At 47.8% G+C, this 58,662-nt stretch overlaps 2 protein-coding genes and 1 long non-coding RNA gene across 6 annotated transcripts; 2 read left to right on the top strand and 1 right to left on the bottom strand.

Annotated features, from left to right (window-relative positions):
* Window positions 1-7,385: 7,385 nt before the first annotated feature.
* On the bottom strand, window positions 7,386-21,171 carry LOC133340149 (dual specificity tyrosine-phosphorylation-regulated kinase 4-like). The gene is made up of 13 exons (XM_061548217.1): window positions 21,151-21,171; window positions 18,418-18,484; window positions 17,636-17,738; window positions 16,937-17,085; window positions 15,660-15,796; window positions 14,545-14,691; window positions 13,049-13,187; window positions 11,768-11,849; window positions 11,355-11,527; window positions 10,430-10,490; window positions 9,898-10,015; window positions 9,411-9,563; window positions 7,386-8,103 (listed from the first exon to the last, which is right to left on the bottom strand). Exons 2-13 carry the CDS (start codon window positions 18,421-18,423, stop codon window positions 7,386-7,388), a joined length of 1,986 nt encoding a protein of 661 aa, XP_061404201.1. The 5' UTR covers window positions 18,424-18,484; window positions 21,151-21,171.
* Window positions 21,172-21,607: 436 nt separating this feature from the next.
* LOC133340148 (uncharacterized) lies at window positions 21,608-28,556 on the top strand. 4 transcript variants are annotated; one of them, XR_009754852.1, is made up of 4 exons: window positions 21,608-21,849; window positions 23,753-24,140; window positions 27,606-27,770; window positions 28,271-28,556. It is a non-coding gene; the product is annotated as an uncharacterized LOC133340148 (long non-coding RNA). The 4 variants fall into 4 exon arrangements; XR_009754853.1 differs by having other exon boundaries at window positions 24,017-24,140; XR_009754854.1 differs by having other exon boundaries at window positions 21,608-21,843; window positions 24,017-24,140.
* Window positions 28,557-38,148: 9,592 nt separating this feature from the next.
* On the top strand, window positions 38,149-43,114 carry LOC133340150 (uncharacterized; the record flags this gene model as incomplete). The annotated part of the gene is made up of 5 exons (XM_061548218.1): window positions 38,149-38,278; window positions 40,368-40,453; window positions 40,833-40,927; window positions 42,104-42,712; window positions 43,016-43,114. Coding segments are annotated over exons 1-5 (942 nt in total), but the record flags the coding sequence as incomplete, so codon positions are not given.
* Window positions 43,115-58,662: the final 15,548 nt, after the last annotated feature.

The following is a 58,662-nucleotide window of genomic DNA, read 5'->3' on the forward strand; positions in this document are numbered from 1 at the left end:
ATGTCCTTCCTTGGGAAGAGATATGTAGATGACACTTTCGTCATTTCGCCACATCAATTCCATACACCCATCGTCAAATTCACCATGGTAGTGGAGAAGGATGGTAGCTACCATTCCTGGATGTTGTTTTGAGAAGAGACCTGACGGCTCGTTGGGACACTGTCTACAGGAAAGCCACCCACACATATTCCTATCTGAAACCTGATTCCCCACCACCATCCGGCACAGAATAATTCCCTCACAAAACACTACACCATAGGGCCCACTGCATTTCCGACCAACACCACCTAGCCAGTGAACTGGAACACGTACACCAGGCCCTCAAGATGAATGGGTACTCGGATCGCATTATTCGCATAGCTGTTTCTCCAACCATGAAGAAAAACCCCCTGAGAAGCTAATCAAAACCATCACATTACCATACATAGCAGGTGTTACCAAAAAGATTTCCAAAATTTTAAACAAACACAAGATCTAGGTCCAATTCAATACAGTACACAAAATCCGTGATCTAATCCCATCTGGAGTCTACAAACTGAGTTGTACCTGCGGTAGCAGTTACATTGGGGAAACGAAACGACATGTCTCGGACCGTGTTCGCGAACACAAGGCAGATCTGAAACACATCAGAACCAATACCTCTGCCGTGGGTGAACATTGTTATAACGTTGTGGGCTCACATGATATAGTTTTTTTTCCGAGACCAAGGTACTCTGCAAACCTTCGGGCTACTATCAAAGGTTTGTTCATGAAGCCATCCAGATATATAAACATAGACATAACTTTAACTGAGAAGATGGATACAAATTGAGCAATCATTGGAAGGATGTTATTAACCAGGTAAAACCTTAATTGTTCATGGTTGTTCTATCATATCTGCCGGGTACTAGTCTATTTTTCGGAGTTATTCCCCCCCCCCGCATCCCCAGCGTTCCCAGCCTCCCACCCACTTCCCCAAGCTTCACGTCCCTCTCCCCTTAACGGTAATGCAGCGCCCCCTCATACCCCTATCCCCCTCTCTCTCTCCCCACTTGCTCCTCTACTCTTTCTTACCAATATAACATCTTGCCATAGCAGCTCTCTCGCCCACTACATTGGCAGTTGCTGCATTGGCATTGTTGCTGCATTGGCATTGTTGCTTCATTGGCACTCGTGCACGCCCATGCTCCTGGTGCTGTTGATACACTTGGGCTACGCTCATCCCAAACCCTTATAAACTGTCTGCGTTTAGAGGCTGACTCCTTTGCCTGATGACGACCGCTTGTGTTGCGATCGAAACGTTGTGATTTGTTTTATTTTATTTCTAATTACGTGACTTTACCAAAAGAACCAAAGACCAATTAGTAAAGTTTGTCACATGAACAAAAAGTGCCAATTCGTTTCTCCTTTAGCACACTGATGTGTTGGACTAACCCAAAAAAACCTTTATTATGGATAATATTAGTTGTGAAAGTCTAGGTGTTAAATCCTCTACACTCCTAACCCCTAAACCTCATGAGCCTATAAATCTCTAACCCTCAAAACCTCTAAACTTCGAAAACCCAAATCTCCTAAACCCCAAACATCTAAACCCCTAAACTTATAACCTTCTAAAATCCAAACCCTCCAAACCCATAAACATATACAATCAAAACCCATAAACTCTCTAAACTTCTTAAACACCTAACTCTCTAAACTCATAATCTTCTAAACCCTAACCCAATGAACTCCTAACCCTCTAAACCCCTCACCCTCTAAGCACCTATACCATAAACCCTAAACCTCTGAACCCCTAAACTAAACCCCTAAAACCCCCAAAACTCTAAAACCTATAACCTTCTAAACTTCTAACCCTCTAAACCACTAAACTTCTACATATCGAAACCCATAAAGCCTTTAAACCTTTAAACACCTAACTATCTAAATCTCTTAACCCATATATTCTTAACCCTTACCTTCTAAAACCCTAACCCTTTGAACCCCTAACCCTGAAGTCCCTAAACCCCTAAAACAATAGCCATCTAAACACCTAACCCTCTAAACCCCTTACCCTTTAAAACCTCCCTCTAAACCCTTAAACCCATCATCATCTAAACCTGTCAACCCATAAACTCTTAGTCCAATATCGAACCCTCTAAACTTCCAACCCTCTAAACCCATCACCCTCTAAACCCCTATAGCCCTAAATCCCTATACCCCTAAACCCTAACCTTCTTAAACCACTAACCTCTGTGTGGAGTATGTTGGGTAGTGGGTATCACGCTGTGGGTGGGTGCAGGGTGTGTGTGGTGGGTGCAGGGGTGGTGGTGGGTGCAGGGTGTGGGTGGTGGGTGGAGGGTATCACAGACTGGGTGGGTGCAAGGTGTGTGTGGGGGTGCAGGGTGTGGTGTGGTGGGTGGAGGGTATCAGGACTGGGGGTGTGCAGGTGGTGGTGGGTGCAGGGTGAGTGTGGTGGTGCAGGTGAGTGTGGTGGGTGCAGGGTGAGTGTGGGGGTGCAGGGTGAGTGTGGTGGGTGCAGGGTGAGTGTGGTGGGTGCAGGGTGAGGTGGGGGTGCAGGTGTGTGTGGTGGGTGCAGGGTGAGTGTGGTGGGTGCAGGGTGAGTGTGGTGGGTGCAGGGTGAGTGTGGTGGGTGCAGGGTGAGTGTGGTGGGTGCAGGGTGAGTGTGGTGGGTGCAGGGTGAGTGTGGTGGGTGCAGGGTGAGTGTGGTGGGTGCAGGGTGAGTGTGGTGGGTGCAGGGTGAGTGTGGTGGGTGCAGGGTGAGTGTGGTGGGTGCAGGGTGAGTGTGTGGGTGCAGGGTGAGTGTGGTGGGTGCAGGGTGAGTGTGGTGGGTGCAGGGTGAGTGTGGTGGGTGCAGGGTGAGTGTGGTGGGTGCAGGGTGAGTGTGGTGGTGCAGGGTGAGTGTGGTGGGTGCAGGGTGGTGTGTGGGTGCAGGGTGAGTGTGGTGGTGCAGGGTGAGTGTGGTGGGTGCAGGGTGAGTGTGGTGGGTGCAGGGTGAGTGTGGTGGGTGCAGGGTGAGTGTGGTGGGTGCAGGGTGAGTGTGGTGGGTGCAGGGTGAGTGTGGTGGGTGCAGGGTGAGTGTGGTGGGTGCAGGGTGAGTGTGGTGGGTGCAGGGTGTGTGTGGTGGGTGCAGGGTGAGTGTGGTGGGTGCAGGGTGAGTGTGGTGGGTGCAGGGTGAGTGTGGTGGGTGCAGGGTGAGTGTGGTGGGTGCAGGGTGAGTGTGGTGGGTGCAGGGTGAGTGGGGGGTGCAGGTGAGTGTGGTGGGTGCAGGGTGAGTGTGGTGGGTGCAGGGTGAGTGTGGTGGGTGCAGGGTGAGTGTGGTGGGTGCAGGGTGAGTGTGGTGGGTGCAGGGTGAGTGTGGTGGGTGCAGGGTGAGTGTGGTGGGTGCAGGGTGAGTGTGGTGGGTGCAGGGTGAGTGTGGTGGGTGCAGGGTGAGTGTGGTGGGTGCAGGGTGAGTGTGGTGGGTGCAGGGTGAGTGTGGTGGGTGCAGGGTGATGTGGTGGGTGCAGGGTGAGTGTGGTGGGTGCAGGGTGAGTGTGGTGGGTGCAGGGTGAGTGTGGTGGGTGCAGGGTGAGTGTGGTGGGTGCAGGGTGAGTGTGGTGGGTGCAGGGTGAGTGTGGTGGGTGCAGGGTGAGTGTGGTGGGTGCAGGGTGAGTGTGGTGGGTGCAGGGTGAGTGTGGGGTGCAGGGTGAGTGTGGTGGGTGCAGGGTGAGTGTGGTGGGTGCAGGGTGAGTGTGGTGGGTGCAGGGTGAGTGTGGTGGGTGCAGGGTGAGTGTGGTGGGTGCAGGGTGAGTGTGGTGGGTGCAGGGTGAGTGTGGTGGGTGCAGGGTGAGTGTGGTGGGTGCAGGGTGAGTGTGGTGGGTGCAGGGTGAGTGTGGTGGGTGCAGGTGAGTGTGGTGGGTGCAGGGTGAGTGTGGTGGGTGCAGGGTGAGTGTGGTGGGTGCAGGGTGAGTGTGGTGGGTGCAGGGTGAGTGGTGGGGTGCAGGGTGAGTGTGGTGGGTGCAGGGTGAGTGTGGTGGGTGCAGGGTGAGTGTGGTGGGTGCAGGGTGAGTGTGGTGGTGCAGGGTGAGTGTGGTGGGTGCAGGGTGAGTGTGGGGGTGCAGGGTGAGTGGGTGGTGTGCAGGGTGAGTGTGGTGGGTGCAGGGTGAGTGTGGTGGGTGCAGGGTGAGTGTGGTGGGTGCAGGGTGAGTGTGGTGGGTGCAGGGTGAGTGTGGTGCAGGGTGAGTGTGGTGGGTGCAGGGTGAGTGTGGTGGGTGCAGGGTGAGTGTGGGGGTGCAGGGTGTGTGGTGGGTGCAGGGTGAGTGTGGTGGGTGCAGGGTGAGTGTGGTGGGTGCAGGGTGAGTGTGGTGGGTGCAGGGTGAGTGTGGTGGGTGCAGGGTGAGTGTGGTGGGTGCAGGGTGAGTGTGGTGGGTGCAGGGTGAGTGTGGTGGGTGCAGGGTGAGTGTGGTGGGTGCAGGGTGAGTGTGGTGGGTGCAGGGTGAGTGTGGTGGGTGCAGGGTGAGTGTGGTGGGTGCAGGGTGAGTGTGGTGGGTGCAGGGTGAGTGTGGTGGGTGCAGGGTGTGTGGTGGGTGCAGGTGAGTGTGGTGGGTGCAGGGGGTGGGTGGGGTGCAGGGTGAGTGTGGTGGGTGCAGGGTGAGTGTGGTGGGTGCAGGGTGAGTGTGGTGGGTGCAGGGTGAGTGTGGGGGTTCAGGGTGAGTGTGGTGGGTGCAGGGTGAGTGTGGTGGGTGCAGGGTGAGTGTGGTGGGTGCAGGGTGAGTGTGGTGGTTGCAGGTGAGTGTGGTGGGTGCAGGGTGAGTGTGGTGGGTGCAGGGTGAGTGTGGTGGGTGCAGGGTGAGTGTGGTGGGTGCAGGGTGAGTGTGGTGGGTGCAGGTGAGTTGGTGGGGTGCAGGTGAGTGTGGTGGGTGCAGGGTGAGTGTGGTGGGTGCAGGGTGAGTGGGGGTGCAGGGTGAGTGGTGGGTGCAGGGTGAGTGTGGTGGGTGCAGGGTGAGTGTGGTGGTTGCAGGGTGAGTGTGGTGGGTGCAGGGTGAGTGTGGTGGGTGCAGGGTGAGTGTGGTGGGTGCAGGGTGAGTGTGGTGGGTGCAGGGTGAGTGTGGTGGGTGCAGGGTGAGGTGTGGGTGCAGGGTGAGTGTGGTGGGTGCAGGGTGAGTGTGTGGTGGGTGCAGGGTGTGTGGTGGGTGCAGGGTGAGTGGGGGTGCAGGGTGAGTGTGGTGGGTGCAGTGGTGAGTGTGGTGGTGCAGGGGAGTGTGGTGGGTGCAGGGTGAGTGTGGTGGGTGCAGGGTGAGTGTGGTGGGTGCAGGGTGAGTGTGGTGGGTGCAGGGTGAGTGTGGTGGGTGCAGGGTGAGGTGGTGGGTGCAGGGTGAGTGTGGTGGGTGCAGGGTGAGGTGGTGGGTGCAGGGTGAGTGTGGGGGTGCAGGGTGAGTGTGGTGGGGCAGGGTGAGTGTGGTGGGTGCAGGGTGAGTGTGGTGGGTGCAGGGTGTGTGTGGTGGGTGCAGGGTGAGTGTGGGGGTGCAGGGTGAGTGTGGTGGGTGCAGGGTGAGGTGGGGGTGCAGGGTGAGGTGGTGGGTGCAGGGTGAGTGTGGTGGGTGCAGGGTGAGTGTGGTGGGTGCAGGGTGAGTGTGGTGGGTGCAGGGTGAGTGTGGTGGTGCAGGGTGAGTGTGGTGGGTGCAGGGTGAGTGTGGTGGGTGCAGGGTGAGTGTGGTGGGTGCAGGGTGAGTGTGGTGGGTGCAGGGTGAGTGTGGTGGGTGCAGGGTGAGTGTGGTGGGTGCAGGGTGAGTGTGGTGGGTGCAGGGTGTGTGTGGTGGGTGCAGGGTGAGTGTGGTGGGTGCAGGGTGAGTGTGGTGGGTGCAGGGTGAGGTGGGGTGCAGGGTGAGTGTGGTGGGTGCAGGGTGAGTGTGGTGGGTGCAGGGTGAGTGTGGTGGGTGCAGGGTGAGTGTGGTGGGTGCAGGGTGAGTGTGGTGGGTGCAGGGTGAGTGTGGTGGGTGCAGGGTGAGTGTGGTGGGTGCAGGGTGGTGAGTGTGGTGGGTGCAGGGTGAGTGTGGTGGGTGCAGGGTGAGTGTGGTGGGTGCAGGGTGAGTGTGGTGGGTGCAGGGTGAGTGTGTGGGTGCAGGGTGAGTGTGGTGGGTGCAGGGTGAGTGTGGTGGGTGCAGGGTGAGTGGGTGGGTGCAGGGTGAGTGTGGTGGTTGCAGGGTGGTGTGGGGGTGCAGGGTGGGTGGTGGGGAGGGTGAGTGTGGTGGGTGCAGGGTGGTGTGGTGGGTGCAGGGTGAGTGTGGTGGGGCAGGGTGAGTGTGGTGGGTGCAGGTGAGTGTGGTGGGTGCAGGGGAGTGTGGTGGGTGCAGGGTGAGTGTGGTGGGTGCAGGGTGTGTGGTGGGTGCAGGGTGAGTGTGGTGGGTGCAGGGTGAGTGTGGTGGGTGCAGGTGAGTGTGGTGGGTGCAGGGTGAGTGTGGTGGGTGCAGGGTGAGTGTGGTGGGTGCAGGGTGAGTGTGGTGGGTGCAGGGTGAGTGTGGTGGGTGCAGGGTGAGTGTGGTGGGTGCAGGGTGAGTGTGGTGGGTGCAGGGTGAGTGTGGTGGGTGCAGGGTGAGTGTGGTGGGTGCAGGGTGAGTGTGGTGGGTGCAGGGTGAGTGTGGTGGGTGCAGGGTGAGTGTGGTGGGTGCAGGGTGAGTGTGGTGGGTGCAGGGTGAGTGTGGTGGGTGCAGGGTGAGTGTGGTGGGTGCAGGGTGAGTGTGGTGGGTGCAGGGTGAGTGTGTGGTGGGTGCAGGGTGAGTGTGGTGGGTGCAGGGTGAGTGTGGTGGGTGCAGGGTGAGTGTGGTGGGTGCAGGGTGAGTGTGGTGGGTGCAGGGTGAGTGTGGTGGTGCAGGTGAGTGTGGTTGGTGCAGGTGTTGGTGTGGTGGGTGCAGGTGTTGAGGTGGTGGACCTGCAGGGTGATGTGTGGTGTGGTTGCAGGGTGAGTGTGGTGGGTGCAGGTGTTTAGTGTGGTGGGGTGCCGGTTTGAGTGTGGTGGGTGCAGGGTGAGTTGTGTGTGGTTGCAGGGTGAGTGTTGGTGGGTTGCAGGGTGAGTGGTGTGGGTGCAGGGGTTGAGTGTGTGGTGGGTGACAGGTGTGACGTGTTGGTGGGTGCAGGTTTGAGTGTGGTGGGTGCAGGGTGAGTGTGGTAGGGTGCAGGGTTTGAGTGTGGTGGGTGCAGGGTGAGTGTCGGTGGGTGCAGGGGTGAGTGTGGTGGGTGCAGTGCGTGAGTGTCGGTGGGTGCGGTGGTTATCACGGACTGGGTGGGTGCAGGGTGTGGGTGGTGGGGTGGAGGATATCACAGGGTGGGTGGAGTGCAGGGTGTGGGTGGTGGGTGGAGGGTATTACCGGGTGGGTGGGTGCAGGGTGAGTGTTGTGAGTGTGGTGAGTGTGGTTAAAAGTGATCAGGGTTCACACTGATCCACCACCTCCACCACCCCTACTGTGCAGTGGACCGGCCACCACAAGCAGCACACGTCGGAGGAGTGAGCGGATGGCTCTCCCTATGCGGGCCAGGCTCCCTTGCTTCCTCTTCTCCTGCTGCACCACCAACTCCTCTACCAGAGTCTCCTCCTGTACCACCAACTCCTCCACCAGGGTCTCCTGTACCACCAACTCCTCCACCAGCGTCTCCTCAAGTACCACAAACTCCTCCACCAGGGTCTCCTGTACCACCAACTCCTCCACCAAGGTCTCCTCCTGTACCACCAACTCCTCCACCAAGGTCTCCTCAAGTACCACCAACTCCTCCACCAAGGTCTCCTCCTGTACCACCAACTCCTCCACCAGGGTCTCCTGTACCACCAACTCCTCCACCAAGGTCTCCTCCTGTACCACCAACTCCTCTACCAGAGTCTTTTGTACCACCAACTCCTCCACCAGGGTCTCCTCCTGTACCACCAACTCCTCCACCAAGGTCTCCTCAAGTACCACCAACTCCTCCACCAAGGTCTCCTCCTGTACCACCAACTCCTCTACCAGGGTCTCCTCGAGTACCACCAGCTCCTCCACGAGAGTCTCCTCCTCTTGCACCACCAGCTCCTCCACCATGGTCTCTTCCTCCACAACCTTCAACTTCTCTTTAGAGGCCTGGGCGAGCAAGGAGGATGGGCGCTGTGCCGGCTCCATTCTGTGAAGAAATGCGCACGACACCGTTCCAACTTCCTGCTTCAGGAGAGATCAGTCCCCCCCCTCCCCCCATTGTCCATGGGTGGACTAAGTGTGTGCCGCAGAAGATTAACCCAGCTAATAAACAGTGCCGCAATAATGCAGCATACCTTTGCCCACCGTGAGTCTGGTTACGAAATGGGCATTAGTCTGGCGGTGTCTCAGTGGATGCAGGGCAACTTGGGAAAGATATTGCCGCTTCATTATCTGTCCTCACCCAAAAACCAATTATGGAAAAATAAATCCGTATATAACCGAATCTACACATTCTCTTTGGCTGGAACTCACAGCCAGAGAGGAGCTGGGATTGAGTCCCATACAGGGGCCACTTTCTCTGTGTGGAATGTGGAGTGTGTTCTACCAACCACCCTACCCTGCCTGCCCCCCCCCCCCCCCTGCATGGGTTTCCAGAATCAGAATCTTTCTTTAAACTGGATGAAGAGGAGTCTGATGAGCTATGAAGCTCTTCTTTCACAGATGTCCAGTCAAGTCACAGGGTCAGCAGGTTATAACAACAAACAAAACAAAAGGAGTCCAAAGTATACTAAAAAAATAAAGCGTATAAATACAAATGGCATAAGTAAATAAAATCCTGTCAGTTGTTCAACACTAAATGCAAGCTTGGGCAATGCAGCGAAACAGCAACAAAAACAGCCTCACACCACACCAAGATAACACAATCCTTCAATAAAATTGCACATTAAAATTTCACTTCCATTCCTCTGGGTTTGGCAACTGAACCCTCACAAACACGCGGTGCAACCAGTGTTGGATGGACATCTCCACCAGTGTTGTAAATTGAAACTCCAAATCACTCAATTGGGATCGCACAGCAGCAGCAGCAGTACATTTGTTCTGTACTGCAAAAAACTTGGCAGGACCCTCCTGAAAAAAGTATTGAGACTGAGTGAGGCTATTGCTGGCTAAATAAGCGTAGAGGTAGTAGCAATAAAGATAAATAGATATTAAACACACACAGGAGCAGAGTCGTCCCCCGGGTACGGTGTACGGGGGGTGACCACCCCGGGCCCTGCGCTTTGGGGGGCCCTGCGCTTCGATGTCACGGTGTCAGACGTAATACTTCCGTTTAACACGTAGGCTATCGCTCCGGATTGGCTCACAAGTGATGACATCACATTTATCGCTTTATTTTAGACTGAAAGAGGAGGATTCCTTTGCTATTCGTAAGCCCACACCGTGTAACTTGCCCCAGGCCCCGCACCCCCCTATAGACTGCCTTGACCACTGGACAAGCAGATGGTGGCTTACCGTCGCTCAGCAGCTCCAGAGTGCTTCACACTGCCAGGAGCAGCAACGGTGGTGGTGGTGGCTTTGCTGGCCGTGGTGGTGCTGGTGGCCGCGGTCCGGAGCCAGTTATGAGCCAGCGCCTGCACTGGCGTCATACGACAATTCGGATCCCATCTGTTGAGAGATGCACGGGGGACACACGCGGCCACGTGGTGAGAGAGGCATGGTGAGAGCTTTGATGTTCCTTCCCTTCTCCCACGAGGTCCAGGAATGCACAGCAGCAGCGGAAGCCACAGTAGCAGTGGCAGTCCTCTGATGACCAGCAGCGGCTTGGACAGACCTCCCACTCCTCCACAGAGGGCTAACTCCACAGAGGGCCAGTGGTACCGCTTATTGGCAGGTCCACTCAGCTCCACATCTTCCTGGTGATCGGTGGAGAGCGGTCGCCGATCAATTGGAGGGGGGGAATCCTCGTGGAGAGGGGGTGGGAGTGGTGGGTGGTTCTTACCGCAAACAGGAGCTGATGAATTCGACAAACTCCGGGTCATCGCTTTTGAGCACCCTGTGAAGTGGGAAGCTCCCCGGAACCCTTTTCTTGCCTGGGCAGAACATCTTCCCCCGATGGTCTGCAGGAGCCATGCACAGCGGAAGAGACGAAGTCACCAACCACCACATCGCCCATCTACCCACTTAATGACCGATTCATCAACCCACTCATCCACCTACCCACCCATACACTCTTCCACCTCCCCAATCGCTCACTCACCTATCCACCTACCCACTCACCCACCCACTCATCTACCCACCCACCCTCTCGCTGACCCACTCACCCAACCACTCACCCATTCGCCCAATTACCCAACAACCTACTCGCCTACTCACCCACATACCCATCCACTTGCCCACACACCCATTTACCCACCCACATACCCAAGTAATGTAAAATACAAAGACGCCCCCTCCAAAACAAAATAACAACAGCCTGAGGCCACTCCCTAAAACTGAATCCGGTCTGTCATTCACCCCACGCTTCAACTCACCAAAGAACTGCGTTCTGTCGGGTGCTCCATTCACCATGTACCTCGGAGGCATCCCCAGAATCTGCACATGGTTGACATGAAGACAAAGGTCACCCGTATAGCTTCGGCACACTGTCGGGACAAGTGCTGTTAGATCGAGTAGCAAAATTAGCAGCGTTTGTTGAGGGCCAGCACTGTGGCACAGAGAGACAGGAGTGGCGGCTGATTTCAGCCGCATCATCTCTCCATAACAAAAAGGCTCAGTCCCTTTTACACGCACCTTTACATCATCCGCACCTAGTTTACACAACAAAGGCTCATTCCTAACAGCGTGCTTCAGCCGCACCGAACCTCACAAAAATAATATTCAGGGCCTACCTTGGCTCCTCCCACCCTCAACCAGTATATTAATACAAGGACTGTTTCTTGGAATTTCTCTCACTTGATACAGCTATCGTGCTGTGAATGTTCCACCTGAAGATGGAGGCTTGTGTTGCCTCTGAAACTTCGTGATTTTTATTTTATTTTTATTTTACTTTTATAAATTTTTTCATTTTTTACCTACGTGACTTTACCAAAAAAACCTAAGAATATGAATCCTTGCAGTCACGAAAGCTTCAAATCTAGAATTGACCCAGATACTTTACACACTCCACCAGGTACTCAGTTGAGGCTGTCTCGAACTAGAGGAGGCCCAGGACCAGTTCAGACAATCGTCACTGGTGTTGCCCATGAGCTGGAATCAACCTCAGTTTCTAGCACAGCAGGCTGACCGCTACACTACCGCTCCCCCACACAAACAAGACACACACGTGTACACGCAACATACGACGGCCGTTATTCACAGATCACCAATTGGCCACCCCCCCTCCTCCCACCCCCATAGCCCACGACTCCAAGGAAAGAGAGGGGGATCACGAGCGGACAGACGCCGTGTGGGAAATACCTCTATGCAGCGCGGGAGGTGATCTTCGTGGCTGTTGGACCGGAATAATTCCCTGCCCGTCGCCAACTCAGCCACCGTGCAGCCCAGCGCCCACATATCCACTCCACATGTCAAGCTATAGCCCAGCAACAGCTCCGGAGCCAAGTATTCTAGGGTGCCACCAACATTCATAGCTGTACAAAAATCACAAGGACAACAAACATATGTGCGTGTGTACACACTGTGTCTTAAACAGCATCATCATCATGCACATAAACAGTCACATGTACAGACACTAAGATACTCACACACAGACACACTCAGACAGACACTGACATATAGACACTCACACGGACGCAGAGAGACCCATGCACAAAGACAGCCATACAGACACCCACACGCAGACACTCACACACCCAGGTGAGGTCACTCACGTTGACTTTCCACGAAAAAGCTCGTGCCAAAGTCCGTGATCCTCACGGTGCCAGTCACGGTGTCTTTGACGAGAACATTTTCCTGGAGGATGGGTAGAATGAATTCAAGCTCAGAGGTTATGCCGATATCATTCAGCCAGCAGTGGATCAATCACATACCACGACACACGCTAAACAGGGGAACTAGATGAGGCATAGCCTTGTCGACAAGCGTCAGTCAAGTGCAATATTCACTGTTTTCTGACAGCTGTCACTGGGGGGTGCCCCTTTCAAATATGTCAAAATTGTAGATGTGAGTAGAGGCGTGTCACGTTCAAAGCACTCTCAGGCACCATCAAAGTGAAGGGGGGTGGCTCTATTGACAACCGATTGCCGTTGCTCCAACAGGAGAGCTGCATGGAGCTCACAGCTGGATGAGTGCCCGTTAACGAGTTACAGACAAAAAGACACACACAAGAGAGTGCACGAATTCTGTGACGCTTTCCACTGGACCTTTGTCTTAGGCCTTTTATCAATTTGCAAATTGGAATTCGATAACGAACAGTTGTCAGGCCAAAATGCACATTTCGCACGTTTTGAAAATTGTTATTTTTGACTCCGTTTCATGTCTCCCAGGGTTTGGGGCAATGCTGATCAACGTTACCGGTTTTCTCCCTGGTGAGTCCCCAAGAGCGACACGACTCTACACTATAGTTAAATTCATACCAGATCACATTCACCAGAGGAGCATGGCCCTGCCTCCTTCCAGTGAGATGGGCAGAGCTTACATATCGACCTTGTGACCAACATGGCCGGTTTTCTCTGTGGAACGAGTCCTCAATAAAGATACACCTCTGCAATCTTAATTTGTAGCTTTCGTGACTGCAGGAATTACTCTTTGGTTCTTTCGGTAAAGTCACATACAAAGCTTGCGTACTTTGTCACCCGTTGTCCTACTCATTGACATGCTAATTTTTTCTCTAACCCCTCCCTCTCTCCGCCCCCACCCCCCTCTCTCTATTTAAGGCCTCGTCACAGAAACGTTCTCTCTCTGTGTGCCGATGTGTGTTCTCTCTATGTATCTTTGCGATGTCTGTCTGCTTATATGTCTGTCTATAGTTTGGTGGTTAGATTTGTGTTGCTATTTCTTTTATACCTGATGACGATTGCTTGTGTTGCAATCGAAACGTCGTATGCTATTATTTTATTTCTTATTTTATCTTTATACGTGACTTTACCGAAAGAACCAAAGAGTGATACACCTCTGCACCAAATTGAAAGCTGAACGCTGTGTCCACTCACAGGCTTGATGTCCGCGTGGACGATTTTCCTGGAATTGATGTGGCGCAAGAACTTGAGGATGCCCCTGGTGTAGGTTTTCACCATCGCCATGTCCAACCGCCGGAGCCCCGCATTCCTAATCACTTCATGAAGGCTCTCCCTGTGAGAGAGGCAGAAGCAGCAACAAAAACACGGCATCAGTACCATCCCCTACAATGCTGCACTGATTCTGATAACGATAATCACGTTCATATTGTACGTTCACGTGCACGTTTATGACCAATATTAAGAGTTATAGTTCCGTGTGGGTTGAGGTCGTCAATTTGCCCATAAACCAAATCAGTTGGCATATCTGCCCACTTGACAACTTGATTTCATTGGCTTTGTTGCCGGGTAGTGGAGGGTTATCCATTGGGAGAAGATAAAAACTCAACACAGCGATTTTCGCCGAGAGGCACAAGCATCACCACTGCCATGCAGCCACCCTGCTGATTGAGTGGAGGCGTGGGTCGGTGAAAGTGGCAGGGCTAATGGAGGAAAGACAAGTGGCCTCCAATGCACCCGTGGCACATGGCAGCTCCACAGGATTACAATGCATGGGTGGTGGCGTGGGCATCTCAACATTAACAGCTTACTCTTTGGTTCTTTCGGTAAAGTCACGTATAAAGATAAAATAATAAATGTAATAATAGCATACTACGACGTTTCGATTGCAACACAAGCAATTATCATCAGGTATAAATGAAATGGCAACAAAAATCTAACCAGAAAACTATAGACAGACATATAAGCAGACAGATATCACCAAAATACATATGGTTGTCTATAGTTTTATGGTTAGATTTTTGTTGCTATTTCATTTATACCTGATGATGATTGCTTGTGTTGCAATCAAAACGTCGTAGTATGCTATTTAATTTATTATTTTATCTTTATACGTGACTTTACCGAAAGAACCAAAGAGTAATTCCTGCAGTCACGAAAGCTCCAAAATTAAGAATTAACAGCTTGCCGCGGTGGCGAGATGACATCTCCCCCGCCTGGTATGGAGGAGGTCCTAGGTTTGATCCCGACCGTGATGCCTGTAGATTTGGAGATTGCATGTTCTCCCCATGGGCATGTGAATTTTTCTGTGGGTCCACTGGTTTTCCCTTCCACATTTATAATCAAAATGCTACTTTTAGATTTAAAGCTTTCGTGACTGCAGGGATTCATCTTCTTGGTTCTTTCGGTAAAGTCACGTAGAATGGAAATAATAAAATAATAAAAATAAAACATAATAAAATAATTCTCACAACGTTTCGGTCACAACGCAAGCAGCCGTCATCAGGTGAAGAACAGGTCTGTCGGGGAGACAGAGTCTGTCTACGTGACTTTACCGAAAGAACCAAGAAGAAAAATGCTACTTTGTTAAGCTTTTATTTGTGGTCTGGTCGCTTCTAAAAAATAACGAAAGTTTGTTTAAGTTAGTTAACCACGTTATTGGCGGAGGGGGGGGGGGGGCATGCAGTACATACTTCAACAGCTCCATGACGATACAGTAGTGTCCTCTGAAATGAAATATGTTCAGGACTTTGATGACGTTGAAATCTTCATCACTGCCCTCGTCCTGAAGTTCCAGAGCTATCTGGAGCTCCATCTTCTGGTATGTTTCCTGCTTGGAGCTGCACAGAGGAAGTCCACAAATGAAGAGCCTACATTTGCTTAAGGGATATCCAGAGCCAAATGAAATTCTGAATAAAATAATTTAATATGAATTCACCAGGTCTAACAGCACCAGGAGTTCCAGTAGCACACTCGACTATCATTGGTGAGGAGCTCCCACAGAGGGAGCAGGAGCCGACGTAGGGCACCCAATAGGATTTGGAAGTGAAGAGCCATTCAAATCGGATTGGTCATTTGAGAAATCTAAATGCAAACGCATGTTAACACAACGCATTCTCACTTCAATATGCCTCTTCCATTCGGGCACACTTTTCGCATAACGCGGAATGTGCCCGTAATAACACGAACGCGCCCATTGCAACACGGAACGCTTCTCGTTATAACGTAGAACACGCCTGTTAAAGCACGGAACACGCCCGTTATAACACGATCTGTGAGTAGTCGACAACAAACTACTTTCTTGAGCTGCAATGATACATTACTCGCAATGATAAAGTAACGTGACAGCATACCCTCAGTCATTGGTCTCGTCATCTCAAGGTGTATGAGTGCATTGTATCTCGCCAAACATTATTATTACATTATTTATGGGGAAATTACTTTCGCTCAATACTTTTTTTGCTGAACGCGGAACTTTTCAGGAATGTATCTACAGCATTAAATGAGGAATTCCCGTAATGTGCACGTAATCTTTCAGCAATGGGATGTTTTGCCCCAATATTAGTTTACTCTGTGTGTGTGTATATTAAGCTTTAGGGAGGAAAAATCTGAGAACCCAGAAGGAACTGATGCAGAACAGGGGTAGAACATGCAGACTCCATACAGGAGGGCACCCGAATCAGGAGTCGAACCCAGGCTCCCCTTCTCGCTTTGATGCACGATTGTCACCGCTGCATCGCACGGCTGCCCGTGGCAACGGACTTAACAACAACATCGGCCTCATGACGGTGCGGCTCTGAAGTCTTACCTCGATGGTGACACCAGGATCTTGATGGCCACCAGGATGTTTCTTTTGTGATCAAGGCATTGGATCACCTGGCCTTGACCTCCTTCTCCAATCTTCTTCAGCACCTCATAGCGATAGCGGAGGTGCTCATGCCGGAACTGCACAAAAGGTACAATCATTTAAAGTGAATATAATTAAAATCACAAAATTTAAGAAGCGAGAATGTATATTCTTTGGGTCTTTTGGTAAAGTCACGTACATAGATTCAAAGAAAATAACAAAAAACTAAAAACAATCAAAGGGTTGCCGGGTGAAAATTATCATGTTAATGACAGATTAGTATGTTCATGGAATATCGCAGAGCTGCAACCGAGAGGTCGGCACGCAAAGTGGCTGTGTTAGTGTGAAAGCGCAAGTTTGAAATGGGCATAAAGCACGACTATCATCAGAAGGTGGTAGGATGGGAAGATCATAGCCAATTGTGACTTAAACAGGTTGGTAATGTCCTTCCAATGATTACTCAGTTTGTACCCATCTTCTTGGTTTAAATTGTGTCTGTGTCAATAAAAATGGATGGCTTCATGAAGTAATCTTTGTTGATAGCCAGTGGGCTTGCAAAGTACCTTCGTCTTGGAGAAATAAATTTCGTGTGAGACCACCGCATTAAAACAATGATCAGCCACGGCTGAGGTATTGGTCCTACCGTGTTTCAGATCCTACCTAGTTTCAGATTTGACTTATGTTCACGAACATCAGTCAGATCTGAAACTGTCGGGTTGGCTGCCCACCACTTGCATTAATATTGGCTGCTGACATTTGGGCAATGCCCATTTCAAACCCTAATAAACAGTTTGCCTTTGGAAGCTAACCCCCCTTTTCCTGAAGACGACCGATTGTGTTGCGATTGAAACGTAGTTTTAGTTTTTGGTTATATTCTTTGAACCTATCTACGTGACTTTACCGAAAGACCCAAAAAATATGAATTCTTGCAGTCACGAAAGCTTTAAGTCAAGACTTAAGTGAGAATGTCATTTTCTAATGTATTTTCTGTAATGATTACGCTTTCTAAAATCTGTCGTTGTGGAATGTTCTGATGTTTGCTGGCTCAGTCTCCCTTCAAAATAGAGCTTCTTAGCTCAATGGGCTTTACTCGCGATAAAAAATTCTGATTCTGAAGTGCATTGGTGTGTGTGATAGCCCTGGTTGGTACTTCAGGTGCAATAACAAGAAGCCACAAACCCCGCTACCGATGGGCCCTGTGACCGCCCTCACAACTGGTGTTTTGTTGCGAGCCTCACCAGAATGTAATTTCGTTCTTGGTCGTCGTATCCATCATTGTTGCATCCCTCAGATTTGTTGCAAAGTGCAAAGTACCACACTTCCTGCATGGCTGCGAGTTCTAGCTTCTCACGGTGGGTCAAGTGAGGGCCAAAGAGAGCCATGATTTCTGCAGACATGAGAATAACAACAACATCTGTGTGATCCCAAAGTTGAGCAATTTGTAGGAAAATATTACAGGATTGGGATGTTTTGGCCAATACCAGTTATGTCTGTATGTATGTTCAACTTCTTTTGCACCGTACTTAGCCAATTTTGCCAAATGGAAGGACATTAAACTAAACATGAAACGTCCTAAAGAAAGTAGTTTTCAATCTAGATGATTTAAAAGTGTATAGCTCCAGTGGCTTCCTAATATCGGAAGTGCATCTGAAAGCGTGTGATGTGCTGAGGCCAGAGCACAGAAAATCATCCCCATGCAACATGGCCACCATGATGCAGTCCCCCATGCAACATGGCTACCATTAAGTCCCGCATGCAACACTGCCAACATGAAGTCCCTCATGCAACGTGGCCACCTGGATATCACCCATGCATCATGGCCGCTATGAAATCTCCAATGCATCACGGCCACTGTGACATCCACCATGTAACATGGCCATTGTGATGTTCCACCATTCACCATGGCCCTCTGTGACGTCCCTCATTACTGTTCTTACCTTGCGGTGATTTGTTGCAGATGGAGGCGGTGCCCTCTGAGGACAGCGCACTCCACGTGGTGCAAGATTCGCCCTTACTCCTCGCCTCTCCAGCTCGGCTCATCTACACACACACAAAGACAAAGGTCCACCACGTAAACTTTAGCAAGATGTTGAGGAAAGTGCAGGAGGCGAGCACTGAGCCAGGATCTCTGAGATCCTGGGCTCCACAAACAGGAGGGTCCTGCCAAGATGTTGTGTCAGTTCTCAGCGTTGGGATATTTGGCCAATATCTGATGTCACACTTGGGTATTACAATGAGACACGTGTGGATTTAGAGGACACACACAGGTTAATGGCATCCTTCAAACTGTTAAGAAAAGAGGGGCCGGGCCAGGACATGCCACGGCCAGGAGGAACAACGATGGCCGATGGTCAAGAAGAATAACGGAGCTGCAGCCAAGTATCGGAGCACGTTTGAGAGGACAGCTTCCAGAAAGATGGAGTGACAAAATCGGTGCTTGGTGGATTATGCCATTGCAGGATCGTGAGGGGTAGCAGGAACTCAGGGAAGGAGGCCTTCATCCAGTAGTGGATAATAAAAGTACTGTAGATTATTCACGTGTAGACAGGCAGGTACACAGACAGGATCTCGGGGGAGATACTCTGATAGATGCACACACACTCAGGCAGGCAAGTCGATGTACACTCAGGTATATGGATAAGCGACAGGTAGCCACACTCAGAGTGGAGAGCACACGTCCATCAATACTTCACCACACGAGTCGAAGAGCCACACGTACCTCCATGGTAGCAACTTGCAGAGCAGGGTGCACAGATCTCACAGCGTCTCTCGCACAGTCCGGGTCTCTGCGTGCGGAGCAGGAGACGAAGGCGAGGATCACAAAGAGTCGAGGGGGAGTGAGGGCTTCCAGATCTCAACACGAGTCAAGTCACAACGCGGGCTTACATCCTCACCATGAACCCACATCATCAACACAGACTCACATCATCACCACTCACTCACAAGACGAAATACAAAAACAACAACAACCGACATTCGCCACTAAGTAGGGGTGATGACACCACGGCGTCTGTACCAGGCCAGGTGCACTTTTAGTCCACGTGAAGTGTCGAAGGCTGACAAGACGTCACGGGATAGACCCAGGTTCCAAAGGTTGGCTGAGATGACTGGCAGATACACCAGCTGTATCCCCAACTGTGCCAACTTGTTGAATTTTATCCGCTACTCGCTGTGAGCGTCACTCCTCTGTCCTCAGTTGTTGTTGGAAGGCGACTGCCTCCTACTGCCCGTGGGATCCTTCACGAGCTTCCTCGTGAAGGATGCTATCCACACCGCTGATACCAGTCTTCTGCAAGTCCACTCAGCTCCACATCCTCCCATACAGCATCAGTCCATATTTTTTGACAGCCCATGTCGTGCCCGTTTAACCTCCTTTATGCAACCAAAATAAACTGCTTGGGTATGCGGTCTACAAGACCCAGCCAATGCAGCCTTGCCTGCTGGAGGAGCTTACTGGTGGGAATGTCTCCAGATCTTTCAAGCATTTGTGAGCCCCTCACACAATCCAGCCTGGTTAAACCCAGGATGGATCGTACAATCAACACCACCATCAACACCACCAACACCAACAATACCACCACCAACAACAACAACAAGACTATCACCACCATCAACACCATAACCAAAAACATCACCAACACCGCCCCCATCAACATCACCTCCATCAACACCACTAACACTACCACAACCAACACCACCACCAAGACCACCACCACCAACACGACCACCAACAACACCACAATCAACAACACCACAATCAACAACACCACCATCAACACCACCACCATCAACACCACCAACACCAACAATACCACCACCATCAACACCACCAACACCACCACCAAGACCACCACCAACACAACAACCACCAACACCACAATCAACAACACCACCATCAACACCACCATCAACACCACCAACACTAACAATAAAACCACCATCAACATCACCACCACCAACACCACCACGAAGAACACCAACACCACCACCACCAACAACACCACCATCACAAACACACCAACACCACCACCATAACCACCAACAACACCACCATCACAAACAACACCACCAAGACCACCACCATCAACACCACCAATACCACCACCATCAACACCAACAACACCACCACCACTAACAACAAAGATAAAGATCCCCCTTATAGCTGAAATAGACTGTTGGGGCAAGTGCTGTTAGCAGCAGTACCTATGAAGGGCAGAACGGCACACGAGGGGGTGGGTGGCCAGCACCACGCCCGGCCGCCTTTGTCTCCCTAGTGGCGATGTTTACACACACACACAGACTCACACACACACACAGACTCACACACACACACAGACTCACACACACACACAGACTCACACACACACACAGACTCACACACACACACAGACTCACACACACACACAGACTCACACACACACACAGACTCACACACACACACAGACTCACACACACACACAGACTCACACACACACACAGACTCACACACACACACAGACTCACACACACACACAGACTCACACACACACACAGACTCACACACACACACAGACTCACACACACACACAGACTCACACACACACACAGACTCACACACACACAGAGACTCACACACACACAGAGACTCACACACACACACAGACTCACACACACACACAGACTCACACACACACACAGACTCACACACACACACAGACTCACACACACACACAGACTCACACACACACACTCACACACACACACAGACTCACACACACACACAGACTCACACACACACACAGACTCACACACACACACAGACTCACACACACACAGACTCACACACACACAGACTCACACACAGACTCACACACACACAGACTCACACACACACACAGACTCACACACACACAGACTCACACACACACAGACTCTCACACACACAGACTCTCACACACACACACAGACTCACACACACACAGACTCACACACACACACAGACTCTCACACACACACACAGACTTACAAAAGACAAAGATAAAGATCCCCCGTATAGCCTTAACAGACTGTAGGGGCAAGTGCTGTTAGCGAGCACCTATGAAGGCCGGAACGGTACACGAGGGGGTGGGTGGCCAGCACCACGCCCGACCGCCTTTGTCTCCCCAGTGGCGATGTTTACACACCGCACCAGGTACTCATTTAAGGCTGAGTCGACCTAGGGGAGGCCCAGGACCGGTTCAGATAATCGTCACTGGTGTTAGCCGTGAGCGGGAATCGAACCCGGGTCGCCAGGTTCATAGCGCAGCGCGCTAACCGCTACACTACCGCTCCCCACACTTACACACACAGACTCACACACACACAGACTCACACACACACAGACTCACACACACACAGACTCACACACACAGAGACTCACACACACACAGACTCACACAGACTCACACACACACAGACTCACACCATTTCTCACCTTCGCCAGATGCTCCCCCGACTCTCTAACGGACAAACTGCCTGAGGGAGACACGAGGGGGCGGTACCAAGTGACCACGCCCACTATGACGTCGCAGACCTAAGCCCCTCCCACCCACCGGAGCTCCTCCCCCCACCGGAGCCCCTCCCCCTCAGCGGAGCTCCTCCCCCCACCGGAGCCCCTCCCCCCCATGCCCAACCCCTCGCCCCGCCCCTTCACCCCCCTCGCCCCGCCCCTCCCCCCGCTGCTACTTCCGCTGAGGCCGGGGCGAGTGGAGGCGGCGCTGTGCATTGTGGGTGGCGAGCGGACGGTTTGGATTCCCGCTCGCGGCCACCGTCGGCGGCTCGCTGGCTGGGCCTCCTCTAGGTCGACTCAGCCCGAACAAGGCGAGCACCTTGCACGCTGTGGACGCAGCAGCAGCAGCAGTGGCGGTGGTGGGGGGGGCAGAGGAGGCGCCTGCTGAGTTCACGGCCCCTGCTGCTGCTGATGAGGAGAGGCACTGCCAGATTGTGGCTGATGGGATGAGTTACATTTAGTTGTTTGTGTCTCTGGAGGGGCGGATTTGTTGTCGTGGCAGAAATGGCCTCGACTAGAGGCCGCGATGTGGAGTGTTTGGTCTACTCTTCCACGCTGGGCGTGCCCGCACCCCGATACACACGCGGGGCGTGAGCTCACTGGGCTTGCAATGCAGAGGTGCAGGTTCGAGTCCATTTCACACTCAGCCACTCGGCCACTCACTCAGTCACTCATTAACTCACCTACTCAGCCACTCACCCACTCAGCCAATCACTCAGCCAACTCAACCACCCACTCAGCCACTCACCCACTCACCCACTCAGCCACTCACTCAGCCACTCACTCAGTCACTCACTCACCCACTCAGCCACTCACTCACTCACTCAGCCACTCACTCAGCCACTCACTCAGCCACTCACCCACAGAGGGATAACGACCCTTCATGCAGTGGTTGTGTAGTATCTGCGTCAACGTTTTTGTTGTTTGGTTATGGTGGTGGCTATGGTGGTGGTTATGGTGGTGGTTGTGGTGGTGGTTATGGTGGTGGTTATGGTGGTGGTTGTGGTGGTGGTTGTGGTGGTGGTGGTTGTGGTGGTGGTTGTGGTGGTTATGGTTGTGGTGGTTATGGTGGTGGTTATGGTGGTGGTTATGGTGGTGGTGGTGGTTGTGGTGGTGGTTGTGGTGGTTATGGTGGTGGTGGTTATGGTGGTGGTTGTGGTTATGATCATGGCTTTAGTTTTGGTTGTATCGGTGGTTGTAGTGGTGGTGGAGGTTGCAGTTGTGGTGTAGGTGGTTATGTTGGTTGTTATGGTAGTTGTGGCTCTGGTTGTGGTGCTTGTGGTGGTTTAGGTTGTGATTATAATTGTGGTTGTGTAATTTGTGGTTATATGTGCGGCTGTGGTGTTTGGTTATATTTGTTATAATTGTGTAGGTTGTGGTTGTAGTGGTCATAGTTGTGGTGTAGGTGGTTACGATGGTTGTTATGGTAGTTGTATTTTGAACTTCAATTGCACCCTACCCAGCCGACCGTGCTAATTGGAGGTATGATTATCGTTGCGGTTATTTTATGGTTGTTTTGGTTTTAGTTGTGGTGGTGATTGGTTGGTGCAGGTGCTGGGATGAAGGATGCGTTCCGTGTCCTCTGCCCATGCGGCTCCAACAACGATTGCTCCAGCCAGCACTGCCGCCCCTGTGGTCACATGACCTTGCCTCCCAGCATACCTTGCAGTCGTCATTGATTCTGGGCCATCTTTACCTCCTGCATCTCTATAGGAGCTCTCGCTTCCTCCACACACTCTCCTCCTACCTCTGCTCGCTCTCCCCGTGTCTCCATCCCCCCTCTTCTTTCTGGATGGTCCAGGTTCAGGGGTCAGGAGTTGACTGGCTGCACTCTGACCTTTGACCTTGGCTGTCACCCGAGTGGGATTATCTAACAGCAGTCAACCCATAGTATCAGGATCTGTCCCGTGACCTCCTCCTATACCTAGCCTGGAACAGCAGTCAACCTGTGGCACCCAGATCTGTCCTGTGACCTGCGGCACCTAGCCTGGCACAGCAGTAAACCCATGGCACCTGGGTCTGTCCCATGACCTCCTCATCCTGCAACTAGCATGGCACGTAAGTAAACCCATGGCACCTGGTTTGTTGTGATGACATTACCGCCACGTAGTGGCGAATTGCGGCCATTGTCGTTGTGAGTTTGTGGGCTTGTGTGTGAGTAATGGTGATTGAGTGTGTGACTATCATGTCGTGTGCGTGTGAGTTGGATGGTAGGGGTGTGTTTATGAGGGTGAGTGTGTGTGGGTGTGTGAGTATCATGGTGAGTATGTGAGTGATGGTATGTGACAGTGTGAGTTTGATGGTGATTGTATCATGGTGAGTGCAAGCAATACTGTGAGCTTGACTTATTTCCCCCCCCCTCCCTTTACCCACTCTTCCTCCCTCTCCCTGCCCTCCCCTCACTCTCCCCCAACCCTCTACTTCCCTGCCTCTATCCCTCTCGGCGTGGCCGAGTGGTTACTTCTAAAGAATTATGGAACTCTTTATCCCTCTCCTTTCTCCCGTAACTACCTCGCCTGTTATACAGGAGATCGTGGGTTTGATCCCTACCCTCACATCTGCTATATATTTCGAGTTTGCATGTCTCTCTCTCCCCGTGGTCGCGTTCAGAGTGTTTGGTTTCTATAAATGTCGACGTGATGATAGGCCACTTCGTTGACCTATCATTTGTGGCATTTTCCCGTCTGAAGAAGAGCTGTGTAGCACGGTGGGCATTACCTGGAAAAATTTAAATAGTTTAGTTTCCTCTTTTCCTCCTCCCTTCCTCCCTCTCCACACCCATCCCCCCCAGCACAACAACAAGAAGCAGGAGGAGGATGGTTTGTTTCCCAAGCCGAGCACTTCCGGGTCCACCTTCATGATCCTCCCTCTGCCCCGGGGGTGGGGGCGGGGAGATCCCCTTGAACAGGGTTACGGTACCCCACCCACATACATACGGGGTTGCGGTGCCCCCACTACACATACGCACAGGGGTACGGTACCCCCCACTCACATGCCAGGCTATGTGCACCACACAGAGACCCAAAGACTCGCACATAGATCCATAGACTCGCATAGACCCATTGACTCACACAGAAACCAATTAACTCAAACAAAGACCCGTCGAAACACGGACAATATATTTACACAAAGACCCATAGACTCATACAGACTCATCCACTTGTGCACCCACCCACTCAACGACTCACAGGCTTACTCGCTCACCCAATCTCTCACCTACTCAGCCACTCACTCAGAAACTCACTCAAGAACTCGCTCACCCATTTACCCACCCATTTGCTCACCCACTCGTGCATCCACTCACAGAATCACTCGTAAACTCACTCACTCACACGCTCAGAAACTGACTCACAAAAGAATTCACCCACTCACTCGTGCACTCACTCGCCCACTTACCCATGCATGCACAGATTCACCCACTTACTTACTCGTTCACAGACTCCCTCTCTGATAGACTCGCTCATAGACTCACTTGCTCACAGACTCAATCACTCACAGACTCACTTAGAAGCTCTCACCCACTAACTTATTCATAAACTCACTCAACTACCGACCCCACTTACTTAAAAACTACTTCACTTATCCGCACCCACTCGCTGACCTACTTATTCATCCACTCGCTCAGCCACTCACTGACCAACTCACTCACAGACTCAGTCGCTCACTCATCCACTCACTCCGAAACTCATTCATCCACCTACCACTCAATAATTTCATTCATTCACTCATCCACTCACTCAACCACTCACTCATTCAACAACCCACTCACTCACCCACTCACTTGGAGACTCTCTCACCCACTCACTCACCTACTCGCCCAGTCTATTAGCCACTCATTCAGAAACTCACTCACCTACTCACTCACCCACAATCGATCAATCACTCATATACTAAATCACCCACCCACACACACACTCACCCACTCTTCCACTCACTTAAGAACCCACTCCCTCAACCACCAACTTAGAATATCACTCCTCCACTCACCTACCCATTTACTCACCCACTCGCTCACCCACTCATTCAACAACTTTCTCACTCGTGGACTCACTTGCTTATCTACTCACTCATCCATTCACTCATCCACTCGCTCATCCACTCACTCACCCACTCGCTCACCCACTCGCTCACCACTCGCTCACCTACTCGCTCACCCACTCGCTCACCCACTCGCTCACCCACTCACTCACAGACTGACTCAGAAACTCACTCATCCAAGCATTCACTCACTGACTCACTCACCCATTCATTTAACCATTCACTCACAGACTCACTCAGACGCACGAAGAAGCTCACTAACCCACTAACCGATTCAGAAACTCAGTCAACCACCAAATCACCTACTCAAAAACTCCTTTACTCATCCGCACTCACTCACTAACCTATCTACTCATTTACTCAATCAGCCACACTTACTCACTAACTCGCTCACTCATGCACTCAGAAAATCACTCATTCACTCACTTAGAAACTCCTACAATCACTGACCCACTCGCTCAAAAACTCACTCATCTACTCGCTCACTTTCTTATTTACTCACCCACTCCCTCACCAATTCACTCGTTTCCCCACTCATTCCTTCAGTCACTCACTCATTCAGCAACTCGGTCAATCATTATCTAATTCAATCACTCACCCATTCACTCGGAGACTCACTCGCTCACTCATCCTCCACTCACTCACCCACTAACCCACTCAGAAACTCATTCAGCTACTCACTCACCACTCATTTACCCACTCATCCACTCATTGAATAAATCACCTACTCGCCCACTTTCCTAACCACTCAATCAGAAACTCATTCACCTACTCACCCACACACTCACTCACCCACTTAAACTCGGGAGTGGGTGGTTTTAGAGTTCAGTGTTAATCATTGGGACTCCCATAGGGTTCAGTGTTGCTCACTGGGTCTCCCATAGGGTTGAGTGTTAATAAATGGGTCTCCCATAGAGTTCAGTGTTAATCACTGAGGCTCCCATCGGATTCAGTGTTAATCACTGGGTCTCCCATAGGGTTCAGTGTTAATCACTGAGGCTCCCATCGGGTTCAGTGTTAATCACTGGGGCACCCATAGGGTTCATTGTTAATCACTGGGCCACCCATAGGGTTCGGTGTAATCACTGGGGCTCCCATAGGGTTGAGTGTTAATCACTGGGTCTCCCATAGTGTTCAGTGTTAATCACTGGGGCTTCCATAGAGTTCTGTGTTAATCATTGGGGCTCCCTTAGGGTTAATGTTAATAACTGGGACTTCCATAGGGTTCAGTGTTAATCACTGGGGCTCCCATGGTGTTGAGTGTTAATCACTTGGTCTCCCATAGAGTTGAGTGTTAATCACTTATAGATTCGAAGCTTTCGTGACTGCAAGGATTCATACTTTTAGTTCTTTCGGTAAAGTCACGTAGGTAAAAAATGAAATTAAAATTTTTACCTACATGACTTTACCGAAAGTACTAAGAGTATGTTAATCACTTGGTCTCCCATAGGGTTCAGTGTTAATCACTGGGGCTCCCTTGGGGTTAATGTTACTCACTCCCATAGAGTTCGTTGTTAATTATAGATTTGAAGTTTTCGTGACTGCAAGGGTCCATATTCTCTGTTTTTTTCGGTAAAGTCACGTAGGTTACAAAATAAAATAAAAATAAATTAAATCACGACGTTTCGGAGGCAACACAAGCTTCCGTCTTCAGGTGGCACCGTCACAGCAGTAATTTTGCTGACGGTGCCACTTGAAGACGGAAGCTTGTGTTGCCTCCGAAACGTCGTGATTTCGTTGTTAATCACTGGGGCTCCCATAGGATTCAATGTTACACACTGAGTCTCCCATAGGGTTCAGTGTTAATCGTTGGGTCTCCCAAAGGGTTCATTGTTAATCACAGACCCATAGATTCCTAAAAACCTAACCCTATAAACACCTAAGCCTCTATACCCCTAACCCTCGAAACTCCTATACTCCGAAAACTATAACCCTCAAATCCCCTTCACCCTTAACACCCTAACCTTTTAATCCCTTAACCCTTAAACCCCTCACCCTCTAAACCCTTCACCCACTAAACCCCTCACCCTCTAAACCCCTATGCCTCTAAATCCAACCCCCTAACCCTTTGAACCCCTAACTTTCTCCAATCCCATAATAAAGGGTTTTTTTTTGCGGTAAGATCGTGTGAATATAAAGTGTCTTAAAACCCATCACCACACCGATACAGCCAATTAATAAAGTTTGTCACGTGAACAAAAAGTGCCAATTAGTTTCTACTTTAGCACATCGGTGTGTTGGAGACTAACCCAAATTAACCTTTATTATGAATAACCCCTCAACCCCATAACTCCCCCTGCGCCACCCCCCATGTCCCCCCTCACCCCCCTCACCCCCCCCAGCTGCTACTTCCGTTAAGGCCGGGGCAAGTGGAGGCGGCGCTGTGCATTGTGGGTGGCGAGAGGCTGATTTGGATTCCCTCTCACGGCCACCATTGGTGGTTCGCGAGCTTCTGAAGTGGCGGCTCGCTGGCTGGGCCTCCTCTACGTCGACTCAGCCAGAAGAATGTAAGAACCAAGCGCGGTGTGGACACATCAGCAGTGGCGCTGGTGGGGGGGAGACAAAGGAGTCACCTGGCCTACAAGGTGCCTCCTTTGTCTCCCTCCTCTCTCTCCCCGTGTCTCCCTCCTCTCTCTTCCCGTGTCTCACTCCTCTCTCTCCCCGTGTCTCCATCCTCTCTCCCCGTGTCTCCCTCCTCTCTCTCCCCGTGTCTCCCTCCTCTCTCTCCCCGTGTCTCCCTCCTCTCTCTCCCCGTGTCTCCCTCCTCTCTCTCCCCGTGTCTCACTCCTCTCTCTCCCCATGTCTCACTCCTCTCTCTCCCCGTGTCTCCCTCCTCTATCTCCCCGTGTCTCCCTCCTCTCTCTCCCCGTGTTTCCCTCATCTCTCTCTCCCCGTGTCTCCCTCCTCTCTCTCTCTCTCCCCGTCTCTCCCTCCTCTCTCTCCCTCCTCTCTCTCCCCGTGTCTCCCTCCTCTCTCTCCCCATGTCTCCATGTCCCCTTCTCTCTAGGTGGTGCAGGTTCAGGAGTTTACTGGCTGCACTCCGACCTTTGGCCTTGGCTGTCGCCCAAGTGGGATTGTCGCACAGCAGTCAAACCCATAGCATCAGTATCTGTCCCATGACCTCCTCCTGCACCTAGCCTGGCACAGCAGTCAACCCATGACACCTGGCTCTGTCTCGTGACCTCCTGCACATAGCCTGGCACAGCAGTCAACCCATGGCACCTGGGTTGTTGTGATATCACCATTATGTAGTGGAAAATTACGGCTGTTGTCGTTGTGAGTTTATAGGTTTGTGTGAGTAATGGTGCGTGTGTGACTTTAATGACGTGTGTGAGAGTAGGATGGTAGGGGTGTGTGAGTGTCATGGTGAGTGTGGGTGTGTGAGTATCATGGTGAGTGTGTGGGTGTGTGAGTGTCATGGTGAGTGTGTGGGTGTGTTAGATGGCTGGCAATGTTGGTGGGTGGTGATGATGATGCAAGCCTTGTGCTCGAGAATGGCACACTGAATTCTGAGTACCCTTCAAGTGCTGTCTGGTCCACATTGTAAAGGGCAGGACTTTCCCACCTGCTCTTTATTTAAGAGCAACGTTGGTCACAACAATGTTATTACTTCTTACAGCTGGAATTTATCCTAAGTACATGGAGAACCACATTGCAGCCATGTGATAGTTGATGTTGTGCAGTGAATGATGACCGGGCTAAGACCATTAACTCGCTCGACTTGAGAATCTGCTTTGATCACAGGTGACTGCCTGGATTCAATCCCAGGTACTCCGTGGTGCCAATTCAGTGCTATGACCGCAAGGTCCATGGGCCACCTCTAAACACCCCCACGTTAAAGACATAAGCAGCAACCTGTTTAGTGAGCAGCAGCATTCTTTAAATATTTTTCCAAAGCAATTGGGATTGTGGAGCAGTGGCACAGTCCTGCATTTCCTTTCTCTTTAATCCACCAAATGCAACTTGCCGCTCGATTGTGGCGCACCCATTTTTACACTTGTTTCAACTGCTGTGGCAGATGGTGGAGCAGAGGGGCAGTGGAGCAGATTGGCAGTGGAGCAGGACAGTAAAGCAGAGCGCAGTGGAGAAGTGGGGCAATAGAGCAGAGGAGCAATGGAGCAATGAGGCAGTGGAGCAAAGGAGCAGTGGGGCATTGGAGCAGTGGATCAGTGGGGCAGATGAGGGGTGGATTTGTCGTGAAGAAGGCGAATCATCTGAATATGTGCTCTGAAGAAGAAGCCATTTCCCAAAACGTCTCTTTTTATCTATGTCCTTGTCCCGCCGCACACACAGCCGGGACACGGCACACACGAGCCAAGGCACATTTAACCAACCCAGGCAGCACTCGCAAGCAATGCAACATTACGTTGTGTCCTCATGAGTTGATTTCACAAAGTTTATAGTAACAACAACAACAAAAATATTGATCCTAATTCTTAACCGGGTGGCCTTAAGACTTGGCACGTGCAGGTTTTGTTCATTGTCTGCACCAGACCCCTGCAGCCGTCTCTTTCTGGGTCAGCTGCCCCTTACATGTCCTGGAAACCATGGCAAGGTCATCGCATGAGGACCGCCTGGATGAAAACCAGCATGGAAGGGGCCCAGTGTGGGGCCGGCTATGCTAATGGAATAGTCCCATGTGTGTGTGTGTGATGTGAGGTGTCCTGGAAGCAGTCATTCTCCGCTGCAGTACTGGCATCTGCTGCTCAGTTTCATCCCCCAGCTGTGGTCCCAGTGGCACCGTGGGTCGTGTGGTGATAGCAGTCACGGTTGGCGCCGATCCGCGGCCACCACCCCTACTGGGCGGTGTACCTGCCTCCACAAAGTAGCATGTGGCGGAGGAGTGAGGTGAACGCTCTCGCCATGCGAGCGAGGCCCCCTCGCTTCCTCTTCTTTTCGTGCATCTCCACCTGCACCTCCTCCATCTTCTCCTCTGTCTCATCCTCCATCCCCTCTTCTCCTCCTCCACTAGCACCATCTCTTCTTCCTCCATCTTCTCCTCACCCTCCTGCACCACCATCTCCTCCACCCTCTTCTCTTCCTCCTCCACCACCACCATTGTTTCCGCTTTGTCCATCGTCTCCATCTCCTCCACCACGACCATCTGTTCATCCTTTGTTGTCTCCTTGTCCTCCATCTCCGTATTGTCTTTATCCTCTCCCTCCGTGCTCTCCTCCATTGTCGCCATCACAATCTCGTCCTCCTTTGCCTTCTCTTCCTCCGTCTCTACTTCATTCTCCATCTCCTTCACCTCTTCCTTCGTCTCCTTCTGCACAACCTCTGACTTCGCTTCAAAGGCCTGGACGAGTGGGGAGGAGGGCTGCTTTGGCTCAGATCTGTGAAGAGACAAACACGACACCGTTCCACCTTCCTGCTACGGCAGACATCGCCATCTCCCATGGTCCGTGGGTGTAATGCGTGGCGGATTAATTCAAGCTTAATACAAACAGCAATAACGACATGGCCAGTGAGTGTGCTTAGCATTGGCGCTGTCATTCTCATGGGGCAAGGCTATCCTTGAGATTGATTCAGCTGTGTCTCACACAGACTGTTGTAGTTTCACAGTAGTGAGTGGCCTTGCTGTGTCAATTTAGCTGAATCATTTGTAGTGACATTTATCTTTCTATGTGTATTCTAATTGATCCCTTGGACATAATGGCCTACGCATTTAAACTGACATCGGTGGAGATCATGAACGTCCACTGTGATGGAATGGGTGTGTATCTTTGTGGTTAATGCAGCGGCAGTAATAGCCAGGGCAGGAAGCAAGATCTGAACTGTAAGTGGTGAGCGATGAGTGCGCGATCCTTTGGCTGCTTCAACCCATCCACGATTTCGATAAAAGATCCGACAGTGATTTGAGGTCGACAGAGCCGCCTCCCTTGACGTCGAAGGCATCTCAGAGTGCATTGAGCGCAATGAGCCACTCACATCTCTCATCTCAACGCATTTGAAATTGGACACCCCTCCCAGTGGTCGCTGTGTCTGTGCATTACAAGGCAACTTGTCAACTGGCCTGGAAACAGGCATGAGATTGCGAAATTATCACTGTGGATGGAGGGTTAAATGGTGAAATATGGCCGCATCGTTATCTGGTCTCACCCAGAAACCAATTATGGAAAGTAAATCTGTCCACAGTATAGCGCAATGTACACGTGGGGTTTGCAGTGTCTGTATATTTTGTGAGTGCGGCAGGGCTGGAGCACCTGTGCCTCACAGCAAAAGGGACCTGGGTTTGATTTCCACGTTGGGCCACGTTATCTGTGTGGAATGTGGTGCCCCCTGTTCTAGGAAGATTCAGCAGCTTTCTCCCTGTAACTGAACCCACACAATCAATGCAAATCGCTCCATTTGGATCACAAACAGCAGAAACTTTGTTACCAACTGCGAGCAAACTTGACAGGACCCTCCTGAAAAAAGTCTTGAGACTTAGTGAGGCTCATCCTGCCTAAACAAGCATGATAATAAATGAAAATAAACACACAGGACACATGCAAGAGTGGTTTACCGTGAATCAGCGGCTCCAGCGTTTACTTTTTCTTCTTGGAAGCCCTCTTCTCCAAAGCTCGGAGCAATCGGGCCCTGCACAGGAGTGGCGGTGGTGGTGGCGGCGGAGGTGGTATTGGTGGTGGTGCTGCTGGTGGTAGCGGTCTGGAGGCAGTGTTGCTCGATCTTGGCGAGGCGCTGCTCCTCGAGGCGCTTCTGCATGAGACGTTTCTCCTCGACAAGCTTCACCTTGCCAAGGCGCCTCTCAAGATGCTTCTTCTTGAAACGCTTCAGCTCTATGAGACGCTTCACCTCAGAGGCGATTGTCTTCCTTGACCCGCCTCTCCTCTATGAGGCGCTTCTCTTCCTCCACCCGCCTCTCCTCTGAGGCGCTTCTCCATGAGGCGCTTGTCTTCTTTGACCCGCTTAGCTTCTATGAGGCGCTTCTCCTCATCGACATACTTCACAATGGCGAGGCGCTTCACCTCAGCAAGGTACTTTACCCTGGCAAGACGCTTCTCTTCCAGATGCTTCTCCTTGAGATGCTTCACGTCGCGAAGGCGCTTTTCCTCCATGAAGCGCGTTTCCTCAAGGAGGCGCTTTTCCATGACGCGTTTCATGTCATTGAGGATCTTGTTTCTAAGGCACTTCTGCTCCGTGAGGTGCTTCAGCTTGGCGAGGCGCTTCACCTCAATGGGGCGCTTCTCTTCCATGATGCGCTCCTCCACAAAGCGCTTCTCCTTGAGATGCTCCTCCTGGAGACGCTTCACTTCTGCGAGGTACTTCACTCTGGAGAGACGCTTCTCCTCACGGAGCCGCTTCTCCTCCATGAATCGCTTCTCCATGGAGCGCTTCTCCTCAATGACGCACTTCTCCATGAGGCAGTTCTTGAGGAGATTGTCTGGAAGGCATTTCTCCTCTGGGATGTGCGTCACCCTGGCAAGGCGCTTCATCTCAATGAGGCGGTCCTCTTCCATGGTGCGTTTCTCCTTCGCAAGGTGCCTGTTCTCCTGGAGACGCTTCACCCCGCTGAAGTTCTTCACCTCCCCAATGCTCCTCTGTTCACGAAGAAAAGCACAGGACCATTCAGACATGCACACGCAGGACAAAATTCATACTCCCAGGCACACAAACATGGACGGGCACGTACACGAACAAAAATGCATACTCGCACATCTATGTACGAATGCAAACATGAACATTTACTCATGCAAACATGCTAGAACACGTGAATATACACCACCTATTGTTATAAAAAATACATGTTACATCATATATTCTCACAAGTTCCATAAACGTACTTAAGGCTGTGATAGTCTGCGACGAGTTCATGGCCATTGTTGGCAACAATCATTACGGGCAAAAAAATGTCCACAATGTTCGATTGTAAAGATCTGGAAGCCCATAATCTAGACAAATTTTACTGCAGCATCGATAGTAGGCAACTGGAATGGCAACTTCCAATCAGCTCACAGACAGAATTCATGAGATTGCATAATATCATTCTGTCTTCATTGGCAAAATAAATGGCAACTTGAAGTGCCTGCACGAGTGGGATATGGCAGCACGTGATGGTGGAGAGATGGAGTGATGGTGTCGGGAGATGGTGTTGTGATATGGAGGTGAAATTGTGGAATGTTCTGGAGAGATGGTGTCTTGTGATGGTGTTGACGCATTATGAGGCTCTATGATGGTCTATTGAGTTGGTGGTGGTGTGATGAGAAAGGTGACGTGGAGAGATGGTTTGGTGATGTTTTGGTGCAATGGTGTGGTGAAATGGTGTGCTAGTGTGGAGTGAATATGGTGTGTTTGACCCCCATATATCCCATAGCCACCTTTGGGGAGCGATGCTCGTAGCTTTGGCCTGGGAAAGGGTCCACTTCATCCATAATGTCCCCCCACGTGGTCGACTGGAGCCACGACTCCCAGTCTATGGAGAACAGAAAATGCATTCAAAGGACCAGTAATGAATTAGAGAACGAAGCACATGAAGAATCACAGAACTAATTCTGACGTCCGTCATTACCTCTTACCACACAATAGGACCGGCTATTGAGAAATATTCATCACATGGCAGTAAAACTTTACGCGTCATATTTTTGTAAGCATGTTGAGATCATCAATTTCATAAACTTGAGACCCCCATTCTCTTAGGTTTTTTTCGGTAAAGTCACGCTTGCTGTATTAAGTAAATGACTTTTACTTGATACAGCAAGCGTGCTGTGACGGTTCCACCTGAAGACGGAAGCTTGTGTTGCCTCCGAAACGTGATTTTTATTTTACTTTTATTAATTTAAATTTTATTTTTTTACCTACGTGACTTTACCGAAAAAACCTAAGAGTATGAATCCTTGCAGTCACGAAAGCTTCAAATCTAGAATTGAGACCCCCATTTAAACAAATATGGCTGAAACTCAGATCTGGAACGAGACAAATTATTTTACTTTAAGGAATTTAATAGTTAAAAATTATTCTCAATTAAACAAGTAAAGGTCGATTTATCATTCTTCATTGACATCCTTATCGATTGAAGCTATTCATCCTGAAGTGAAAGCCATCAAACACAGGAACAACGAAAGTGAAATCCACGTACATCCTGAAACCGATCATCTGCAGTAGTTTTTATTAAACAATGAGGAAAATTATTTTGTTTTTGAGCAAAGTTATGATCACAGGGTAATCTGCAGAGCGAGGAGTCGAGCGTCTATCCTCAGTGAAATCCCTCTCGAAATGGTCTTGAGGTCTGATTTTAAGCCCCTTATAATTCCCCTCTAGCATACAAATCCTTTGTTCTCGACTTGGCCTATCATGGACTTTGCATTCAAATGTTAATTTTTACATTTACAATCCGCATATATAGCAACATAGCTTAGCTAATCTTGCCATTATAATTTAACCTTAATACATATACATATCTCACTGAATAATTGTATGCTTCCGTTTAAATAAAGATTTTCATCTCCATGCATAATTCCGTGCTTTGTGTTAATTTGCTAATATTCACCCGACAATGTCCTCTAAAATGATGCAAGTTTTGAGGATTTAACATCGAAGTATCAAAATGGTGATGTCCAGTTGGATTTGGACTAAGAGGTGCAAATGTATGCCGTACTGACTTTGTTTTATAAAAAAAATATTTAAGTACTTGTGTTGATGAGCGCGTCAGAACAATCAAGGTGATTTGTTTAATTTAATCCACGAAAATTATTACGATTGCTGTCATACACTTTTAATGAAAATCGAAATGGTATCGCTTGTAAGCGTGTGTATATACACTGCTGTGTATGTACACTTGTCTTTGACTCGTGTGTGTACAGGTGTTTGTTGGAAGCATTGTACATATAACGAACGCTCAGATAACTTTAAGAAATAAAAATTGTAGTCATCTGCAAAAAAATTAACGTTAATATTGCTATGCATACACAATCGCGTGTGTATGTACACTGCATTGTATGTCTGTATGTACACCTTTGTATATGCACACTCGTGTGTGGTTGCACACTGCTGTATATATATATAGTGGTGCTTGGATGCACACTCGTGTGTGCATGTCTACTCGTCCGTGTTTTTTTAAGGAAAGATATGGTAGCAATAACGTACGATCAGTCATCTTTAAAAACAAATCAGGTTTTTATTAATCTGCAAAGATATTTTTTATTAATCTGCAAAGATATTTACGTTAAAACTCGTATCGAAATCTTTATTAATATTCGTTTGGTCAAACAGTTAAGGAACGAGACAAATTATTTTATTTTCAGGAATATAATAGTTTAAAATCTTCTCAAAATAAAACACGCAAATGTGGATATATCGTTCCCCATTGACATCCTTATCGAAGGCATCAAACACAGGAACAACGAACCTGAAATCCACGTACATCCTGAAATCTATAATCTGCAGTAGTTTTTATTAAACAATTAAAATAAAGTTATGATCACAGTTATTCTCCAACTTTAGCTCAACAAGACCACTTAGCCACGAGAGTAAATTCAGGAATTGGACCACCTCACAACCACTGCGCTTCACACCACATCAACAAGTAATCCGATAGGACTACAAGGCACCACTTTAACGTGACGAAGTCTAGAATGAACTTCAACACGCAAGTAGCTGTGAGACGATCACAACACATGGCACCTTCTACCATAAACACCACACATTAAATAGTACCGATGATACAACCACCAGACAGCATCGCATCTATCGAAATATAAAATTGTTGTCATCCTGAAATAAGTGAACACTTTTAGAACTTTAAAGGAAGACTTTTTTTCCGAACACATTATAGAGCATTCACAACATCACTCTAGCTTGGAGCACTGGAAATCACGCAAATAATAACTTGTACCTCATTGATTGATCTAACAGAGACACAAACATGCACATTACAGGACTTAAAAAGTTAACAGAAGTACTCAATACATTGACTCTCCAGCCATCATCATCATCACCAACCATCAAAATCACTATCCATCACCATTATAAACACCCATTATCATCAACCACCTATCAACACCATGACCCATCATCACCACCCCTCATCACCACAGATTATCATCGTAACCCATCATCATCAGCACCGATCGTCATCTTTACCCATCAGCACAACCCATCATCATCAGCAACAACCATTATAATCACCATCCATCACATTCATCACCATCATGAACCATCGTCACCCATCATCACCACCTACCCATTATTATCACCACCCATCATAAATTAACACGTAAACAGCTACAAACATAGATATGTAAACTGACACAAACATAACAGACACACAAATAAACAATCTCTTTAACGACTTAATAATAACAAAGTCAATATTACCCGTGCCAGGCTAGGTGCACACAGACAAATCCATTGCACAATAATTTACATGTAACTCAAATTCACACTTAGTACTACCACCTCGCTCACTTAAACATAACTACATAGATTAAGAAAACCATGAATTTAATAGTAAATAAACCAATAAGATTGTGTTTATACGCTTGCAATTTAATGAATGAAATACAAGTTCATAATTCAAATTATACAAAAATTAACCCGTAAAAACAAAGTTTTTCACTATAAATCCTTTATATGCGTGTTTAATGGGCCACAACCCAGCCCACATTGGTCTTTGAAACGGGCGGCGAGAGTCCTCTCGTCATCTGGCTTGAGATGGCTGCCACCTATGGGTCAGATGATTGCCTGCCACCATTAAGCAATTGGTAATTAAATATACTTTTTTTTACCTAAAAAGTGTAAAATTTTGGAAAGAAAATTTCACGAATATAAAATGTCACACACAACGAGTCTGTGTGCAAAATGTCAGCTCGATTGTATCACGGGAAGTGGGTTAAAAAATCGACCGAAAGATTTGCACGGTCGTAAGCGCGCAAGCAAGCAAGCAAGTGAACTTTTAATATGAAGCCTGAGGCCGAGGTGTATGGCAGGCCTAACGGCCAGGCCTCCCCTCTGTCCTCTTCGCAGGAATGGCGACATCAAAGAGCACAAAGCAAGGGGGCAAATGTTTAATTTCTGTAGCGTAATTTAGACTAATTAGAGACTACAAACACTATGTACACGATGTACACACAGCTACACAACGCGCACACACACTCGCCACACTTTCTCGACAAAACACGAACTGCACTCTCTCACTCACTCTGCCACTCACTCTGCCACACTCTCTCTTTCTCATTAACTCACTGTCTCTCACTAACTCACTGTCTCTCACTCACTCACTGTCTCACTAACTCACTGTCTCACTAACTCACTGTCTCATTCTATCACACTCACTGACTCACTCTGCCACTCTCAAGCTCTAACGCACTCAATCTCACACCCACTTATTCACTCACACCCACTCACTCAATCTCTCACCCACTCAATCTCTCACCCACTCACTCAATCTCTCACCCACTCACCCATTCACTCACCCATGCACTCACCCACTCACCCACCCACTCACCCACTCACCCACCCACTCACCCACTCACCCACCCACTCACCCACTCACCCACCCACTCACCCACTCACTCACCCACTCACTCAATCTCTCACCCACTCACTCCGTCTCTCACCCAATCGCTAATCGCTCACCCACTCACCCATTCACTCACCCACCCACTCACCCATTCACTCAATCACTCACCCACTCACTCAATCTCTCACCCACTCACCCATTCACTCAATCACTCACCCACTCACCCACTCACCCATTCACTCAATCACTCACCCACTCACCCACTCACTCAATCTCTCACCCACTCACTCACTCAATCACTCACCCACTCACCCATTCACTCACCCTCGCTGTGTTGACCACGGAGTCTGAAGTCGAACCCAGGACCTGCTGTTTCCGGTCCCGCGCACAACCAGCACTGCACCACGTGATGCGCCAGCCGGGCTCGTGGGGGGCGGAGCCTCGCGCTAGTGACGTCACCTCTGTTACGTCACAGCCACGCCTCCACCCACAGTGGAGAGGAATGCACACGAGGGAGCAGCAGAAGAAGCCTTTTGAGAGCGAATCCTCAACGAGGTGAGCGACCCTGTTGACGATGAATGTGGTTTCTTTTTATTTTACATTTTGACCACAAGCTTCATTATTTTTTATGTTTATATGTAGATTTTCTGCAATCAAATTAGAACTGTTAAATAGGTTACTTGGCATGCCCTGAAATGTTGCTGTTACTGTCGTTGTTAAGACCCCAGGCGAGTCAGAATTTAAGACGAGCATAACTAACCCGTTTAAATATCATAAAATATGAATAACATATCTACAATTTGAATCTTTCGTGACTGCAAGGATTCATACTCTTAGGTTTTTTCGGTAAAGTCACATAGGTGATTTATTATATTATTATTATGTTATTATTTTATTTCTATTATTAATTATATTCTTGGTTCTTTCGGTAAAGTCACGTAGAAGGGAAGTAATAAAATAATAAAAATAAAACATAATAAAATAAAATAATTCTCACGACGTTTCGGCTACAACGCAAGCAGCCGTCTTCAGGTGAAGAATGAGACAATGCCAAGTTATTGCCAAGTTATTGTCTCATTCTTCACCTGAAGACGGCTGCTTGCGTTGTAGCCGAAACGCCTTGAGATTTATTTTATTTTATTATGTTTTATTATTATTATTTTATTACTTCCCTTCTACGTGACTTTACCGAAAGAACCAAGAAGATGAATCCCTGCAGTCACGAAAGCTTTAAATCGAAAATTAATTATATTATTATTTTATTATTATTTATTTTTACCTACGTGACTTTACCAAACAAACCTAAGAGTACAATTATTATGTTCTGATTGCTGGTACAATTGTGTCCTACATTATATGTACTGAATTTTATTCAACATTTTGGGAGGAGTCTGCCTTTAAGTTCAGACCCTAGCCACTGCCATAGTTGCCTCCAATCTGTGATGTCACAGCCACATGGGTGGTACCTCTGACATCAAGTGACCTACGACGTCATGCTCGGGTTATAACAAATTATTTAGGTATGGTCATATGACCCTAATGACCTACAAGGCATATGGGTCTTTAATCAAGCAGTCGATTAATACAAATGGACTGTACATGAACATGCATGTCTAGATTAGAGGTGAAATATAATTGTTAAGTCTGGTGATTATGTTTAATGAAATAGGCAGTTGGAATAAACATGTTCGTGTGGGTGGATGAGTGAGTGATCGGGCGCACACATGAGTGGGCAAACAAGCGAGTGAGTGGGCTTTTAAAGCAACAGTCACGATAGTCTTCTTGGTTCTTTCGGTAAAGTTACGTAGAAGGGAAATAATGAAAATAAAACATAATAAAATACAATTCTCACAACGTTTCGGCCACAACGCAAGCAGCCGTCCTCAGGTGAAGAACAGGGCTGTCGAAAAGACAGCGTCTGAATGAACACCACCAAGCTTGGCAGCGTATATTTAAGCTGGGTTAGAGGGGGAAGGGCGCCTTGACAAAGATATTTGCATATCAACAGAATTTTAGCATATTTATGGAAAATGTAGATATGGGATTAGTCACTACTTGTGAAATGCGTAGGAGGTGGGGGGTGGGGGGTATCAAAGTCATATTATGCCCGTGCATTATGTAGGATTAGCAGCAACAACAAAAAAGTCCCGATAGTGTTTTAGATTTAAAGCTTTCGTGACTGCAAGGATTCATACTCTTAGGTTTTTTTCGGTAAAGTGACGTAGGAAAAAATAAATAATAAACATAATATAAATTATAATAGAAATAAAATATGAAATCACGACGTTTCGGAGGCAACACAAGCTTCCTTCATCAGGTGTAAAAAAGCACAGCAAAATAACTACAGTAATTACAGTTATTAACTACAGTTATTTTGCTGTGCCTTTACACCTGATGAAGGAAGCTTGTATTGCCTCCAAAACGTCGTGATTTATTCTTTTATTTCTATTATTATTTATATAATTTTTATTATTTATTTTTATTATTTATCTATTTTTACCTACCTGACTTTACCGAAAAAAAACCTAAGAGTATAGTCACGATAGTGATTGGATTGGTACAATGAGTGGTCAAATATGTATTAATTAAGAGGATGAGTGATTCAAAAGTTTGCTAAATCTGAGCATTGTTCCAACCTCCCCAGGCCATCCAACTTCAAACAAAATCTACTCCTTCCCAACAACATGGACAGACAAATCACGTGGGCTGAGATCTTGGATGACTATGAGGGTAAGTCCCAGATACCTGCATCACATGGATTATATGCGGAGGAGGAGGCTCCTTGATAAATTAGTTTTCGTAGACATGGCTTGGTGGTAATGGGAAGACGTAATGATCGAGTGTGGCAAATAGGATGGGTTTAGATTTGAGTTTCTGCCATCTTCGTTCATACTCGGTTCTCAAGCTTAGGTAATTTACGGTCTCAAAATGCCGACAAAAACATGACTTGTAAAGTTTGAATGCCGTGTGATGACTATTTCTCAATAGCAGGTCCTGTTGTGTGGTAAGAGGTAATTACTGGGATCTCAAAAGTAGTTCTGTGAAATTCAATGTACTTCGTTCTCTAATTCATTACTCGTCCTTGGAATGCATTTTCTTTTCTTCATAGCCCGGGAGTCGGCGTGCCAGTCGACCACGTGGGGGGACGTTATGGATAAGGTGGACCCTTTCCCAGGCCAAAGTTACAAGAATCGCTCACCAAAGGTGTGTATGGGTTCTAGATTTGAAGCTTTCGTGACTGCAAGGATTCATACTCTTAGTTATTTCGGTAAAGTCACGTAGGTATAAAATGAAATTAAAATAAATAAAAATAAAATAATAAAAATCACGACGTTTCGGAGGCAACACAAGTCTCCGTCCCAGGTGGGACCGTCACAGCTGAATTTGCTGTATAAAGTGAGGCAGGGATTCCAAGATGCAAGTTCTTAAATACAAGTTAAGGAGGGAGGAGGGGGGAGGAGCTTATCAGAATGTGGTAGCCAATGAATGGAACGTATTGGGGGAGGGGGCGGGGCTAGAAGAGAGCACGATGTGTATGGGGTCTGTAGGGTTAAAACACACGACATTGTCTCGAAAACTAGCACACCATGTCACCTCACCAGCACACCAACATATCACGACACCAAGTCTCCCCATCACTTTTCTCATCACACTACACGACCATCAATTCAATACACCATATTAGAGCCTCATCGTGCCTCTATACCATCACAATACACCATCTCTCGAGAACATTCCATTACTTCTCCTCTCCATATCACAACACCATGTCCCGACACCATCACCGCATCTCTTCATCATCCCAGTCATGCAGGCACTTGAAGTGGCCATTACCAATGAAGACAGAATGATATCAGGCAGTCACATGAATTATGTCTGTGAGTTGATTGCAAGTTGCCATTCCAGTTCCCCACTATGGGCGCTGCAGTGAAGTTTGTCCAGAGTATGGGCTTCCAGATATTTATATTGGGACATTCTGTGAAATCTATTGCCAGTGATGATTATTGCCAACATTTGCTATGAAACCGTCACAATCGAGAAAAGTCTTGAGTGCATGCATGGGGTTTGTGAGGATATATGAGGATGTGACATGTATTTTGATTCTATAGGAGTTGGGATATTTAGGAGTTAGTATTACACGTACAATGTAATACAAGTATTGATGGATAAGGCATTCTGTTAACAGTAGGTGATAGTGTATATTCAAGTGTGTACTAAGCAAGTTTGAGTGACTGAATGTGGGTGGCTGCATCTGTATATACATGTGTATGTTTTTTTGTTTGGGTTTATGTGCACGTCCACGTTTTCGTGCCTGTGGGTATGAATGTTTGCTTGCATGTGCATGTCTGAATGTTCCTTTGCTTATCTTTGCTTGATCAGAGGATAATTGGAGAGTTGAAGGACGTCAGCGGGGTGAAGCATCTCCAGGAAAAGAACCTTGGCAAAGAAAGATGCACCATGGAAGAGGAGCGCCTCTTTGAGGTGCAGCGCATTGCCAGGGCGAAGTGCCGCACAGAGGAGAAGTACTTCCGAGATTATCTCCTCAAGAAGCGCCTCATTAAAGTGAAGTACTTCATTGATGAGAAGCATCATCGCGAGATGAAGTGTGCTGAGGAGAAGAGTCTGGAGGAGGAGGAGAAGTGTCTCGACAACGTGAAACACGTCGAGGAGGAGAAGCGCCTTGAGCAGGAGCAGCGCCTCGCCAGCATTGCTACCATCACCACCACCGCTACGGCCGGCACCTTCACCCCCACCCCTGCCACCGCCAACGCCACCACGGCCACCACCGCCACCACGGCCACCACCGCCACCACGGCCACAACCGCCACCACTGCCACAAAACCCGCCGCCACCACTGCCACCACCGCCACCACCGCCACCACTGACACCGACGCCGTTGCCGCTACTGCCACAAAACCGGCCGCCACCTCTGCCATTGCCACCGCCACCACCGTCACGACCGCCAACACTGCCGCCACTGCCACCACCGTCACCACCACCACCACTGCCGCCACTGCCACCGCCACCACCTCCACCACCGCCACCACCGCCACCACCACTGCCACGACGGCCACCACCTCCATCTCCGCCACCACCGCCGCCGCCGCCATCACCACCATCGTCACGACCGCCGCCACCACCGCCACCCCTGCCGCCGCCACCGCCGCCACCGCCATCACCGCCACCACCACCACTGCCACCGCTGCCGCCGCCACTGCATTCACCACCATCACCGCCACCACCGCCACCACGTCTACCGCCACCGCATCCACCTCTGCCACTCCTGTGCAGGGCCCGATTGCTCCAAGCTTTGGAGAAGAGTGCTTCCAAGCAGAGAAGATGGAGAAGAAGACAGAGGTGGAACAGGAACACGAAGAGGAGAAGGTGGAGGTGGTGGAGGACGAGGAGGTTGAGGAGGAACAGGAGGAGAGAATGGAGAACAGACAAGGGAGAGAAGATGGTGGTGGAGGATGAAGAGGAGATGGAGGACGAGACAAAGCAGGAGGTGGAGGAGGTGCAGGTGGTGGAGGTGGTGATGCAGGGAAAGAAGAGGAAGCGAGGGGGCCTTGCTCGCGTGGCGAGAGCGATCACCTCACTCCTCCGCCGCGTGCTGCTTTGTGGTGGCATGTCCACCACACAATAGGGGTGGTTGTTGTGGTCGTGGATCGCTGCCAACCATGACCACTATCACCAGACTATCCACCCACCCCGTGACACATGCCACCCACTCACCCACACACCCCGTGATACTCGTCACACACACACCACATGGTTCGCCGGAGAGACGGTGCCACTGGGACCACAGCTGTGGAAGGAATCTGAGCAGCAGATGCCAGGACTACAGTGGAGAACGACTGCTATCAAGACACCTCACACAACAAACACACACGGGACTAGCCAAAAAACATAGCCGTCCCCATCCTGGGCCCCTTCCATGCTGGTTTTCATCCAGGCAGTCCTCATGGGGTGACCTTGCCATGGTTTCCAGGACATGGAAGGGGCAGCTGACCCAGGACGAGAGAGCTAGAGGGGTCTTGTACAGACAATTGACGAAACCTGCCACGTGGCAAGCCCCAGAGCCACTCCTGTAAAGAATAAGATTCAATACCATTGTTGTTGCTGGTACTATATAAACTTTGTGAAATAAACCCATGATGACACAACATAACGTTGAATTGCTTGCAAGTGCTGTCTGTGTTGGGTAAATGTGCCTTGGCTCGGATGTGAGGTGTCCCAGCTGTGTGTGTGGCAGTACAAGTGTAATGAGTGACTTCCACGACACGTCACATAGAGGGTACTTCTTTATTTCTCACAGTGGGCACAATACAGGCCAACACTGGTTCTTACTCTCACTGAATAGAACTCTCGGCAATAACACCTCTACTGGCTGCACGCAGAGTCGATCACTCAGCGTGGTCCCCTCGCCCTCACTCGTCTCGCCGCTGGCTGGCGGCATGATGATGACGGCGATGTAATCATTCAGGAGATCTTCCACGTGGCCGGACAACGGAGAGAGATTTTGGTGAACAGCGACACAGCCAGGACCCAGGACCCCACACGAGCCCCGAGCTCCGGTTCCACTCCCCATTATATTCCCCCAGGTGTGCCTAAGCCCCGCCTCCAGCCACGCCCTTTCGTGGAACCTTCGAGCAGATTCCCCGAGCATTTCGGCTAACCCCACCTGTTTGCTTTGCCCCAGATATGCCTCCTTCACTGATTGGCTGTTACTTCTGTGCCTGTACCCGTCAATGCCTTCCCAGGACAGCAGGTGTCACTTTGTCATGTCAACAGGTGTAACCCTGTCATTACACAAGGACAAACATATGAGAGACGTTACTCCTACTTAAAGAACAGGTGGGAGGGTCCTGCTTTTTACTATGTGGACCAGAGGGCACTTGAAGTGTACTCAGAATTAGTTCTGTGATATCAGCTTCAGTGGGCCATTCTCTAACACAAGGCTTGCAATGGTCTGCTAGAGACACGAATGGATAATTGGTTCCATGGCAGGATGGCGACATCCCAACACGGGTTAAAATGTTGTGAAAATTTGAACATGCGGGTTTATGAATCAAATACGTTGCAGTTGTATTACAACTGAAGTGGCTTTTCGGCATGGAGGTAGGGTAGATGTGAAGTTTAATAACAATGTGTACCCCGTCCTTTTTAACGACAAAGTAAAGATTCAGAGTGAATGTACATCCACTATCGTTACTATCCACATACAAATATAAAACACACACATTGCATGGAATTGTCCAAGTGTCTGACGAAGTCATTACGAACAACGTGAGATCGTAAAATCTGGGGGGAGCATTAAGGATCTCAGCGTTGATAGATCAGTGTCTCTCACACAGACACTCACCCAGAAGCATGTCGATACACACACAGAGACCAAAAAAACCGATACGCTGTCTTTCTGACAGACCTGTTCTTCACCTGAGGACAGCTGCTTGCGTTGTGGCCGAAACGTCGTGAGAATAATTTTATTATGTTTTATTTTTATTATTTTAATATTTCCATTCTACGTGACGACTTTACCGAAAGAACCAAGAAGATGAATCCCTGCAGTCAAGAAAGATTTGGATCGAAATTTAACCCATATAGCCTTCAAGAGACTTTTGGGGCAAGTGCTGTTAGAAAGCACAAATCCTTTGTTCACGGCTTGGCCTATCAAGGATTTTGCGTTCAATTGTAATTTTTTTTACATTTACAATCCGTATATCAATCAACATAGCTTATCTAATCTGGCCATTGTAATTAAATCTTAATATGTATGTGCATCCCACTGCATAATTGTACGTTTCCGTATGAATAAAGATGTACATCTCCATGCATAAGTCCGTGCTTCCTGTGAATTTGCTAATATTCACCCGACAATGTCCTCTAAGCTGCAGCAAGTTTAGAGGATTAAACAACGACATACAGTCTGAAGAATCAAAATGATGTTGTCCAGTTTAATTTGGACTAAGAGGTGCAAATTTATACTCTACTGACTTTGTTTTATAAATACATTTAGAGACACTCATGATGAGTGGGGTGCTTCTAGGAAACGAGTTTGTTTTGTTATAATTTTAGTCAAAAACTTTGAACAATCATCCGAATGGTTTAGCCTATAAGCGTGGTATATAATAAAGTTACGCAAAAAAAACAATCGTCACCTTTTGGTCTGTAACATACGACCTTCGGTGTGTATATACACCAGTGTGTTTGTGTTCAATATTTTGCACGTGTTTAATATTTTGGACGGGTTTTTAAGGTAATTGCATTGAATATTGAGGGGTTACCAGCCACTCGCACCCGTCCAGAGACCTCGTGGGCCGCTGTGGTGGCTACGAGCCTTCCCTCTGGGAAACTGCTCACATCTACCACAGCGTTACCGTCCGAGACCGTCAATGAAGGAAGGGGTTTGTTTTTGCAAAACTTTACTCGTGGCAGGGGTTTGGCAAAAAACAGGGAGTGCCTCCTTTTGAGGAACAAAAACGAATGAAGGGGGCGTGGGAGCGTGGCGTAAGGTGTGGAAAGCTGCAAGTCACAGGTATCATTCAAATTGGGGCAATTACACCAGCACAGAAATGGTGGGGTCGTTTGGAATGATGTTGCATTAATGAAATATGAATTTCTCGACTTTGTATTTCATGATCTTTAAATACATTTTTTGTTTTTAGAATTTACAATCTGCATATTTAGCAAGAGAGCTTCGCTAATCTTGCCATTGAGCTTAAGCCTGAATACATATATTCATCTCACCGCATAATTTGCATTCATTTGCTAATATTCACCCTGCAATATGCTGCAAAATGCTGCCAGTTCAAATGCGTTACCAGGGAAATGCAGACTGAAGGTGCAAGTTTATACTTTGTTTTATAAATTTATTGAAGTACTTTTGTTGATTTGAGCGCGTCAGAACAATCAAGGTGAATATTAGCAAATTAACACGAAGCACGGAATAATGCATGGAGATGCACATCCTTATTCAAACGGAAGTATACAATTATGCAGTTAGATGTACATACATATTATGTTGCTAGATATGCGGATTCTTAATGTAAAAATTAACAATTGAATGCAAAGTCCATAATAGGCCAAGTCGAGAACAAAGGATTTGGGTGCTAGAGCGAAGTTATAAGGGGCTTAAAATCAGACCTCAAGGTCATTTCGAGAGGGATTTAGCTGAGGATAGACGCTCGACTCCCCGCTCTGCAGATAACCCTTCTTCCACGAGACCCAGCCTGGCGAGCACGATTGCTTGGCGACTGGTTGGCGACTCCGCCTCGGGAGAGTTCGTGGCGATCTCTTCAGACGGGCTACAGGGATATCGATACGCCGTGCATCCACAAGTAAGTGTCTTTGTTAGTGGATAAACTGGTAATCGCGTGTGAAGTCCGACTTACGAGACGTTATTGTGTCTCAGACGTTGGTAAGAGTTTGCTTCTTGGCGATTTGAGCCAGACATCCACGCAGCTTAAAGGGTGCATTTTACTCTAAAAAATACCCGCGACTGTCACTGAAGAATCAGTCACATGGAGCAGATAACCTTTCCACAGCGCCACGCACACACGGGTGAGAAGCCATTCAATTGCTCTGTTTGAGTGAAGGCGTTTGCACGTAAAGCATATCTTCACAAGCACCAGAAAACACACTCGTGAGAGAAGCCGTTCAAGTGCTCTGCGTGTGGGAAGGGATTTGCAGATTTATCAACTCGTCGCAATCACCAGAAAACACACACGGGCGAGAAGCCATTCAATTGCTCTGTGTGCGGGAAGGCATTTGCACAGAAATCAACTCTTAACAGTCACCAGAAAACACACTCGGGTGAGAAGCCATTCAATTGCGCTGTGTGCTGGAAGGCATTTGCACGGAAATCAGATCTTCACAGGCACCAGAAAACACACACGGGCGAGAATCCATTCAATTGTTCTCCGTTGGAGAGGACACGGTCATCACCCCGAAACAAGCATGAGAAGATCAGCAATGAAAGGGAAGTGAAATCAAAAAGTGAAAAACAAAGTGCTGCAATGAGTCCTGAAAAAAATGCATCTTTCGAACCTATGCAGGTGGATCCTGAGAGATGCGTGGATGTAGTGGATGTAATGAGTCCTGACGACAATTCCTATTTCGACCCCATGCAGTTGGATCCTGCGAGATGGCTGGATGTACTGAGCCCTGACGCCAATTATTTTTTCGACCCCATGCAGGTTGATAATGAGAAATGGCTGCTGGAGTGGCTGGATAATCAAAGTAGTGAGTACTTCTGTTATAGTCCTGGAATGTGCACGTTTGTGTCTCTGTTAGATCAATTAATTAGGTGCAATTGATTATATCAGTGATTTCCAGCACTACTCCAAGCTAGTGTAATTATTTTAATAAATCTGTTTGATTGCTCTGTGTGTTGGAAGCATTTTCACGGTCAGCAACACTTCACAGGCATCATCAAACAAAGAGTAAACATTTTGTCATGAGTCCTAAACGAAATTCCTCTTTCGACCCCATGCAGTTGCATCCTGAGAGATGGCTTGATGTAGTGGAGTAGCTGGAGAGTCATATTCTTCTCTCTTATATATATTTTTCGGTGATTTCTAGGACTTCAAGCTAGAGTGCTGTTGTGAATGCTCTACATTGTGTTCAGATAAAAGTGTTCCTGATAAGTTCCAGAAGTGTTCACATATTTCAAGATGACAACAATTTTATGCTTCGATACATTGCTTCGTCTCCAAGTTGGATCATTGTCTCTGTTAAATGTGTGGTCTTTATGGTATAAGTTGCCATGTGTTGTCATTTTCTCACAGCTCCTGATCTGGGTGTGCCGTCTTGTTTTAGGATTTGCCCATTTCTGTTATTAATTTTGTCGTGGTGTTTTGTGATTTCCGTGTCTTGAGTGTTGAGGTTTATTCTAGACTTCGTCACGTTAAGGTGGTGCTTTGTAGTCTTATCGGATTACTTGTTGATGTGGTGTCATGTGCAGTGGTTGTGAGGTGGTTCAATTCCGAATTTTACTCTAGTGGTTAAGTGGTCTTGTTGAGCTGGAGTTGGAGAAAGTCTGTGACCACAACTTTGCTCAATATTTTAAACATGTTCTTTAATTTTCATGATTGTGTAATACATTAATTACCTTCAAATAATAAGTTTCAGAGTGTGCGTGGATTGCACGTTCGTTGTTCCTGTGTTTGATGGCTTGGACTTTTGGACGAATGGCTTCAGTGGAAAAAGACGTCAAAGGGGAAATCGACGTTTCCTTGTTTGATTTTAAGAATATCTTTTAACTGTTGAATTCCTATTGGGAAATAATTTGCCAAGTCCCTTTCCTGTTTGAGCCTGCGTATTAATAAAGATTTCGATACGAGTATTAACGTGAGTTTTCTTGCAGATTAATAACGACCTGATTTGTTTTTAAAGATGACTGATCTACGTTATTGCTACCATAGTTTTCCTTTAAAAAAAACACGGGCGAGTAGACATACACACACGAGTGTGCATCCAAACACGAATGTATATACAGCGTTGTACATTCACACACGAGTGTGCATGTGTTTCTACGAGTTTTAACGTTAATATACTTGCAGAACAATAAAGACCTGCTATGTAAAAGATGACTGATCGTCCCTTATTGCTACAATGTTCATAGCGAACACGTGTGGAGGCGAGTTTCAGGTGAAGCATCTCCATCACACAAGTTTACCCTTACCTGGCAGCATCGTGGCAGTCCGCTGGTCACACTCACTACGTCACACTCACGAGCTGTAGGGGCGGGGCTCTGTCTGCTCAGTGGCGCTGTTTTCATTCATTTAGCACCACGAGCGGGGAGTCTCATCCCTGTAGTTCCCTGTTGTGGTGGCGCATTCCTACCACGTTTCCCCTAAATTATTTGGACGACACAATATAAAAACTAATTAGTTTGTTCCAATACATAATCAAACACGAGTACACATAAACACTCCCATGTACACACACCCACACACGAGTGGACATACACAGAAGTACAGATCCATGTACATACAAACAGTAGTATACTTGTATAGCGGGGTTTTGTCATTATTTTCACAGGTTAAGCTGACGATATGAATCTTAGATGCCCCGCTGCGTGGTCAACACATCTATGCTTCTATATAAGGAACAAAACAGTGAGACTTCCCAAATCTGGCTGTCGACTGATGAAGCTAGTTTTAATTACAGGCGAAACGTCGTACTCAGATTGTAAATGTTGCGGCTTGGCTCTCCAACACACCGGTGTGCTGTGCTAGTGACAAATTTGCATGTTCTGTTTACGTGACAACCATATCTAGTTGGCTTTGTCGGGTGGTGGCGGGTTTCAACGACACATTTATATATTTAAGCGATCTAACCCAAAAAACCTTTAATATGGACATTATAATAAACTACGCTTACAAGCTAAACCATTCAGATGATCATTCAAAGTTGATGGCGGAAATTATAATATAAAGCACTCGTTTCAAGAAGCACCCCGCTCAACACGATTGTTCTTAAATATATTTATAAAACAAAGTCAGTACAGTATAAACTTGCACATCTTATTCTAAATCAATCTCGAGATCACCAATTTTTGATATTTCAGACTGTATGTCGCTTTATAATCCTCTAAACTTGCAGCAGTTTAGAGGACATTGGGGGGTGAATATTAACAAATTAACACGAAGCACGGAATTATGCATGGAGATGCACATCCTTATTCAAACGGAAGTGTACAATTAAGCAGTGAGATGTACATACGTATTTTGTTGCTAGATATGCGGATTGTTAATGTAAAAATTAACAATTGAATGCAAAGTCCAAAATAGGCCAAGTCGAGAACAAAGGATTTGGATGCGAGAGCGAAGTTATAAGGGGCTTAAAATCAGACCTCAAGGTCATTTCGAGAGGGATTTTGCTGAGGATAGACGCTCGACTCCTCGCTCTGCAGATAACCCTTCTTCCACGAGACCCAGCCTGGCGAGCACGATTGCTTGGCGACTGGTTGGCGACTTTGCTTCGGGATAGATCGTGGCGATCTCTTCAGACTGGTTCCAGGGACATCGATACGCCGTGCATCAACAAGTAAGTGTCTTTGTTAGTGGATAAACTGGTAATCGCGTGTGTAGTCCGACTTACTGTGTATCGGTTAGACGTTGGTAAGAGTTTGCTTCTTGGAGATTTAAGCCACACATCCACGCACCTTAGAGGGTGCCTTTAACTCTCAACAACACCCACGACAGTTTCTCTGCTCTGAAGAATCAGTCACATGGAGCAGAAAAACTCTCCACAGCGCCACACTAACACTGACAAGAAGCGGTTCAATTGCTCTCTTTGTGGGAAGGCATTTTCACTGAAACAAAATCTTCACACTCACCAGAACACACACACGGGTGAAAAGCTGTTCAATTGTTCTGTGTGTGGGAAGGCATTTGCAGATTCATCAAATCGTAACCGTCACCAGAAAACACACATGGGCGAGAAGCCGTTCAAGTGCTCTGTGTGTGAGAAGGAATTTTCACTGAAACAATCTCTTCAATTTCACCAGAATACACACACCGGCGTGAAGCCATTCAATTGCTCTGTGTGTGAGAAGTCATTTTCACGGAAATCAGATCTTCACAGGCACCAGAAGACACACACGGGCGAGAAGCCATTCAATTGCTCTGTGTGTGGGAAGGCATTTGCACGGAAATCAACTCTTAACAGTCACCAGAAAACACACACGGGCGAGAAGCCATTCAATTGCTCTGTTTGTGGGAAGGCATTTTCACTGAAAAAAAATCTTCAAAGTCACCAGAATACACACACGGGCGAGAAGCCATTCAATTGCGCTGTGTGTGGGAAGGCATTTGCAAGGAAGTCAGATCTTCACACGGTCATCACCCCGAAACAAGCATGAGAAGATCCGCAATGATAGGGAAGTGAAATCAAAAGGTGAAAAACAAAATGCTGCAATGAGTCCTGAAAAAAATCCATCTTTCGAACCTATGCATGGTGGAACCTGAGAGATGCGTGGATGTTTTGAGTCCTGACGACAATTCCTCTTTAGACCCCATGCGGGTTGATAATGAGAAATGGCTCCTGGAGTTGCTGGATAATCAAAGTATTGAATTATTCTGGTAAAGTCCTGGAATGTGCACGTTTGTGTCTCTGTTAGATCAATTTATTAGGTGCAATTGATTATATCAGTGATTTCCAGCACTACTCCAAGCTAGTGTTATTATTTTAACAAAACCGTTTGATTGCTCTGTGTGTTGGAAGCATTTTCACGGTCAGCAACACTTCACAGGCATAATCAAACATGTTGTCATGAGTCCCAAACGAAATTCCTCTTTCGACCCCATGCAGTTGCATTCTGAGAGATGGCTTTATGTAGTGGAGTGGCTGGAGAGTCATATTCGTGTCTCTCTATTTTTTCGGTGATTTCTAGGACTTCAAGCTAGAGTGATGTTGTGAATGCTCTAAAATGTGTTCAGATGAATGTCTTCCTTTTAAGTTCCAGTGTTCACTGATTTCAGAATGACAACAATTTTATACTTTGGACGAATGGCTTCAGTGCAAAAGGACGTCAAAGGGGAAATCGACGTTAACGTGTTTGATTTTAAGAATATCTTTTAACTGTTGAATTCCTATTGGGAAATAATTTGCCTTGTTCCTTTCCTGTTTGAGCATGCGTATTAATAAAGATTTCGATTCGAGTATTAACGTGAGTTTTCTTGCAGATTAATAAAGACCTGATTTGTTTTTAAAGATGACTGATCGTACGTTATTGCTACCATATTTTCCTTTAAAAAAACACGGACGGGTAGACATACACACACGAGTGTGCATCCAAACACGACTGTATATACAGCGTTGTACATTCACACACGAGTGTGCATGTGTTTTTACGAGTTTTAACGTAAATATACTTGCAGAACAATAAAGACATGCTATGTTAAAGATGACTGATCGTCCCTTATTGCTACAATGTTCATAGCGAACACGTGTGGAGGCGAGTTTCAGGTGAAGCATCTCCATCACACAAGTTTACCCTTACCTGGCAGCATCGTGGCAGGCCGCTGGTCACACTCACTACATCACACTCACGAGCTGTAGGGGCGGGGCTCTGTCTGCTCAGTGGCGCTGTTTTCATTCATTTAGCACCACGAGCGGGGAGTCTCATCCCTGTAGTTCCCTGTTGTGGTGGCGCATTCCTACCACGTTGCCCCTCAATTATTTGTACGACACAATATAAAAATAATTTGTTTGTTCCAATACATAATCATACACGAGTACGCATGCACTCTCATGTACACACACCCACACACGAGTGGACATACACAGCAGTGTAAGTACAAAGGGATTGCGTTCGACTACACGAACAAATGGCAGAATTTTTAATATAAAACACTCGTTTTCTAGAAACACCCCGCTCAACACGATTGTACTTAAATATATTTATAAAACAAAGTCAGTACAGTATAAACTTGCACATCTTATTCCAAATCAAGCTCGAGATCACCAATTTTGATACTTCAGACTGTATGTCACTTTATCATCCTCTAAACTTGCAGCAGTTTAGAGGACATTGGGGGGTGAATATTAGCAAATTAACACGAATCATGGAATTATGCATAGAGATGCACATCCGTATTCAAACGGAGGTGTACAATTATTCAGTGATATGTACATACGTATTATGTTGCTAGATATGCGGATTGTTAATGTAAAAATTAACAATTGAATGCAAATTCCATAATAGGCCAAGTCGAGAACAAAGAATTTGGATGCTAGAGCGGAATTATAAAGGGCTTAAAATCAGACCTCAAGGGCATTTCGAGAGGGATTTTGATGAGCATAGACGCTCGACTCCCCGCTCTGCAGATAACCCTTCTTCCACGACACCCAGCCTGGCGAGCACGATTGCTTGGCGACTGGTTGGGGACTTTGCTTCGGGAGAGTTCGTGGCGATCTCTTCAGACGGGTTACAGGGACATCGATACGCCGTGCATCAACAAGTAAGTGTCTTTGTTAGTGGATAAACTGGTAATCGCGTGTGTATTCCGACTTCCGAGACGTTACTGTGACTCGGTTAAACGTTAGTGAGAGTTGTTTTTTGGCGATTTGAGCCAGACATCCACGAAGTTTCTCTGCTCTGAAAAATCAGTCACATGGAGCAGAAAAACTCTCCACAGCGGCACGCACACACGGGTAAGAAGCCATTCAATTGCGCTGTGTACGGGAAGGCATTTGCAGATTCATCACCTCTTCGCAGTCACCAGAAAACACACTCGGGTGAGAAGCCATTCAATTGCTCTGTTTGTGTGAAGGCATTTGCCCGTAAAGCAGATCTTCACACTCACCAAAAAACACACACGGGCGAGAAGCCGTTCAATTGCGCTGTGTGCTGGAAGGCATTTGCACGGAAATCAGATCTTCACAAGCACCAGAAAACACACACGGGCGAGAAGCCGTTCAATTGCTCTGTGTGTGGGAAGTCATTTGCAGATTCATCAACTCATCACAAGCACCAGAAAACACACACGGGCGAGAAGCCGTTCAATTGCTCTGTGTGCGGGAAGTCATTTGCAGATTCATCAACTCTTAGCAATCACCAAAAAACACACTCGGGTGAGAAGCCATTCAATTGCTCTGTTTGTGTGAAGGCATTTGCCCGTAAAGCAGATCTTCACACTCACCAAAACACACACACGGGCGAGAAGCCGTTCAATTGCTCTCTGTGTGGGAAGCCATTTTCACGGAAATCAAATCTTCATCGTCACCAGGAAACACACACGGACGATAAGCCATTCAATTGTTCTCGGTTGGAGAGGACACGGTCATCACCCCGAAACAAGCATGAGAAGATCCGCAATGATAGGAAAATGAAATCAAAAGGAGAAATACAGAGTGCTGCAATGAGTCCTGAAAAAAATGCATCTTTCGAACCTATGCAGGTGGATCCTGAGAGATGCGTGGATGTAATGAGTCCTGACGACAATTCCTATTTCGACCCCATGCAGTTGGATCCTGCGAGATGGCTGGATGTACTGAGCCCTGACGACAATTCCTATTTCGACCCCATGCAGGTTGATAATGAGAAATGGCTGCTGGAGTGGCTGGATAATCAAAGTACTGAGAACTTCTGTTAAAGTCCTGGAATGTGCACGTTTGTTTCTCTGTTAGATCAATGTATTAGGTGCAATTGATTATATCAGTGATTTCCAGCACTACTCCAACCTAGTGTAATTATTTTAACAAAACCGTTTGATTGCTCTGTGTGTTGGAAGCATTTTCACAGTCAGTAACACTTCACAGGCATCATCAAACAAAGAGTAAAAATGTTGTCATGAGTCCTCAACGAAATTCCTCTTTCGACCCCATGCAGTTGCATCCTGAGATATGGCTTGATGTAGTGGAGTATTCGTGTCTCATATATATATTTCGGTGATTTCTAGGACTTCAAGCTAGAGTGATGTTGTGAATGCTCTATAATGTGTTCAGATGAATGTCTTCCTTTAAGTTCCAGAAGTGTTCACGGATTTCAGAATGACAACAATTTTATATTCAGGACGAATGGCTTCAGTCGAAAAGGACGTCAAAGGGGAAATCGACGTTTACGTGTTTGATTTTAAGAATATATTTTAACTGTTGAATTCCTATTGGGAAATAATTTGCCTAGTTCCTTTCCTGTTTGAGCCTGCGTATTAATAAAGATTTCGATACGAGTATTAACGTGAGCTTTCTTGCAGAATAATAAAGACCTGTTTTTAAAGATGACTGATCGTACGTTATTGCTACCATAGTTTTCCTTTAAAAAAACACGGACGAGTAGACATACACACACGAGTGTGCATCCAAACACGACTGTATATACAGCGGTGTGCATTCACACACGAGTGTGCATGTGTTTCTACGCTGTTTTCATTCATTTCGCACCACGAGTGGGGAGTCTCATCGCTGTAGTTCCCTGTTGTGGTGGCGCATTCCTACCACGTTGCCCCTCAATTATTTGTACGACACAATATAAAAATAATTTGTTTGTTCCAATACATAATCATACACGAGTACACATACACTCTCATGTACACACACCCACGCACGAGTGGACATACACAGCAGTGTAAGTACAAAGGGATTGCGTTCGACTACACGAACAAATGGCAGAATTTTTAATATAAAACACTCATTTTCTAGAAGCACCCCGCTCAACACGATTGTCCTTAAATATATTTATAAAACAAAGTCAGTACAGTATAAACTTGCACATCTATATTCTAAATCAATCTCGAGATCACCAATTTTTGATATTTCAGACTGTATGTCACTTTATCATCCTCTAAACTTGCAGAAGTTGCAGCAGTTTAGAGGACATTGGGGGGTGAATATTAGCAAATTAACACGAATCATGGAATTATGCATGGAGATGCACATCCGTATTCAAACGGAAGTGTACAATTATTCAGTGATATGTACATACGTATTATGTTGCTAGATATGCGGATTGGTAATGTAAAATTAACAATTGAATGCAAATTCCATAATAGGCCAAGTCGAGAACAAAGAATTTGGATGCTAGAGCAGAATTATAAAGGGCTTAAAATCAGACCTCAAGGGCATTTCGAGAGGGATTTTGATGAGGATAGAGGCTCGACTCCCCGCTCTGCAGATAACCCTTCTTCCACGACACCCAGCCTGGCGAGCACGATTGCTTGGCGACTGGTTGGCGACTTCGCTTCGGGAGAGTTCGTGGCGATCTCTTCAGACGGGTTACAGGGACATCGATATGCGGTGCATCAACAAGTAAGTGTCTTTGTTAGTGGATAAACTGGTAAACGCGTGTGTAGTCCGACTTAGGAGACGTTACTGTGTCTCAGTTAGACGTTGGTAAGAGTTTGCTTCTTGGCGATTTAAGCCAGACATCCACGCACCTTAGAGGTCCCTTTTAACTCTCAACAACACCCGCGACTGTTACTCTGCTCTGAAGAATCAGTCACATGGAGCGGAAAAACTCTCCACAGCGGCACGCACACACGGGCGAGAAGCGGTTCATTTGCTCTCTTTGTGGGAAGGCATTTGCAGATTCATCAAATCGTAACCGTCACCAGAAAACACACACGGGCGAAAAGCCATTCAATTGCTCTGTTTGTGAGAAGTCATTTTCACAGAAATCAAATCTTCACACTCACCAAAAAACACACTCGGGTGAGAAGCCATTCGATTGCTCTGTGTGTGGGAAGGCATTTTCACTGAAACAAAATCTTCACACTCACCAGAAAACACACTCAGGTGAGAAGCCATTCAGTTGCTCTGTGTGTGGGAAGGCATTTTCACAGAAATCAACTCTTCACAGTCACCAAAAAACACACACGGGTGAGAAGCCATTCCATTGCGCTGTGTGTGGGAAGTCATTTTCACAGAAATCAAATCTTCACACTCACCAGAAAACACACACGGGTGAGAAGCCATTCAATTGTTCTGTGTGTGGGAAGGCATTTTCACAGAAATCAACTCTTAACAATCACCAGAAAACACACACGGACGAGAAGCTATTCAATTGTTCTCCGTTGGAGAGGACACGGTCATCACCCCGAAACAAGCATGAGAAGATCAGCAAAAATAGGGAAGTGAAATCAAAAAGTGAAAAACAAAGTGCTGCAATGAGTCCTGAAAAAAATGCATCTATCGAACCTATGCAGGAGGATCCTGAGAGATGCGTGGATGTAGTGGATGTAATGAGTCCTGACGACAATTCCTTTTTCGACCCCATGCAGTTGGATCCTGCGAGATGGCTGGATGTACTGAGCCCTGACGACAATTCCTATTTCGACCCCATGCAGGTTGATAATGAGAAATGGCTGCTGGAGTGGCTGGATAATCAAAGTATTGAGTACTTCTGTTAAAGTCCTGGAATGTGCACGTTTGTGTCTCTGTTAGATCAATGTATTAGGTGCAATTGATTATATCAGTGAGTTCCAGCACTACTCCAACCTAGTGTAATTATTTTAACAAAACCGTTTGATTGCTCTGTGTGTTGGAAGCATTTTCACAGTCAGTAACACTTCACAGGCATCATCAAACAAAGAGTAAAAATGTTGTCATGAGTCCTCAACGAAATTCCTCTTTCGACCCCATGCAGTTGCATCCTGAGAGATGGCTTGATGTAGTGGAGTATTCGTGTCTCATATATATATTTCGGTGATTTCTAGGACTTCAAGCTAGAGTGATGTTGTGAATGCTCTATAATGTGTTCAGATGAATGTCTTCCTTTAAGTTCCAGAAGTGTTCACGGATTTCAGAATGACAACAATTTTATATTCAGGACGAATGGCTTCAGTCGAAAAGGACGTCAAAGGGGAAATCGACGTTTACGTGTTTGATTTTAAGAATATATTTTAACTGTTGAATTCCTATTGGGAAATAATTTGCCTAGTTCCTTTCCTGTTTGAGCCTGCGTATTAATAAAGATTTCGATACGAGTATTAACGTGAGCTTTCTTGCAGAATAATAAAGACCTGTTTTTAAAGATGACTGATCGTACGTTATTGCTACCATAGTTTTCCTTTAAAAAAACACGGACGAGTAGACATACACACACGAGTGTGCATCCAAACACGACTGTATATACAGCGGTGTGCATTCACACACGAGTGTGCATGTGTTTCTACGCTGTTTTCATTCATTTCGCACCACGAGCGGGGAGTCTCATCGCTGTAGTTCCCTGTTGTGGTGGCGCATTCCTACCACGTTGCCCCTCAATTATTTGTACGACACAATATAAAAATAATTTGTTTGTTCCAATACATAATCATACACGAGTACACATACACTCTCATGTACACACACCCACGCACGAGTGGACATACACAGCAGTGTAAGTACAAAGGGATTGCGTTCGACTACACGAACAAATGGCAGAATTTTTAATATAAAACACTCATTTTCTAGAAGCACCCCGCTCAACACGATTGTCCTTAAATATATTTATA

Source organism: Lethenteron reissneri, unplaced genomic scaffold (genome assembly GCF_015708825.2).
Source record: "Lethenteron reissneri isolate LAM-NWPU_2019-01 unplaced genomic scaffold, ASM1570882v1 scaffold_82, whole genome shotgun sequence".
NCBI lineage: Eukaryota > Metazoa > Chordata > Hyperoartia > Petromyzontiformes > Petromyzontidae > Lethenteron > Lethenteron reissneri.

Coding starts and splice junctions, on each gene's coding strand:
- LOC133340149 (XM_061548217.1), bottom strand. Junction 17,086..17,635: donor CTGCAACAAATCACCGCAAG/GTAAGAACAGTA, acceptor TCATGTCTGCAG/AAATCATGGCTCTCTTTGGC. Junction 15,797..16,936: donor AAGAACGAAATTACATTCTG/GTGAGGCTCGCA, acceptor CCTTTTGTGCAG/TTCCGGCATGAGCACCTCCG.